This window comes from Strix aluco, chromosome 3 (genome assembly GCF_031877795.1).
Source record: "Strix aluco isolate bStrAlu1 chromosome 3, bStrAlu1.hap1, whole genome shotgun sequence".
In the NCBI taxonomy this organism is placed as follows: Eukaryota; Metazoa; Chordata; class Aves; order Strigiformes; family Strigidae; genus Strix; species Strix aluco.
The window spans coordinates 57,885,877-57,943,921 of record NC_133933.1 but is presented as its reverse complement, the minus strand read 5'-3'; the positions used below and the strand labels follow the sequence as shown (position 1 = coordinate 57,943,921).

At 37.4% G+C, this 58,045-nt stretch overlaps 1 protein-coding gene across 4 annotated transcripts; it reads left to right on the top strand.

Moving 5' to 3' along the window:
• The first annotated feature begins 644 nt into the window (after nucleotides 1–644).
• On the top strand, nucleotides 645–57,038 carry SHPRH (SNF2 histone linker PHD RING helicase). 4 transcript variants are annotated; one of them, XM_074818693.1, is made up of 31 exons: nucleotides 645–792; nucleotides 1,489–1,645; nucleotides 3,034–3,703; nucleotides 4,100–4,229; nucleotides 9,255–9,473; nucleotides 9,795–9,873; nucleotides 10,676–10,826; nucleotides 12,611–12,716; nucleotides 13,220–13,476; nucleotides 13,682–14,374; nucleotides 17,552–17,803; nucleotides 18,597–18,675; nucleotides 20,638–20,801; nucleotides 20,891–21,147; nucleotides 23,869–23,990; nucleotides 26,670–26,758; nucleotides 28,477–28,569; nucleotides 30,917–31,024; nucleotides 32,005–32,147; nucleotides 36,480–36,653; nucleotides 36,989–37,051; nucleotides 38,179–38,404; nucleotides 40,917–41,060; nucleotides 42,358–42,459; nucleotides 43,273–43,344; nucleotides 45,132–45,320; nucleotides 50,728–50,820; nucleotides 51,348–51,434; nucleotides 51,871–52,049; nucleotides 54,112–54,192; nucleotides 56,298–57,038. In XM_074818693.1, exons 3-31 carry the CDS (start codon nucleotides 3,065–3,067, stop codon nucleotides 56,392–56,394), a joined length of 5,088 nt encoding a protein of 1,695 aa, XP_074674794.1. In that variant the 5' UTR covers nucleotides 645–792; nucleotides 1,489–1,645; nucleotides 3,034–3,064; the 3' UTR covers nucleotides 56,395–57,038. The 4 variants fall into 4 exon arrangements, 3 of the variants coding, with proteins under 3 accessions (XP_074674794.1, XP_074674793.1, XP_074674795.1); XM_074818692.1 differs by lacking the exon at nucleotides 1,489–1,645; XM_074818694.1 differs by lacking the exon at nucleotides 645–792 and having other exon boundaries at nucleotides 1,062–1,645.
• The last annotated feature ends 1,007 nt before the right edge of the window (nucleotides 57,039–58,045 follow it).

The following is a 58,045-nucleotide window of genomic DNA, read 5'->3' as shown; positions in this document are numbered from 1 at the left end:
CACCTTTTCCCATGTGTGATTTGCCACGGAAACAAGACAGCACCTTCTCTGCTCCACGGGTTTCTAAACCCAGTAAAACTTTTTAAAGCAATGTGAGCACTGCTGGTGCAAGTACTTGTGCTTAAAGTCACTCGAGACAAAAGGCTTTCAGTAGTTTCCCCCCAGGTGGACTTTCTTCCATCACCCCTCACACGAACACCTGAGTAGAGACTTGAAACGCCCCACAAAGCCCGTGTGAGGTTTTCACCTACCCAAGACCCTCCAGCCTCGTTCTTCAGGGGCGTAACCCGCACCCTTCCCGCCCCGCCCGCCTCACTCCGTCAGAAGGCTTTGCTTAGGGGAGACGGACCGACCCCGCGGCCTCGGGCTGACACACGGACCCGCCACACCGCCCCTGCGCCCGCCGCCAATCCCGCTGCAGCCTCGTTCCGGTCCCCCTTCAGCCACGCCCCACTGAGGGCGAACGGCCTTTTCCCCGCCCCCTCGCCCCGGGGCAACGTCTGCGCCTGCGCCACCCGTCGCCCTCCCGTTGCTTTTTCCGCCGGCGGGGGGGGCGGGGACAACTGTCACCTTCCTCAGAGCCCATTGGCGGCCGGCCGGGCCAGGGCGGGTGCGCGCGCATCCCCGTGCCCGCCTCCCCCCGCGCTGCCCGGGCGGTCCTTCCGACTCCGCCGGCGGCCGAGGGGTCGCCAGCTCCCCGCCCCCTCCTCCCTGCCGCCGAGCGGGGGGACCTGCCCCGCGCGGGGAAGGAGCCGCGGCCGCCAGGGCAGCCGCAGCGGCGTTACCCCTTCGGTACGTTGGTGGCGGTCGGCTCCGCTCCCCCTCCCTCCCCTAGCCCGTGCGGCTCCAGGGGCCGCGGCGGCGGGCCGCCCCGCCATGCCCCCCGCTTCCCCGCTGGGCTCGGGAGGCCGGTGGCCGGCCAGTCTGCCTGCCTGCCCGTCTGCCTGCCTGCCCGCTCGCCCGGCGACCTCCTGGCTGCAGCGCGGCGGGGCGGCCTTGCCGCGGTCGGCTGCGGTGTGGCGGTACGGCCGCGGCGGGGCTGGGCGGCCCGGGGGCCTGGGCGGGTGCCCCCGGGGGCGGGAGGTGCCCCGGGCCGGCCGCTCGCTCCTCGCCTGGCCGCAGGGGCCGCGCGGTGACTGGGGGGGTTGCGGCAGTGGGCAGGCGCTCCGCAGCCTCCTTGGGCTCTCCGGTGGCAGGTGTCGCGGGAGGTGAGGCACGGACTGCGCAGGGGAGCGCTCGCTCCTTCGCGAGTTTCAAGTAACTTTCCTCGTTAGGGACAACGAGACCTGCCCGCGTCCTGCCGGGGGGCGGCAGCGGCATCGGGGGGGGCACACCCGCCGGCCGCTCGGTGTCGCGACAGCGGGGCTAAAGCGCGGCTGCTCCCCAGGCCCCAGGGGTAGCGCGGGCATCGGCGCCGTGTTACCTCTCCAGACCGCCACGGGATCCTTCAGGGGCTCCTGTTTGCAGCCTTGTTGCTTCACGTTGTAGATACCGGCGTTTCCCGGCCGTAGGGGTTTTAAACGGATCCGCTCGAACAGAGCCGTTCTCTAGTTTGTACATCGGAGTGTGATGCTGAAGGTGGTGTGCACATGCAGACCTGGTGACGCAGGAACCCTGCTTTCTTTGGTTTAAGTGCAATGTTATGGTACGTGTGCTCGCCGTTGAGGTTTGCTTCATTTACTGTCAGCAACACTCCGTGTGCATGAGTAGTATTTTGAAAAACTCACGTTTCCTTAATTCTGTTGCGTTTGAAATTCAAACATAGCAAGATTTATATATTCCTGAATGTTTCTTTTGACTTTCATGAATTACAAAATTTAGGGTTTGTTTGGGTTTTTTTATAAGACCCTTTTAAAATTATCCAGAATTCTAGGACTTACGCCCTATTCCAGCATAAACCCCTTTAACAATAGGATGTGGGATAGTCGATTTAGTAGTTTAGAATATTTGCCTCTCATCTTCCTACATTACTTCTAAAAGTTGTATGCAGAAGCTGATTTGACATACATACCTAAATATTTTCCTGTCTTTATTGACAGAGTGCTGTTATATGAGATCATAAATTTATTGCTGTGTTCAGGCTCCTTATAAAAACAGGGTTTTTTAATAAAAAAAAAGGTTACTACTTGCTCATACTTAAACATGTAGTTTTTGTAGTTATTAGTTTCCCAGATAGTTCTAATATTCTGTAATCTGCCTCTTTATGTGTATTGTTTAGCATGTGTACTTTATTTTTTAATCTTTTATCCACAAAATCTGTTCACTGCCCAGGTCCAGTCAAGGAGTTGGACGTGTGTCTTGACTCAGCTTTGCAATTAGTTAAAATCAATAAGACTATGCATTTAGTTTGCTAATTGGTCCCACTGAAATGCACAGTAGAACAAGTAAGGGCTTCTCTGAACTCTGCAAACAGTTTGTATATCCAGGTCCCAGGATGCACAGTTTCCTGTAAAAATGGAGTATTCAATACTAGTAGAAAGGTCATTAGGGACTTCTAAGGACAGAACTTGATAGCTTAGGTTCTAAACTGTATTTTATGTAATGGCAGCTTCAGACTGGCCCTGTGTCAAGTTTGCTTAAAGTTTCATCTCAATGTAGGCTTTGAAAGGAAGGAAGAGTTTTGTGTATTTTCCCCACACCCACTGCCAAATCTCCTGTACCTCCTGCACTTTTGTGGAGTTTCTTTCGCCGTCTCCTTCCACCCCCGCCTTTGAGGAATTCCACTGCCTCTTGGTTTTATATCTGTCCCACAAGATTCTGAGTAACAGCTGTGAAATGTAGCATTCTTGTTGATTGCTGTCGAGCAAAATGGTAAGATACAGTACAAGGTAAATGCTTCATGTCCAGCTTTGTGTGATGGCAGAGGGACAGAAGAGGCTCTGTAAGACAAAGTGCCTTTTGAACAGTTAGATTTCTTAGTGCATATGTCAGTGGCCAAACCTTTTGCAAGTTTAGCAGCTACTACACAGTGACATTTCAGTGTAGGCATTTCATTTTGTAATACTTATTGCTGACTAATTTACTTTCTCACAGAGACTGAAAATACTTTTGAGAAAACGACAAAATGAGTAGTCGTCGAAAACGTGCGCCTCCATCAAAAATAGATGAGGAGAAGAAGAAAAAGCTCTGCTGGAATATGCATGAAGACCGGAGAAATGAGGTGATAATGTTAGATGATGAAATGACTAATGAGGACCATGTTCCAGGTCCAAGCACTTCTTCGGCATCCTTCATTATTATAAATGATGATAGCACTGATGATCTCATTCAAAAAGAAGGTAGTGGCTCAAAATCTGTTAGGTTTTTGACAGTTAACGATGAAGATGACTCTTACTCCATCTTGACTCCTGTGTCAGTACAGCTAAACATTATAGTTTTGCCATACCGTGAGGATGGGTCCTGGAAAGCTTTGTTGGGAGAATTTGCTCTTCATCTTCCTTCTGAGCAAATTCTAACTGACGAATTCCATGAAAGGAGCTTTACTTTGATGAGAGGAGACTCTGATGATCACCTGCATGTCTGTGTTCATGAAAGAAGTGAAGAAGAGTACAATAATGAAACAAAAGAATACCTGGGTGGTTATGAACAACGTATTTTGGTGGAACCAACTTTAGGAGGTGAAATGTTGGAAGGGTTGAGATGGCTGCAAAAGAAAAAGATAATTGGCCTCTATCAAAGACCTGGAGAGGTTCAAGCTTTAAAGGTATGGATTCATATATTTGTTTTGCATTTTAAAAGTTCTTTTTTATTTGAAACAGAAAATAAAAACCTCTGAACAACAAAGTCTGGCAGCTACCATGTATTTTTATAATGTGATTGAAAATATATAGTTTCTACATGCTTTTGTAAATGTTTTCAGTGTGTTTTTTCTGAAAACTTACTTTTTACTGTGGCATCATTAGTAATGCATTACCCAAAGGAATCATAGAAGCTTTTAACTGCAATGTACTGTATCCTCTATATATAATGACTCTAGTAGATATATCTGTCACTATCTGCTAATTTTCAAAGCACTGTTGTTATTTTCATACTCTTCTGTTTATAATATTCTTGTAATTCTAACAGTTAACTAAATGATAACCGTATAACCATTTCACAGGTTGGAATTTATCTTCTGGAAGCTGGGCTAAGTAAACCAGAGTTTCTCAGTGATGGAGGTGGAAGACCCAAAAAAGCTAATCAGCTGATTCAAAAACTCATGGAAAAGTTCTATAGTTTCTTAATTCCAGGTAATGCAATTCAGTTGAATGTTGATGGATAATTTTTGATACTAAAGTGTGTCTATTTTAGGAGTTTTAAATATAAGGTAAACCAGTAAGTTATTCCTGCCACCTGGAGCGACTTTATTTTCAGGGTAATAGTATCAGATAATTCTCTCCATATTATTGTCTGACCATTAATCATATGCTAATTAGTTTGTGGTCAAATTACAGGTGATGATATTTCTTCTCTACAGATAAGGCATTGAGGCACATAGAAATCTGAGTCCTTACCTTTTGGGGAGTAAATACAATTTTCATTGGTTTGTGTGGGTTGTTTGAACAGATCTACAGTAACTTTTCCGAGTCACAAACTGTTTAAAAGAAACAGATGTTAAATTTGGAAAACTTTTGTTCCTAAGTTTGGTGCCTAACACACAAATTTGGTTTATATTGGCAAGCAGTTACAATGTAAACTACTACAAAATGCACCTTTATGACAACTTTAAGAATACACCACTGCAAATTTACAAATCATCATTTTGGAATTGAAGATACATTTGCCAGACTATACTCATTAGTGATACAGATTTTTAGGGTGATCAATGACCACTTTATGGTGTGATGACTTAAACTCAAAAACCACGGTCTTGGACTTGTTCCTGATTGTAGAATGGATTCAAAATGTTAGCTGAAAACTGACTCAATAACAGTGACTGTAACATATACTGAGTTTCAGTATTGTTGCAAACAACAGAAGCCTAGCACCACCTGTATAATTGTAGTTAATCTCAAAAGACAGAATTACATAAAAAATTAGGCAATTTGGTAAATAGAAACTAAAAGAAAGAGCTACAGAATAAAATCTGTACATCCATGCCCACTGTAAAGAACAGGCGTCCAACTGTTGGAAAAGACTTATATAGTCAGAGATATACCAAGAGAAGGGCCAGTATAACTTAAGTATGTGGGGAAGGGAAGATACTGCACACAAGAAGTCATCCTTCAAAAAACTGAAGTAATCTGACTGAAGCAAATTTGTCAGTTTAGGTTTAAGAGCACAATAAAGCAGATCCAGGAAAAAGTCTGAAGAATGAATAGTTTAAGAGATGAATAATAACGTTTTTAAATGCATTAGGAGAAGTAAGTTCTCATAAATGCATTAGAAACAGAATATCTGCCAGAGAATTCATAGACGAGATGACTAAGGCGTGTGAAAGAGTGCTGAAAGTAATGCTATAGCAGGAAGCACAGTTTTCTTCTTTGCATATCTTAGTGTTGTGGAAGAGTGGTGGAAAGAGATTGTTTATGGACAAAATGAACAGTGACCTATTTTGAGATCCAAAATTACTTGCTGCTGGAACTTGAAACATTTGTCTTCAGTACACTAAAGGATAGATTTTTACAGACTATGCGATTCAAGGTAGAGATGAAGAACAACTGAAAGCTTGCAAGCAGACTAGGCAATGGTGATTAAATATAAATTCAATATAGATAAATATGAAGTGATGCAGAAGGAAAAAAACCTTTACTTCTCATTAGAAAAAGATTATGTCCTCTTTGTTAACTGTTTCAGCTAGGGTTGTAGTTCAGTAGGTAGGTATATAGCCCGGTAAATGCACTAACTTTGTGTTCAGTGTCAGTCAAACCAAATCAAAGGTAAAGAATTGTCCTGAAAGTATTAGAGAACAAAATGGGATCATTAAACCACTATATGAGTCCATAGTGTGCATTAGGCTCTGCTTCAAATTAAGAAACAAAGCATGTCACAGAAATGGAAGAGATTTGGGAGGGAAGACCCCTGTAAAGCAGTTACACTTTCTAACAGTTTTTAAGTGTGTACTTTTTGATATAGCATAAAATAATATAGCCTTGATTCTGTGCCGATGAGTGCATTCCTCTTAAGTGTAAATTGATTTCCATTTCTAACAACTTAGTCTGGGTTTGAATTTCACCTGTTCTTAAACGGAATTAATTGAAAATTTTGTAAAACTGCATGTGAGTATGTATTTTAACATTTGTCAATATCCATCTAAAATGAACTCTACCCAACAACATTCCAAGATGAGGCTTCTTGTTCTCCCCATTGATGAGCAAATTCTTGTGTTGATGGAGGTGTACACAAGGATTTACACAAATAAGGGACATGGCCAATCTGTCCCTACATTTTTATATATTTGTTTTCCTCAATGTACTTGTCCCATTAATGTTCTTCTAGATGGTTTTGAGACTTTGTGGCAGGAATTCCATCTCAAGTTATGGCAAGTGTGGGATAGATGCATTAATGAATCTGCAAGAGTGACAAAATATTTAATATGCAGAAACTTCATGAGTTTTGAACCTTAATCATAGAGTTAGCCACTTCTTGAGAAATTTGTTTACAGATATTTCTTTTGTTTGCTTTAATAAATAGCTGGTTTTATAATGGCTTGTATCCCGTATCTGCTATTTAATATTACACGTGGCCCTGTGTTGCTTCAGTGAATGTACAGGCATAGATCACTTGTAGATCCACTTACCTGCTTTCTTAGTATGAAAAAGCCTATAGACTTTATAATTTTTTAAAAAAGACTAAAATGTCTGTTTAATCACTGTTTGTTCTAGTGAATGGTAAATGTTTTGGAGTTTGTTTTCCCATAGTGTCATGGAACTATAGTGTGATATACAGTAGCATGGCAATAGCATATACCCTTTTCCTTCAGTTTTCTTAAGAATAAATTCTTTGTAGAAAGAGGGTTTTTTGTCTTTTTATGGCATTTTTCAATACCAAATGTGACACAACAAGTTTTCCATTAATCTAGAATAAAGGGGGAAAAGATTAAATTTTCCTTGATGTAGATATCCTTATACAGCAGTCTGGAAACTGCCCTACAGATGAAACGGAAAGATCTTACTGCAGATGCAATAGCTTAACTTTAGTTCAGTTGTTGAAGGAATGAAACAGAACATTTGATTATGAAACATTCAGAGAAACTGAATTTTTGGTGGTACAATACCATCTGTTTCTCAAAGGTAAAAAGTACTAAGATGAAAGCTATGTAATTAAATTGCATTTTGAAATGGTTGAAAGCATAATTAAATATTCACTGTTTAATAAGTAACTGAGAGGGGTAAATTTCCTTAGCATCCTTTTAAAAATCCATGTGGTACATAGAACCATTTAATCAGAAAAAAAAAAAAATCTTTCAGAGAATAAACAAAACAAGAAAGTCAACAACAAAACATATCCAATTATATAAAGAGCCTTTTACTTTACAGTATGTTGTAGCATAATAAATTGACTTCTATGTAAACCAAGTCTATCCAGAATTTTACAGGGTTGCTCCCCTGTAAAATTCTGGATAGACTTGGTTTATATAGAAGTCAATTTATTATACTCTCAAATGTGAGATTTGAAAACTGTTATTTTTAGCAAGTATGGTGATGGGTGTTGTTATAGATCAACTTCATTGATTGGAGTTATACTCTGCAATCATTCTAATTTCTGTGTTCTTTCCATGAAGTGACGAGTGTGTGTGAGAGGATCCCTTGGAACAGTTTCTGTAGTATTTAAAACTACATGCTCTGCTTGGTGCTTTTTGTTTGGCTGGAACATTAATTAACCCCACATGTGCACTCTGATTGCCTTCTTTACAAGTCTTTGTATATACAGTTTTCATGAATTTATAGAAAGTGAATGTTTTTCAGAATTCCCTTTTCCTTTGTGAAGCCCTGGAATTGTTCCGTTGACTTAAAAGGATTAGGGGAGGGCACTGATGGCTGCCGTACATAGGCACATCATTTCCTGCTGTTTGTTTTGGAAACCATTCTTCACCTTCACCATTCATTTCATGAAAGAAAGTTTTTGCTTTCTGTGGCAGTGAGTCCTAACGGCAGCCTCAAACCTTACTTTAAGGTTAAACTCTCTGTTGTTTGTGCCAGGTACTTCTCATCTTTGTTAGCGTGAGGCACTGTAACTTATAATTTGATTTAATTGTGCCTGCCATTAGATGTTTTCTCATTTTATCAGTATATTATACTTTTAAATATAACTTAGGGTCACTTTGTGCTGAAAATGCTGTCCTTGACTTGCTTCTAAATTTTTTTTTTTGAGAAAAATTCTGAAAGGTGGCTTTATCTCCAGTACTAGCTAGGGTTAGTATCTTTCTTTGACCTGTAGAGTTTTACAGCTGTTTTATTGGTGTTGGTGCTGATGGTTTTAATTTTGAGACCTAAAACACTGTTAAAACTTGTCCTGTAAGTCTTTTGTTCCTTCATCTTATGTCAGTTTCCTAAAATGTTGACCCTTAAATTTTTCATGAATTCTTCTACAGTGCTTGAGTTCTGTGTATGCCCATATACCCAAATTATGTGAAAAATACATAAGCACAAGGCCTTCTTTCCTAGAAGGTAGAAAAGAAAGGTAGGCCTTCTGTCCTAGAGCGTACATAATTCTCTTGAAGTGGGATTTTAATTTCTAAGGTATGCCTTCTCTTAATTTTTTGCAGTGATGCAAGTGGTGAGCATTTTGTGTTGTCCTACTGCTACAATCTTCTTATCTAAATGGATAATTTGAAATTAACATGGAAGCTCACTGAAAAGAATCTCCTGGTTGTTTTTTATAATGTTATATTATCAAGAAGGGCTTTATTTCATGAAAAATGTACAAATCCTTCACAACCAATTGTGTTTTTCCCCTTTCTATAAGATCATGGACCCATGTTAACATTTATATCTGAAATGTGAGTTATTTGTGGTTCTGTATCAGTAGGATATGTTTAGTGGAAGGTCTTCATTAAATGAATAAGGTCTGGTCATTCTACCCCTAAATTCTAAAGGAAGAGCTTTGCTGATTATGGTTAGCTCTGTAATCACCGTAGCATGTTAATCTTAACTTTCAGGAAAGTGCTCGTTGTTTGCTACTGCTGCTAGCTGAGGCAGGTGCAGTCATGACATATGTTTAAGTGACGTTTGCTTTCATACTTAGTGTTAACTAAATATGTTGCAGCAAAATTAAGTGAAATGTTGATGAAAGTGGATTGGTAATGTGTGTTTCAAATGACTTGGTGTGTGCAGATGAGCTGGAGGAAGATGAAGAAGAATCTGACATGGAACTAGAGCGACAAAATATTGAAGAGCTTTATGACTTTGTAAGGCACACCCATCAGGAGGATATCCAGTCCCTGAGAGAAGATGTGCAGCATCCTGCATTAATTCCTATTCTGAGGCCGTACCAAAGCGAGGCTGTGAACTGGATGCTTCACCGAGAGAATCTCACAAGCACTTCAAGCAGTGGCAAGTATATGGGTCTGGAAAACTTGCGTAGTTGAGGAAAGTGGCATTGTATTGTCAGCAGTAATATTTTCTTGCTGTTTGATTAGAAGCTTTGTTAAATATTTCATCACTATTTTTATAAAAGTTGCTGTTTGGGTAGTAAACTAAATGATGAACGAAACCTTGCTGAACAGCAGTTGATGTATCTCGTTGGTCATGAAGCAGTGTGGAGGTAGATGTCTGCTTTTTGTTTTTAAATGCAACAGTAAGGCTGAACAGTTCTAAGCAGTGTGCTATCTATAGAGAAACCTCGTAGTAGTAACATGAACTCTTTCTCCGTAGAAAATGCACTGCACTTCTTATGGCGGGAGGTCATCGCTCTGGATGGAGTAAAAATCTACTATAATCCATTTACTGGCTGGTATGTTTTTATAGTTACGTCTGAGAACATCTCAAGGTTGTACTTTGTGAAAACCTTATTGACAGCTTTTACCTGGAGGATAGTCCATAACTGTCATCACTGTTCTAATTCTTTAGTTGCTATTTTTAATTCGGAGGGAAAAAAAAAAAAGGCAAACTGGAGTACGTAATGCACAGGTAAATACATAAATCTCAAGTTGAAAATATAATTCTTAAAGCTTATTTAAAAAAAATTCAATGCAAATTTGTGATTTTAAGATTAATATTTTTTTAAATTAGAACGTCAGAGGCTTCAACGTTCTAGTCCAACGTTTTTAATAAGGCAGTATAATGCTTTTTATTAATGCTGGGTATTGCATTGCTAGTTCTGTTGCACTTTTCTCATTAATTTGGTTAGAATAGAACCTTTTGCTAGTTTGCTTTTTTTTCCCTCTATAACTTTCAGATCTTTAACACATGTGAATATAAATATATTTCACTTTTTGGAGACTAATGTTATAGTGTTATGTTATATGTTATATATGCTATATATAATGTTATATATATGCTATAGTGACAAGGCTAGGCCTGTTAGGAGGGCAAAAAAATCCAAAAACTGGCATACATATTCATCTTGGTCAGGTTTGTACATGCAAAAAGCTTGCCAACTTTTGTCAATCTCAGTTTATCTAGTAAAAGCTATTGTCTCACCTGACAAACTTTTCCTTGCTGAAGCTATGCTCTGTGTGTCGCTGAACACGTGCTTCTCTGTCACACCATTCTGTAGTTACTGACTTTCATTTGGGAATGTACTTGAATTTTAGTATTATCCGTGAATATCCAGTTGCTGGACCCCAGTGGCCTGGAGGTATTTTGGCAGATGAGATGGGTCTTGGAAAAACAGTAGAAGTGTTGGCTCTTATTCTGACTCATACCCGCCCAGACATTAAACAAGATGATCTGACATTACCTGAGGTAAGAAAACCAGGATAAGATTTAGTACGAAGAAAATACTTTTCAGAATTAAAGGGAATATGCTGCTTGAGTTTATTGCTTGGTTTAATCTATCTTTAAATCTGGACTTCTATAAAAGCACAGTGAAAGTTTTTGCTTTGTAGGATGTTGATACTTGGTGGCATAAAGAGTGAAATGGTTGCATGAGAAGCAAGTGATAGTTCGCCATTGTTGAAGGGTGTTAGCAGGCAACTGTGCTGTTAATAGGATGTTGGTAGTTCACACGAACTCCAGGAGTGTATAAATATATAAATTAGTCTACTATGTTGGAAATCATTCTTCCCTTCCCTTCATTGTATTGATGAGTATCAAACATCCATTAAATGTGCGTTCTGACCTAAAATAGGGACGACTTAAACTCGGTGAATAAAGATTTCTGTTCCCCTTCTATTTCATATAATAAATGGGCTTATTTAGCAGCAGTTTTCCATCTTTCCACTTTCCTTGTCATGCATCCTGGTGAAAACTTAGTACATTCACTAAAACCAAAACTTCTGTCTGGTGGGAGAGAACCTTCATCCTTAAGTAAACTCTTACCACTTCTATGGGTTCCATCCTTTTGAATTCACAGCAGCTCATTTCAGTGTAGTGTGTTCGTAATGATCTCCAGCCTGCTTGTATTTTTATCAATTAAAGACCCAGTTCCCAGAGAATAAGATTCTTCTGAAATTTATCAGAGGGTCAGCACTGAGGAGTGTGAAGAGGGAAGTATTAGCACTAAAGCATCTGGATATCAGCTGGCAAAATAGCTAGAGACCATAGCTTTTAGAGAGCTGGAGTTATGAAACTGTTTCATTATATGAATAGTTGGGACAGACATCTTAGCTAATATTTTGAGATCTTTATGAACAGAATTATGTATGACATTGCCTGTGGTTAAGAGGCATTATTTCACTCATCCAGAAGGCCTCTTGTCATCTGCATTTTTCTTGTCTTCAAATATAGAATGTCTTTGTGTGATGTGCTGAAAAAAAAAAAACCTGAACCAGAAGTGTTTTATTCCAGCAGAGTTTCTCGATGAGTCCTGGCTTGTGTAAGCCAATGTCAGAGTTACTCCCAAGTATTTCAGCTCGCTGTGGGGCTCAGTGTCTGGAGTTTCGTTGCAGTTACTGTTAAGAACTTTGCAAAGCAACCAGTTGGACAGGGCAGAGTCAAGTGTTAATGAATACAGCTATAAAACAGTTAATCATAGGTATATTGGCACTGCATTTGTTCCAGCTTTGGAATTCTTCTTTATATCCTGGTTCTTGAGTATACATCTCTCTGAATTAAATCACTATTCCTGAATCACTAATAATACGAGTAAATTTTTGGGAGTCAGTCCCTAAAAAAAGAAGCTTACTTGTAAGTAACAACTAACTAGGACTTTTCAATCTATATTGCTTACATCCTTTTGTGTTTCTAGCTATATATTAAATATGTATTTTCCTCGCCCTGTCAGTAACCTAGAGCACTTAGAGCTGTAGATTCCTGCAGCTTAATTTTGAAACAGTGGAGGACCCAAGCAGCTTGCAGGGCTGCTCCTTCTGTTATCAGCACAGGGTGCTGAACACCATTTGCTGAGAAACTGAACTGAATGGGGTATCACTGTGTACGTTAAAAATGAGCTATCTGAGCAAATTGGTGAGATCAGAGCACACATCTATAGCAGCTCATGTTTACTTTCATATGTGGAAAGGTCAATGAAGTTCAGAATTGCTGTGAAGAGACATGACTCAATAACTATTAAATGTTGTCTGCATTAGGGTAAGCTTGTGAACTTCTTTGTTCCACCTCAACCTTTAGAAGGAAATAAAAAGAAAAAAACAAGGGAAATGGAGCTTAAGTTGAAGGAAAAAATACAGTATCCCAGTAAGTATTTCTGATTACTTTTTTTAAACACATTTTGCTTTAGTTATAAGTCCTATATTGGCTACTGACTTGAGTGCAAGGCTACTCTTCACTTCAGCAGAATGAAATGATTCTTTTGCTGAGCTCTGTGATGTAGGATTGCATGCTGCAGACAAGTGATCCACACTTTTACGTTACCAAATCAGATCTCTGTGCCACCGAACTCCCATGTAACTAAAGGTGGTTGTAAGAGAGTTTATGCATTTAACTGAAATATACTGTCTTTTTATAAGCTTCAGTAAGAAAATTGAGTGGCTTATTATATTGCTACTCAATACTGTCTTAGAATCACTGAAAAATAGCGATTTGTAGGGCTACCTCAAGTAAAGCATTGTCGAAACTGCTCCCTGTTTTTTTGCATTTTTCAGATGAACACAGTGTTTAGTTTCCTTAATATGCATTCTCTGAGGTTACTTTCCTTTTATTTGAGCTGTAAGGTTTTTTTGCTTTTATTCTACCTATAGGCTTACGAGTGATGATATTAGCAGCTGTAAAGGAAATGAATGTGAAGAAAGGAGCATCCATTATTGCAATATTTAAGTACATCAGTGCTATATATAGGTATGACATACAGAGAAATAGACGGCTTCTCAAAAGAACTCTAGAAAAATTAATTGCAGAAAAAGTAGTAGAGCAAGTCAAAGGACATGGTCTGGCTGGGTCTTTCAAGCTGGGGAAGAATTACAAGGAACAGAAGAAGCGAGAAAGAACCAAAGAGCAGGTAAAACATGCTGCAGGGGCTGGCAAATGTATTGTTCTTACTGTAGGGTTGTCTTTTAAACACTGGTAAACATTAACTAAATCATCAAATTAGGAACTGATATAAAAATCTTTGTCTTGATGTGTTTATACATTAAAAAAAAAAAAAAACAAAAACAAAAAAGTGAGAAGAAAGTCTGACATTCTTGGTTAATTTTACTTTGTAGATAGCAAGAACTTCAGAAAGCATTCAAAAGAAACAGTTGATGGATGCTAAAACTCAAACCAAAGAATCAAGAAATAGTGATGTCACTTCTGAAAATGTCCTTAAAACCCCTTTACGGGTTGATATTGCCATGGAAGAACATGATTATTGTACAACTAGCAAAAATAACAGGAAATCTGAAGCAGATCATGAGAAGTCTGTAAAGGAGAATAATGTTCAGCAGGAAGCTGTGGTCCCAAAGTCTGATTTGCATGGCAGCCTCCTTGTCTCCAGTGATGTGAGCAGTCATCCTGATTTTGATGTTTCTGCAACTGCAGCTGATGTTCAGCAGGAAGTCCCAAAGGACGAGTCCTCACATGCCCAAGAACATGCCAGCAGTAGTGTACAACATACCAGTTCTGTGTTTCCATTTAACACCTCTGAATACCGTTTTGAATGCATCTGTGGTGAGCTTGGATTGGCTGACTATAAAGCTCGTGTGCAGTGCCTGAAATGTTATTTATGGCAGCATGCAGAATGTGTAAACTACAAAGAGGAAAACCTGAAGATCAAGCCCTTCTACTGTCCCCATTGCCTTGTGGCAATGAAACCAGTTTCCACAGGAGCAACACTGATAATTTCTCCGAGTTCTATTTGTCATCAGTGGGTAGATGAGATCAACAGGCATGTAAGATCATCTTCTCTTCGAGTTCTGGTAAGATTAAATAGCTTCATATTCTGGGGAGTTACTTTATCAAGGCTCAGGGCTTCCTGTCTGACACTCCGTATCACATAAAGTTCAGAGTTTCTTTGTCCTCTATGTCAGAATTCTACATTTGTTGCTATTAGACCTATGCTTTGGCACCACATGGTGTATTTGTGTCCTAGAAAGAGTCTGCATTTAGTTCTTCATTCTTAACTTAGTTGATCACTGCGAGATGATACAGTGGACTAGATATCTTCATGAAATGGAATAAAATTTTGAGCAGTTTCAACAACAGGTGATTTCAGAGAGGGAAGGCTGTTTGTGTGTGGTTTTTTTTCTGAAAGATTACTATGGAACTTAGGCCTAACTATAGGTGTTTTGGCAGTGTGAAGTCTCACTGTACGTTTGCACCTAACCAGCTTTCTGACAGTTGCTTCTCATTTTGTTCTAGATAAAAACAAATGTTTTGGTAGGTAAAGAGTGTACTTTTGAATGCTGGTTCACAGGCTTTACAAAAGAAGTCTTGGGCTTCGGTGTTTACTGAGAATAACACCATTACAACTTGGGCGTTCTCTATAATATCTGCCATATTTATGAGGATGTTGCTTATCTGGAGACCTTGTATTGTCCCTTTGCTTGATTTCTAATAGCTCTATCACTAAAATAAACTTAATTATAGATATAATAACTATGGCTATACAGGATTATTTTAAATATAGTTACAAGGGTAGCCATTGTCTCTTATTAATGATGTAGTCAAGTTTTGTCCTTCATATTTTTAGTAGGCAGGAACCTTTGTAATGGCAAAGTGCTTTGAGAACCCTTATATTTTGAATAAAATAACAGTAGTAGTAGTAGATTCATAGGGAGTAAGCCTTGTATTCAGGGATATGTCTGATACCTTCAGCTATCCTGCATAGATGCCCAATGTGTAAATGAATTCTAGGCCTCCAGTAAGGCATTTGTGTGAGCAGTCTAATTAGCTTTAGTGCAGCAACTAACAAATGTGTAAAACTTGCACAGTTTTCATCGGAACCAGTCCAAGTTTTATACCAGCTTTGATGAAAACTGTCAGAAATAGATTTACATGGTAACAGTAAAATAGCTTAAATACTGAATGTCAGTACTTTAAGCTGTGTGACACCTTCCATTCTAAGACACTGTTTTCATTTTGTTTTAACTGCCAACTGTAAGTCATCCAGACTGGCTTTCAGTGTTGCTTCAAAATGAAAATTTGTTTTTTCTGTAAAATCAAAATGAAAATACTGCGGATGTTTCAAAGAACCATTTTCCCATGTTAACAGGTTTTGCATTGCATGTCAAGGGTGTTTTTTATTCTTCCAACTGCTTACAACCCATGGGAAATTCTTAATGGTTTTATGTAATAGAACAAGAAATTAAAATTTATCAGTAGGTCTTGCTTTGTGGCAGGTTGTCTTTTCCTGCTGCTGTGAAAACAACCAAAACTTGGCCAAGTTATAAACCTCCGTAAAATCTGTTCATGAATACTTGGAAGAGATCATTAGACTTTGACAGCTATTTTTTAATTAACAGTTGTTCTGGTGAGCATGCTCCTTCTTTTCTTTTTTCCTCCTCCCGTTCTCCTTTAGTTCATGTGCATTGACCTGATTGCACGTGGTTTGTTGTCACACTCAGGCTGAACAGAAATTTTCTACCTGTGTTTCTTTCAGTTGACAGAAATACTGTTGCCATATGCACAAATGTAGAAGATTATTATTACTGGAAGGAAAAGTACAGTCAGGGTGAAATTAACAGTGAAATTGTATGCTGATCATCAAGGGGTAAAGGGGGAAAATCAAAGGGTTTATAGTTACCTTAGTTTTGGTATTTTTAAATATTAGTTGCATGAATTAACATTAAAGTTTGTGACACTGAGGGACTGGCAGGACTGTGGGTTTTTTTTTTTCTTAAAAGTGTTTGTAGGTAGTTGCAGGTAAGAATTAGACCATCTTGTTCAGTGTTTATATAATTATGAACTCACAGAATGAGAGAGGAATAGGAAGGTGCTGCCTATTTGAAGATGACACTAGAACGTAGATTCTTTCTAGAAAAGATAGGGGTATTCCTCTATTTTAATATTGTGATTAATATTAATAGATAAGTGGTAAGAAGTAGCTGATGATAAAATTCTTAAAGTAAGCAATGGATGCCTGTAATTTTGAAGTAGGTTCCTGAGGTAAATTGGAAGCAAGAGGCAAAGTTTGTATGAGAAGGAAAAAGGCAATTGATATATAGCTCTGGTAATAATTGCTTTTCGTAGATAGAAGTCCTGGAAATTAGAAAACACTCCTATTTTAAAAATATTTTTTTGATGTTGTGCTATACCACACATTATTTGAAATTTTAACGTGTTTTGGTATTGTAAGTATATTGGGACTCAGAACACGTACTGTATTTTCTTTAGATATAGAATGCTACTGTAGGGAAGCATATAGTGAAATGTTTGGATTAGCTTGTTAACTTCCTTATTTAAACTGCTGTATGTTTCCGAAAGGGTTATGCTTAAAATAATGAGGGAGATAAGAAAAATACTACAGGTATTAGAACAAATGTCATTATGAAAGGTTTAGAATAATACTCTGTTGGTGCACAGGGATTGTTTCTTACTAGGGTATTCTTTCTATTTCATGAGTCTCTGTAGAAATCCTTTTTGTAGATAAAACATTACCCAGAGTATAATTTCTTTTTTAAAATACTTTGCATACTTCTCTCTTTGCCTAATCATCCATGAAATTCTTGGGGTGGTGGGGAGAAAGCCAGTACATCTACAGTAAAGGAGAGGACAGGACATAACACTGACTTACGTAATGTTACTCTGTGCAGCATTATAGAGTACTTAATCTTGCATACGACTTGCAACAAATAACTGTTGTAGCAAATATGGAGGTCTTATTTTCTTCAAAGGAGAAAAACAATAGTGTTTTGCAAAGATATAAATACTTAAGAATTTTGCATCAATATCTGTATTGCATTTGTTATGGTACTTGTATGGATTTCCCACCATGCTACTGTATGAATACAGGTTTTATGAATGATTTCGTATTATATGAGAAATACATCTAAAAGCACGCATGTATTAAGCTATACTGGTGTTTTTGCATTTTTCTTAAAGTGTCTCTTACCTTTGTTCTTTGGTGTTGTGCTACTGAATACAAATCTGTGCAGGTGTATCAAGGTGTGAAGAAGCATGGCTTTTTGCAGCCACACATGTTGGCAGAGCAGGAGGTGGTTATCACCACATACGATGTCCTTCGCACTGAACTGAACTATGTAGATATACCCCACAGTAACAGCGAGGATGGGCGTCGTTTCAGGAACCAGAAGCGGTACATGGCCATCCCGAGCCCCTTAGTAGCAGTGGAGTGGTGGAGGATCTGCCTTGATGAAGCACAAATGGTTGAATGCACTACTGCAAAGGTATGACATTCCCAGTTATGCATTTATTTAACTTGAAAAGGTTTTGACAAGCTTATTTTAAATAATACAATAGACTTCCCTTTACCCCTCTTAACGTTCAGTGCACTCAGGTAATTTGTCCTTGTAGGTTGTTCTTTAGAAGCGAATTTTCTGTTGGAGATACTTACTATTAAATGGTTCTCTTGTTGGAATTTTGGCAGGCTGTGAAGTATATCCAGCTCAAAAAATACTTAATCTATACCGACAGTTTAAAGAACTAGGTCATCATGTTGTATATGGTGTTTGATAGTTTCAAACAAGACACTAGCCTGTTCAGTGACAAGGTTCAGAGGCATAGATGTGTCCTTTGGGTCTAGAAGCTAAAATAGTCAGCAGTGTGTCTGCAGACTCTAGGTCTGCAGTCTGCAGGGGGAGATTATTTTAATTAGTATTCATCCAGTCTTTTTGCCCAAGACAGGAAGACAAAAAAGCTACTTACATAATGGCTTACAGGTTTTTATTTTTTTTTACATACAGTTTCTTCTGCTGTTTGCCTTTTGTGAACCCTTAATTGCACTTAATTCTTTAGAAAAGTGTATGGCTTTTATCAGCTTTCAGTTACCTTCAGAAAAGCTCAATAACTTTGTACACATTTTTATAATATATCGCACCAATGCTGCTTATAGGTCTGCTAATGTTACATACTGAAAAGATGTTCAGACTTCTTAAAAATAAGGTCTACCTGTTTTCAGACTCTGTTCCACACTCTCTTTGTTTTTCCTTTCCTGCCATTGGTGCTATCTTCTTTTGCTAGGCTGCTGAAATGGCACTCCGTTTAAGTGGAATCAATCGCTGGTGTGTCAGTGGCACTCCTGTGCAGCGAGGACTAGAAGGTAAGATTTTATACAGCAGTGTCATCTGCAGGTTTTCCTTCTGCTGATAATTAGGTAGTTGTTTGAAGCAGTTAAAATGTCTGCTAGTTTTGCTCTGAATTCATTAGGTATTCTCACTTGGTAAGCCATAAACTTGAACTGTGTAATAAAGCCATCAATAAATGTATCGATATAAAAATTGCCAAGCTGAAATCTTTTTATCTCCCTGAGTTAGACAAATACTTTGGAGAGTAGAGAAGCTGTATGTCAAACAGCTGACTCAAGTCTGTTCTTCAGTTTTCACTTAACAGGGTGGGTAAATATTAACCTCTCTCTACTGCAACTAAAGATAGTCTGCTCTGGTTACAGAATCCTTCTAACTGTCAAATACAGCAAGCAAAGCTGTATTTGCTTTTGGTATAGCCCTGTATGAACTACTGTGGGCATCAACTGTCATGAATATAAATTTTAAAAACCATACTAAAGCTTAGTGAAACTGTATTAAGTCCTTACATAAGGACTTAATGAATTGACATGTGTGGAGTAGGGAGCTGTATGTTAGCAGGTGTCATTTATCTTGTCTTTTTTGTGAGGTACTCAGTTTCTGTAGACAGGCTTCAGACAGATAGGAAAAAAAGAAAGAGAACTGACTAACTTTATCTCCCTGTGTTCTTTGATTTAGGAATATGTGCTACACATTGAGGCAATGAGTTTGAAAGTGGATAAATCAGTGTAAACATTCATGTGCATTTGTGAACTATTGTTCAGTTACAAAACCATTATAAAAATCAATATTGTAGATTAATTCCTTATAGAACTGTGGATCAAATTTATAAATACACAGTTGTGAACATATATAGTTAATAAAGCAAACACTATAGAAGGAAGTGAACGATTTGACCATCATGGTTAATTTGAACAAGTCCTTATGTGTGATAGTGTTGATTTAATACATATCTGAAATGTTATATTCTTATAATAGATGTTGGCTGGGTGCTCAGGCTATACTGAGGCAGCCCCCATCAGACAGGGGACGAAAACTGCTGACTAATTGGAATCTGTGCTGCCACTGCTTTAATGAAGTGGGATGGGACCTCTGGGTAAACAATTGCTTCCTGCATCGGAATGATTCCCAGGATTTTATTCCTCTGGTCTATGATATATTTGGTTAATGTCTTCCGGCTCTCAGCTGAGTACCAGAATTACCATAAAGCTAACAGAATAAAGAATGTAGCCTCCAGATCTTTAAGAACTATCTGTAAGATACCATCATGTATTTCTATTTCTGCATGTCCACATGCAGCATTTAAACATGTGCTGCTGTATTTTTCCAGTAGGATTTTGATACAAGCTTAAAGTCAGTATGTCCTTAAATTTCATCCCAAAAAAAGAGAGGTTACTGAATTGAGCAGAATTAGTGAGCTGTATTCTCTCAATTAATAAGAAAACAATAAAAGTGTGTTTTTGTTAAATTCTTCTGCCTTAGTAGAAGAAAGTGAAAGTCCTCTGAATTGCAGCCCCTTTTAGGATGGTGGGCAACAGACAGTTGGTGCACAGCAGGCTGTGAAGTAACGATACAGAGCAATATTGTTGTAGAAAAACCTGGCAAACCCAGTTAACCATATGCAGTCATGTAATTTCTACCTCTCACTCCTGCTCTGAATAGGTTTAAATTCATCACTCTTTTCTGCTAAACTTGAAATTAGGAAAATGTCTCACAAATAGGTATATTCCAGCAAGTTCCATGAAAATGAACAACTAGTTAAAGGAGAGAATCCCCACCTTCCCTCACCTGGTACCCTGCCTCAATTTAGCTATTTTGGTGAGGGAATGACTGGAAAACAAGCTGAAAAGATAATGACCAAAATATAGTTGCTTTATGCCTGGTAACCTTTCTACGAAAGTTAATTTTTTTTTTTTTGAGACATACTGTGAAGTATTAAAGCATGAACATTGTACTAAAACACTTTCTTTTCTTGACAGATCTGTATGGATTAGTCCTTTTTCTTGGAGTTGATCCTTACTGGGTCAAACATTGGTGGGACCAACTTTTATATCGACCTTACTGTAGGAAAAATCCCCGGCCTCTCTACAGTCTAATTGCCAAGATAATGTGGAGATCAGCAAAGAAGGATGTGATTGACCAAGTAAATAAGAGTTCTGGGTTTCAGAATTGCTGAAGGACATTTATCAATAGCTTTATTTGCAAATTACTTGTTTTCTTTTTTAATTGCAGATTCAGATCCCCCCTCAGACAGAAAATGTACACTGGCTTCACTTTTCTCCTGTGGAGAGACACTTCTATCATCGCCAGCACGAGGTGTGCTGCCAGGATGCATTGGCAAAACTCAGGAAGATTTCAGACTGGACTCTTAAGCTTAGCAGCCTAGATAGAAGGACTGTGACTTCTATTCTGTACCCTTTGCTGCGGCTGAGGCAGGCCTGCTGTCATCCACAAGCTGTTCGGGGAGAGTTCTTGCCATTACAGAAAAGGTGAATTTCTGTCACTTCTTAAATGCCTTGTCCTATCTAAAGCAAAACCTGATTGTCCCTGATGGTGCAAGATCTTGTACAGTTCTCAAACAAGCCTAATTTTGAGCTGCTTTAGTTAAATGTGCAACTATGACACACCAAGCTGTGTGACCTCAGAAGCTGAATAGGATGCAGTAGGGTAGTTAATGTAATTCTTGTGTTAAAGAACATAGTACTGGCAGGCAGTTTGTGCAGTACTGTTTTAACTTTAAGATGTCAATGGTACTAGAGTGTTGCAGGTGACAGACTGAGTGTGAAACAAACCAGACTATTTTTGAGTTTTAAATAAGCCCCCGATTTTCTTTTGTCTCTTACAAAACTCACATTCATAAATGAGAACAAAGAGCAAAATGAATAAACAGAATGGAATAATTATTTAATTCAAAGAAAATGTGTGAGGTTGCATTTGCAGATCCAAACTTCAAAGCTGTTCAAATGCTTTTTTTCTTTTTTTGCATGTTTTCAAGATCATCTTTCTCACAAATGCCTTGCAAATACCAGTTTTGTGTCAGCCTTTGTTAGACCAAAAGGGGGGGTTGTGAAAGAACAGGCTGTTTCTATTTCAGGCTCTCAGAGTACTGTCTATGTTGTTTCTCTTTTAAGCTACAGGTAGGGAGTAACTTAAACTTTTAACACTGCCAGTGTTATTTCTACTGCTTCCTGGTATTGCTCATTCATTCTGTTCAGTCTCTTTCTATCCCTTCATAAAGTTTTGTCCTACTCCTTCCCCTTTCTCATAGAGCACACAGTGCCTAAGCAGCTGTAACTGACTTTGCATCTACTTCAGCAGGGAGCAATACTAGGCACTGTGCTGTAGCACTTTCTGTCTAACACTCTGCTAGTGTGAAAGCAAGGGCTCAAAACATGGGAGAAATCAATATTCCCACCAGCCCATACAAAATTTGCATTAAAATGAGCCAATGGTGTACAAATGAAACATGTAAACTGAGCTGAGTATGCTGGGAACAGCTTAGTACTGTGTTGGTTTTGGTGGAATGGTTGCAGACTGACAGCTGCATAGTAACTGTGGTAGAAAGACTAGTAATGAAAATAAATCTTTCTTAAAGTTATATGTACAAAGAAGAGTTGTTTCCCAGCTCTATCTACATATCTTTTTTCTTGTGAAACAAACTTGACTGCAGCAGTGGACATTCCGAGAACACAGAGATTTGGCTCCTGGCTTTGGTTATATGTAGGAGAAAAATGAAGAAATTCAGTGCTAGGAACTTCAATGAATAAAATAAATTTACTGAAACAGGAAAGTTGATGCTGGAGCATACAGATAAGGGAAACTGGCCTGAGACAAGAAAGCTGAGTTTGGAGCGTATTCTATGCTAGATGACTTTTTTTTCCCACCTGTGTAGTGAAGACAGTAAATGAGAACATCTACTCAGAAAAAATATAGCCCTCAAAAGGCAGTTTTCTAGGCTCCCATAGTTAAACTGAGTAAAAAAAACCCTTTGCTTTGTCTTAATTGGTAGTCTTAGTCTATGTATCAAATTGCATACTTTTTGCTTTTATAATTTTTCTTGAAACTGCTGATGGTTTTGAAAATGAAAGGTAAGTAGTAATGGTAGAAGTATCAGAGTATGAGCAGCAGGTGCTGTGTGTATTTGCCAATACCTCTGCAGAATTCAGCTAATTATAAATAGCAATTATATTGATTTAAAGCCTGCTCTAGTGTAACAGTGTAGTGTAAGCTCAAGGACCAGTTTCTGCAAATGGAACAGTGTTGCAAGGAGGGTAAAAGAAAGGCCTAGTCAAGGGTACCCTTCCAGCATACCTTGGGCCCAGACTGCACAGGCGTTACACCACCTCTTTCTCTGCTCCACTAGACTAAATGCCAAGTAGTAGATGCTTTTCCTGTAGGTGAATGAGGCTGAGGAGCAGAGTTTTGGGGAGGGGGTCTCACAGCAGCAATTGGTCATAGACACAGCCTCAGCTCAGCTGTTGTGGACTGTTGTTGTGGTTTACTGTCTTGTCTCTTTGCATCAGTCTTCTTCCTGCCTGGATTCTTTGTCCCTTAGCCTTGCCCCAAGCTGTCTTTCATGATTCTTTCTTTCTTCTTTCTCATCTTTGTTCATGCTTCTCCCTCTTAGCTCTCCATTTCCTGTATTTTTATGTTAAGAGAATTCTCTTCTGACTAAATTCCTCTCATGAATTACAGTATTACAAAAATGTAGAAAAGGAAGTTTAAAATGATACTTACTAATCTTCACTGTTCTTACTTCGCACGTTTTCCTCTTCACCTTGACACCTCATGTGTTTTGCATGTTTAGATTGGTGGCAGGGGAGAAATGTAGTCTCTCATAGCTGTTTTCATTTGAACAGCTTCTAGCAAAATGAGATCTATTTTTGCATGCTTCCAGTTCACCACTGTAACAGAAGGAGCAAAATATTACACCTTCTGAAGGATTATTTTTACCTAATTCTAATTTTTCTCTTGCTGTTTATTTCCTTCTAATTTTAGATGTCAACCTCTTGACATACTCAAGTTAGGGTAAAGCTCTAAGTGAAAGAAAAGCTGACAACTAGGGTTTTTTCAATAAGTAAATAAATCTCAAACATTTGCAGAGTATGTTGTATGTATGTAACAATCTTTCATACTGCACAGCATGACAGTTTTACTTGTCTAGTATTGTGGTTTTGTTTCGAATGTGAGCCATTTGGTCTCCATTTCAGCACCATGACCATGGAGGAACTGTTAACATCTCTGCAGAAGAAATGTCGAACAGAGTGTGAGGAAGCTCACCGACAGTTGGTGTGTGCTCTTAATGGCCTAGCTGGTATCCATATCATTAAAGGTAAGACTAGATGGCTGTAGCATATTCTTTACTCCTCCTAGTGGGCTAATTATGCTTTAGATGACACCATGTAAAAACAATGGCCCTTTTGAATTCAAGGAAAAAGCCATAGTGAAATCCTGGGAAACTAGAGAGGCTTGTAACAGTGTTTGTAACAAAAATAATATTCACTCTAGATGAGGGAGAAAAGAATAGGTGTTGTTTAGTGCATCTCTGAGATGTCTCAGTATTTCTGGCTTCTTTGGCTTAAATTCTTTCTTGATTCTGCCACCTGTATGTACTGGGAGGATAAAAGAAGTCATACTTGTGTGATAGTACTTAACCTGCTTTTGTCTTATCAGTACTGCTTTCTTGGCTTCTTTTGTTCCCCCTGCCATGCAAACTGCTATGCTGACTGTGGAATCTCTTTGCTGCTACGAGCTCTGTCAATGTAGATTTTGCCTGAATTAGAAGGAAAAAAGCTTTGAGTGGGAAACAAATAATTATATTAATCTTGAATGGCCCACTAAACAAAATAATAATAAATTTAAATGACTTAGTCATGAATGTGGGAAAAAAGTCTCTTTGCCAAGTAATAAGTCTTCTAAAGCTGACAAGCTGCTTGAATTTTTCCAGCTCATGTAAAAGTCTTCCTTCAGAAGAGAACAAGCAAACTGCCTGTTTTGTTACTTGCCTTGCAGAAAGACTACATTCATATTCTCTAGTCTGTAGTTAGTAGGTTTGAAATACTTGGTTATGATGGCAGGATAGAAATCAAGTTTTTCACATAGAATTAAATGCTTGAAAAGACTTCTGTCCAGATTAAATACACTAGTAGCAAAAATTAAGTTTGTCCTTTTCTGAAAAGCAGATTGATTAAAATTGTGTCTGGTGAGAAACAAAAGCAGGACTGAGTCAGAGTTCTGGTCTATAATTCCCCCCCACCCCAGCATTACTGTTATACTCAGTCTTCTTTATCAACAAGGAGGAAATGCACCTTATATATAAGTAAAGCCATGCATTTATTGTAGTTACAATTGAAATCTTATAGGTCTATTTGTTATTAGTCCAGATCTAATTGTTATGGGTGAGAAAGTGATGATAATCATACCCTTACTTGTTTCTACTGCTTGTCCTGCTTTTCTGTAAGCTCACCTTTCTACTGTCCTTCTGGGGCCTGAGGTCAATGGTTTCATACTGGTGGTGGCAGTGCTATGACAGGTTGTCACCACCTGGAGTTCTTGGTCAGGAGGAATAAGATGTTTGTGTTGATGGTTTCTTCTTTGTCAAGGATCCAATTAGGGTCATTTTTATGTTTGCTAGCACACCTTTACACCTTTCTTTTCATTGGTTTGCAGCTCCACGTTAACACCAAATTTAGTGTACGTGATGCCTTTTATGAATGTTACATACTATTTCTTTGTTCTCTTTGTTGCCCCTAAAACCAGTTTTGTCCAGCTCTAGGTCTGCATTTCTTTGACTGTGGGTGAGTTGTTTATAGCCATGGCTTCCTTATTCACTGCCAAGCCTGTGCACCATCTCTTAGCATCCCATGGCTGTACTTTACACTGCATCCTATGTCTTTACTTTTCAAGGCCTCTGCTATTGTTACTAGGCCTGTATTTCTCTACACTACATCATTGTGTTAGTTGTAAATATCTCATTGTACATGGAATAAATGCTTGTTACTGCTATCTATATAAAGCTGTGATTGTACCACACAAAGATAAACAAAATTAGCTATAGACACCTAGTTAATTAGAGGAATTGCTGTCACAGTGAAGCCAAGTAAAAGGTCCAGGCAGGTCAAGAAAATTTAAAAGGCAACGTGCCAAAGCCTCAAGCTTGAGGCCTTGCAAATTCAGCACACAGCTTTTGGCCTGTTACTAGTAATGGCAATAGTATATTACAGGACTACACCCCTACAACTGGAAATTGTTTCAGTGTAAGAAGCAACAAATCTTGAAATAGGGTTGTTGGATTTGTAGGAAGATGATTTCTGTTTTACTCTGTTACCTGTCTTCATACATTTCATCTCCCTGTACTTCTCTGGTTTGAGTCTTTTAAGACTACTACTGGCTAAGTAAACTTCCATCAGTTGAAAAAAAATAAAAATTGATTTTTTTTGCTGCTTTTCCATATGCAACTTCAATTTTGTATTTATTTTTTAATTTATATAATCTATTTTCTGAGAAGTGATTGCGATGTTAGCAGCTTACATCAGTAGTTATGCTCCCTGCATGTATTTCATCATATCCGCATTTCTGAAGTGACACAACTTCCATCATTTTCACTGGAAGTGAATAATGTATTTGCAGTGCAAATTTAGTAATGCATCACTGCAGTGAGTTGTAGGTGATTTTTTTTTTTTTTTTTTAGTGCAACATGAGATTTTTTTTTTGGACTCATGCAACTATGAATATATATTTTAAGATCAAGAAGTCTACAGATCTTGCAGCCACCAAACTTTGTGAAATACAATGCTCTCTCTTTTAGCAGGTTTGGGGTGGGGGGGTGGGGGGGTGGAAGGAGGGGAGGAGGCGTGAAATGAATAGGAAGATTTGCTTGAAGTGAAGCAGATATTATACAGCCTCTCTGAAAACATCTTAGTATGTTACAAGTGATGGCCAGTCATGGCTGCTTGTATATCTAAAACCCAACAAAATATGTGTATTTTTTGTTACTCTTTTTTTAATTCAGGAGAATACGCGTTGGCTGCAGAACTGTACAGAGAAGTGCTACGATCATCTGAAGAGCACAAAGAAAAGCTCAAAACAGATTCCTTGCAAGTGAGTGAGCATTCAAATGTAAAGAGACGTAGTTAAGAACTGGAATACTGTAGATTTAATTTAACAGGTCAGTCTTTTCTTCCTTCCAGTGGTGTGCTGAATGACTCTTTCAGCCTGCTGTCATTATCACAATCTTTAGATAGGAGTCTGTCCAGTGACCTTCATGTTTCTGCTTTTTATTTAAAAAGCTACTGTATTTCTAAAAACTTTTGCTTGTGAGTCTTAATTATATCCCAGAAGCAGTGTATGATCTCCACCTGCTGTTCTGCAATAAACTTAGCAAGCTGGATTCCTAGACTTGTGTGTGTGACTGTTCACATTAATGAATGATACTATATCACATTTGGGAACACAGGATGTTGGGTTTGCATTGAGAATGATATTAATGTGAAAAATGATAGAGAATAAAATTGTTGCACTGTAAAATGTTCTCTGAAAGGGCATCAAAACATGAAAAAGAATCAAAGTGAATTTTATCTTCAATAATATTAATACATTTTGAATACTGTATGAAAAATATGAATATGTTTTCCTGATAAAAAAGCAATGGTTCTCTAAGTAACATCTTCATATTTCTTCAAGAAATATCTGTTCTAAATTGACCAAAATTCTTTTAAATATAATGAGATATTTAAAATGTTAATGACAGATAAATAAGAAGGGATCAGTTCTCTATTTCTTTACTTTGCTTTCTTCACTAAGTTATTGTTTAATTATCTTGTATGTGGTCATCTGATGGCTCCCTTGTGCTTCTTTGATCCTTCCTTCTCCTTTGACTTCCCAGAGGCATTTTTCAGTTAACATAGGCATATCAGCATAAACTTCTTAAACTACTCATAAGGAGTTTGTTAATTAAGATGTTTTACTGGATTATGCAATCCAATAAAGCTTTTTTTCCACAAAATGTACACTGCCTAATATTGCACTTGTGTAATAAAACTCAACTTCTGTTGAGTACTTCCCAGTTGTGTAGGCTTAGCTCTTTAAGATAATGGCAAACCACTGCTGACCAGTGCTCTTCAGTGGCTGAGACAATAACAGGGCAAAGATGAAGTGAATCCAGAAGGTCAGAAGGGCACAAGTTTATTATAGTGGAGGTTATTGGTATGAGTTTGTGGGAGATATGCAGGCAGCATATTATTAGGGGTCTAGTTTGGGATACACAGGTTGAATTTAGGGAAGAGGAATAGAGTTGTCTTATATTCAAGTTTATTTTTCCTAAAAAAACTAAAACGTCATGTTTTATTCAGTCATCTCTTACTTCAGAAAAGTGAAAAATATGAAAAACTATTGAAGCTCTTGGGAGCTGTTTTTTTCCCTTATACTTTATTTTGCTTTAGGCTAAGTGAATTGTCCCCATAATTCTCTAAAATATATTTACAAAGGAATGAGCTCTGAGATAAATTGTTTTCCATAGTAGTCAAGGGCTGTTTTAATTAGGAGGGTGAGTATGGGACAGAATCTGATGACTTGATGTCAAACTTGCCTGCTGATTTGCTTTTGAGATGTTGAAGGAGGTCTTGTTAATGTTTCATTTCCTACCTCAGTAAAATGAGGAAAAGAATGTTTATTTTCTTTATAAGATGTTTCCAGATCAACAGAGAAAAAAAATAAAATTAATTTTAAACTAATATTAATTTCTTGCTGTTTAAGCTTTTCTTGTCACAGATGTTGCAGTGTATTTTTTCCTGATTGCTGTTGACTTTGTGTATATTTAGAGACTTCATTCTACACACAATTTGATGGAATTGTTGTTGGCAAAGCACCCAGGAATTCCCCCGACTTTGCGTGATAGCCGACTTGCAGAAGAGGTAAACATTGTTCATTTTTATATAAATACATTTTGAAGACCAACTTTTTTTATCATTCAGTATTTTCTCTACGGATTTCCTTTCAGGTTAATAAAATCGAGTTGTTTAGTGTGTGAGATGAGAGCAGAAATGTCCAGTAAAATGCTGCTGTTCTGAATCTTTGTTATGAATGTGTTTTATGGAAGTTTTAATAATTTTTGTTATGATTTCCCCTCTCCCACAATGTTCTTGTGGAAATAACTTGCATAGATGTTATTGATAAAGAATGCATCATCCTGAATTCTTTCAAGTCCTTTACTTCCTCATACTCTAGCTTTTCTCACTTTAATTGCAGACAGTGTCTTCTCTAAGTGAAGTTTACTTCTCTTGTATAAATGCCCTGTATTCCAAAACGCTTCCCCATCCCCTAGTAAATATAAGCTACTACTGTTTAATGCATCTTCTTATGCCTCAAAGCTGTTTTTCTACCTCTCTTTTTTTTTTTGGTCCTGCATGTGGTACTAATAATATCTCCTTTGAAAACTTCTTGAGAAGGTCCTGATTTGCAGTGTTCTTCATAGCCTAACGTTGCTAGTGGCATCTGTCTAGGCTGTCCCTGTATTAGTTATGTTGTACTCGCATGCCCTACAGCAGCTGGTTCACCTCTGTCACTCTTGTACTGTCTAAACATCTAGAAAAGTTGACCATCTTTGGCCAGATGAGCAAGTCACTGGGCGTTAGTTTGTATGTGCAGAAGCATGTTTAACTATATCCTTAATCTTAACTGGGGAATATCTGGTAAGGTAGCTGGGATCACTGTTCCCCACTGACTATGTGTAGCAGACACATGGACCACATTTGCAAAAGAACATTGTTATTGTGGCATCATTTGGGTTGGAAAGGACCTTGCAAGGTCTCTAGCTGAACCTCACTCTTGGAGCAGGGTCAACACTGATTTCTGACCTTGTAGCTTAGGGCTGTATGCAGTTGGGCTGTTAAAACCTCCAAGGAAAGAGATTTCATAATTTATCTGAGCAACCTGTTCCAATACTTTGTAATCCTCATAGTGGAAAAAATTCACATAGAACCTCCCATTCCAGTTTACAGCCATTGTCCCTTGTTTGCTTGCTGTGCACTTCAGTAAAATGTCTGGTTCCCTATTCTTGGTGATTTCCTTATGGCTGCTGGAAGGCTGCTATTTTGTATCCTCTAAGCCTGCCTTCTCCAGGCTGGACAAGCCCAGTTCTTTCAGCCTCTCCAGTTACGTGGTGGTGATCAGTATCTGTCTTACTATTTGGTTGTGTTGTGATATTTCATCATTTTAATGCAAATTCTATGCATAGGTAGCAATTTTTTTCTTTTTTAATGAGACTTGTTCTCTTTAAATATTTAAAGAAGCTTCTTCCCACCTTTATAAAAATACTGCCCAATTTTTTTATTGACCTGTAACTCTAGCAGTTTTTTATATCACCTTGTCCTGACATTACTGTAAAGAAGAGGATCAGAAAATTTATATTTTGCTTATAAATGTGAAGCAGAGATTGTTTTTCATAACTATCTTTTGCCAGTAGCTCATCCAAATATTTGAGAGTCCTGTCCACTCCTGGTAACCTGAGTTCCATCTGTAACAGTAATATAATTATCTTGATAGTAGGAAATAAAAAGAAAGACTTAAAACACACCTTATGTTGAACAAAATAAAGATATTTAGTGAAATTGGAATGTAATGGTGAAAGACATATAGGTACATACATGTTACTTCCAAGAAATGTAAGTTATTTGTTCATTTTAATTTTACAAATATCAAATAAACTGGTACTGATTATACTGTGGAGACACCTGCATACCAAGAGGGATTTTTCACTGTCAGAAGTGTTTTTTATGAAAAAATTGTATCTGATGCACCTAAAAATAATTAAATTTAAACTTTTCTGTCATTTATGTATAAGTCTTATATGTAGGTAAGTTAAATTGTCCTGTTCTCAGATTACTCTAGGATCTCTTTCTTGTTTGAAAGAGAGAAATATATTTTAATGTACAGAGAAGTAAGAATCATGAGTTAAATTGCAGTTTCTTTTTGTAATTCAATGTATTCCTACTGTGTTGTTTAGACTTGTCCAAAAGCAAAATTGTGTAGTTAGCATCTCTCTAGTCATTTGTCGTCTTGCATGGGTTTTTTGGGGCTTACTAATAAATGCTAGATTCTAGGGGGAAAAAGTTAATGCTAAATACTGCTTACAAATGAAAGTGGGTAGCTTGTAGGTAGCTAACCCTTTCAAAACACTGTGATAGCTGGGGAGTTTTTACATTTTCAATTATTCCTCGTAAATATAATTTGTGCATAATTTAAGCTTTTATTTCCACACAGGCAGAACAACTTCGACAGCATTATATGAGTAAATCCAATGCAGAGGTTGCAGAAGCCCATCAGGCCTTACAGCCAGTTTTTCAGACCATTCGGGAGCTCCAGAGAAAGGCAGGTACCTCTTACAGATTTAGTCTCTGAATTCTGCGATTGTTTTTAAATATTATTTTCATCTGTTTATCTAGAACTCCAGCTGTTTATTATCTTTGACAGTTCTTTGAAGGCCTATTTGGAGTGGGACTTTGGCAGTGTGCCTGTGCACACAGCCCCAAAACATACTCTGTGTTTCCCGCTTAGAGGCACACAGTACTTGATGGAGAGATGATTAAAAACAGAAGTACATGGTGGGATGATTCTAGTAAAGTTTAACACTGTGCTTGATTTTTATCTTAACTGTGCTTCACCTGTAATTTAGGTAAATGTTAGAGGTTTTGGCCTTGAAACATTTCTGTGGTGTTTCAGATGGTATTTCAGTTACTTTCAAAGGAACTGCTCTTTGGCATGCATTTAGTCATTGTGCTTAAGGCTTAATTGTGTTTAGTCAATCTGACAATTCAGGTTTCATGGAAATGTGTGAACCCTTAATGAATTGAGGAACACCCGAGTTTAAATGCTGCTTGTCACTTGCATAATAGTAAACAAATAATAAAGAAATGGAGGCAAAAGGCACATGAGGAAGTAAACTTCTGCATCTTGATTTACCTTTTAAAACAATAAGGTCACTTCAGTGTTGCTCCGTTAATTTCACAGAGAGCTTGCTTTCTCTGATTAAATGATCCTTTCATCTCAGAGAAGGAGGAAACTCAGATTACAGTAACTCTGTGTGCCTATTCTGTGTGGATGGCCTTGGTGAATTTAACTCTACTGAAGCAATTTGAAGGTGTGAAAGTAGATCGAAATGTAGAAAATTTCTTGATCGTGTATTCACTTAAACAGGAAAGGGGATATTTTTAAAGCATAGTCTCATGTTCCACTTTCGCTGAAACTTACCAGTCTGTGTGAGTGTGGCCTAAAGAGAAGTATAAGCCTCTGCTGCAATGAGTAAATTGGTTGTTTGTTGAATGTGGATAAATCTGTTCTTTTGCATACAGATACATTCAGGTTCTCCTTGGTGGTTGGATGTCATCCAGACAGCAATACAGTATGCCATCGATGAGGAGCTTGTTCAACGTGTGCAAAACGAAATAGCCAGCAACTACAAACAGCAGACTAGTAAACTCTCCATGGCAGAGAAGTAAGAGAATTAACTAAAATAGGCTAATGAATACAGTTAAGTCTGCTCAAGTCCTCTTATCAGTTTGTGCTAACAGTTGCAATTAAATAGCAGGCATTTCTCCTTCAGAGCATCTGGGCTGCAATTAAATTTCAAAAACAGTTCCCCAAAAAGCATAACTGGATAGAAGACTTGGAAAGAAAAGCAGGGGAATTACAGTTTTCTCCTAGAGAAGCATTCTTTTAAATGTTCCTTTGTATTATCTGCTGTGGTTTTACAGTCTTCTGTCCTTGTGCAACTGTTGCGCAAGAAAAATTCGAAGTTTATTGCATTAAAATTGAGTAAACTCTAGAAGAAACTTACTTGCTTAAATGAAAAGTAGACAGGCAATATCAGAAAATCCTTTTGTAACAGCATAAAACAGCATCACTGTTTTTCTGAGCAAAGAATTTTAGTTTGGTTTCATGTTAGAGACAACAGTACCACTGTTGTGTGCAATTACAGAATAATGGATTGGAAGGGACATCTGGAGGTCACCTTGACCAACCCCTAGCTTTTATAGATCCAGGCCCATGCTCAGAGATTCAGTTTAGTGTATGTCTAAGGAGGGAGATTTCATAGCCTCTATGTGAAGCCTGTGCCAGTATTTGACCCACTTGGTGGGGAAAAAAAAATAAATTACCTAGTTAATGTTGCCTGTGTTGCATTTTGTGTCCATTGTCTCTTGTCCTTTTGCCATATACCTTAGAGAAAAGTTTGACTCAATCTTCTCTATACCTTCCAGTTAGATGTAGAAAGCAGTAAGGTCTCTGAGCAATCTCCTTTTAGGGCTGAATAAACCCTTTTCTCCCAGCCTTCTCTTGTATGTTCTGTGCTCCAACTCTGTAAGTTTGTTATGGAAAATGAAGACATAGGACGGAGAGTTCTCTCACAGTTTAACTGCAGGCAGTTTTCTCAGATGCATGAACAACCCTTATGCTCTTAAATACAGTCTTTCTGAACCATGTTATAGTCAAATACATATTTTTATATATATAAAAAAATACAAAAATAGCTAAATGCATATGTGTATAAATATTCAATGTGTATATAAAATGTGTATCTATGTATAAATTTAAATACTTAAAATATGCATAGGTTTTAATTAAATATGTCAAGACACATTCTCCACTACGACTACTCTGTTATCATGATCCCAAAAGGTGGCAATTCCTTGCCCTTGCTGGAAGTAAGCATATCTTTTACTTTTCAGTACTTAGATTATTCAATAGAATTATGTTAAGTAAAGATATAAAACTTTACCTCTTCTTCAAAACTCAGAATTATGCTGAGAAGGAAGAAGGAAATTCTGTTCAAAACAGATATTGGGGCCACCCACCTGGAAAGTAGGTTTGCAGGAAAGGACCTTGGGGGTTCTGGTGGACACTCAAGTTGAGCAAGATCGATCTATGTGTCCTTGTGGTAAAGAAAGCTAATGGTAGCCCGCACTGCATTAGACAAAATATTGCCAGCAGGTTCAGGGAGGTGATCCTTTCTGTCTACTGAGTGCTGGTGAGGCAACACCTGGAGTACTCTGTCCAGTTCTGGGCTTTCCAGTACAAGAGAGAGATGGACATACTGGAGGGAGTCCAACAAAGGGCTGAGAAGATGATGAAAGGACTGGAGCATCTCTCGTATAAGGAGAGCCTGAGAGAGCTGGGACTGTTCAGCAGTACAGGGGGGATCTTCTCAATGTATAAAAATATCTGAAGGGAGGTGCAAAAACGATGGAGATAGGCTCCTTTTAGTGGCACTCGCTGACAGCACAAGAGGCAATGGACACAAACTGAGACACAGGAGGTTCTCTCTACACATCAGGAAACACTTTTTACTGTGGAAGTGACTGAGCACTGGCACAGGTTGCCCAGAGAGGTTGTGGAGTTTCCTTCCTTGGAGATATTGTCATGGTTTGAGCCCAGAGGGCTACTGAGCACCATGCAGCTGCTTGCTCACCCCTTCCCCCTCAGGAATGGGGAGGAACAAATAAAACAAAAGGCTTGGGACTAGATATAAGGATAGGGAGGTATGACTCACTCATTATGGTCACAGGCAAAAGACAGACTCCTTAAGGGAAGAAAAAGAACATCAACTTGATTTGAACATCACCAACACTTAATTTTCCAATCAAAGTAGGACAGTGAGAAATACAAGCACATCTTAAAACTATCTTCCCCCCCACCCCTCCCTTCTTCCCATGCTCAGCTTTGCTCCTGATTTCTGTCCCTCCTCCCCCCGCAGCAGCGCAGGGGGGCAGGGAATGGGGGTTGCAGTCAGTTCATCACCCATTGTTTCTGCTGTTCATTCCTACTCAGGGGGAGGACTCCTCACACTCTTCTCCTGCTCCAGCATAGGGTCCCTCTCATGGGAGACAGACCTCCACAAACTTTCTCTGACATGAGTCCTTCCCACAGGCTGCAGCTCTTCATGAACTGCTCCAGCGTGGGTCCCTTCCATGTGTCACAGTCCTCTCAGCAACAAACTGCTCCAGCACGGGCTTCCCTCAGAGTCCCGGCCTTCTTCAGGCACATCCACCTGCTTGGGCACGGGGTCCTCCGTGGGCTGCAGGTCAGCATCTGCTCCACCGTGGACCTCCATGGGCTGCAGGGGGACAACCTGCCCTCTCCCCACGGGCTGCAGGGGAGTCTGTGCTCTGGCGTACCTCCCTGCTTCCTCCTCCTTTCTTCCAGCTGACCTTGGTGTTTGCACAGGTATCTCCCTCACAGCTGCTCACCATCCTCTCAGGTTCCCCTTCTTAAATACATTATCACAGAGGCACAGCCACCATTATGAATTGGCTTGGCCTTGGCCAGAGGTGGGTCCGATTTGGAGCTGGGGGAGCTTTGAGAAGCTTCTCACAGGGGTCACCAATGTAGTCCCCTCCCCAATACCAAAACCCTGCTTCACACAGACCCAACACAGATACTCAAAAGCTGCCTGGGCATGGTCCTGGACAACCACCTCTAGGTGACCCTGTTTGAGGAGAGATGTTGCATAAGACAACCTCCAGAGGCCTCTTCCAACCTCAACCAGTCTGTGAGTCTGGATATGAATGTTTCATAGTTAAGTGTTATTTTAGAATAATAACATCTCATTCTGATCAAAATTAATTTGAGGAAATGTTTGTTTGCATGTTCACACTGAGCTCATGTGCCTGTACATCTATCTATATGCTTGCCCCTGTCATACTGGAAAAAAAAAATTTTCTTTTATCTCACTTGAAATTAGTTATTTAGGAAGTGTCTTTTTAAATTATTGCTGCTTACAGGTTGTAGAAAAGTGACTCAACTGTTTCTTTTATAAAATAGGGATAAAACTTACTTTTATTTTAGTATATGCAATAAAAACTTAAAACCCAGTGTTTTATGAAGTATTACTTGTCAGTGGTAGAAGCAACAAGTGCTGATCTCTAGCTGAGTATTAGAAATGGTTAATCCAGGATATAGTGTGGAAGATTTTTATAAGTCTGGAATATTTGGCAACTGTGATAGTATTAACAACAGACTTACGATTGCCATTTACATGTATTTTCAGACTACCTCGTTAGACAAACTCATCTATTCTAGTTTAAAATATATATTGCTCAAGTAGGTGATACTAAATGCCAAACTTACTGCTGTTAAACCTGTGCTTTTCTCTCCACACTTTACAAAAGGGATGTTTTGGATCAAACTTTCCATATGGGGTCTTGTAATACACTGTCTTGTATATGAATGTCAGACCTTGTATGAATGGTGCACTCTCAGTAAGAGACATCTGCTCACAGAAAAAACGCAATATGGGAAGTGCTTAACTGGTGTTCATGTTCCCACTTCAATCAAGAAAGACAGCTAGGTTTTATGAAAATAGTTCGCTGTCATGTCCATTTAATAATTTTAATTTTGAAAGCTAAAATGCAGTATATTTTTTGTGATGGGTGTATGTGTCTGCTGTGAATTGCACAGGTGCATTGAAAATCAGTTTGGTGGCCAACAGGTGCAAATAAGACTATAAGTACGTGTGGTTGTTTACCTTTAGTAGATTTGTGTTGTGGACCAGAATGTTGCAGATTGGTGTTGACTACTAATATTCAGTCACATTTCTCAAGTCTTGGAAAGAGTCCTTCTATTCTGCAAATACCAGGCATCATCTTGGGGGACACAATGGAATGATTTCTAACATCATTACATGTAGTAGTAATAAGCATTTGCTTATGATATGAACTGTATATGTTGTCCTAGTTTGATATTTAGCTGTTTCTCTTCTACTTCAAAATACTGAATTAAGTTTGGATTCAGTGACTCAGTGTGCAGTTAGTTCCCTTTTTCTTTAAATCAGATTCCGTGACTGCAGAGGCCTTCAGTACCTGCTCACAACCCAGGTGGAGGAAGTGAAGAAGTTTCAGAAGATTGTAAGGGAAGCAGTGAAAAACTTAGAAGGCCCTCCCTCTAAGCAGGTTATTGAGGCTGCCACTATCTGCCATTTGCGACCTGTTAGACTTCCACTTAACAAGTATGTCTTGAAAGTAGAAAATATGCTTTAGATGTGTACTATTAAATTTTCTTTCATTTGAAATAAGAGATTCAAGTCTTTATTCTGTACTCAGGGTTTGTATGCACACAGATATCACAGATCTATTTGTTAGAATCATGACCTTACTTTGGTTTTATTCTTATAAAATCTTTTCCTGTCAGTGATTATATTGAGTATACATAAGACTGTTAAATTGGTTTTTTTTTTTTTAATGACTTTGTGTGGTTTTATATGTTGGAATAGGGAATTACAGGAATTACTTTGGTTTCTGATAAAATTCTGAGTGCTTCTGTTTTTAATCTTCTGTATTGCAGCTGTGTCTTCTGTAAGGCTGATGAGTTGTTCACAGAATACGAGTCAAAGCTCTTTTCTCATACGTAAGTTTATAGCTTTATAAACTTCTCACTATTAAAAAAAGTGAAAGTTGGTTTGTTTTACATTTTCTACTTTAAGCTTTCTGAAATAACTTTATGAATGCATTACAGCAACTTCTTGCTAGTGGCCTTGGTAGTAATTTAATTAGGTTTAATTTTCTATATAAATTTAATTTTTAAAAGTTGCATAAAATACATGCCACTTTTTCTCAAGCTGCTATAATATGACCATACATTTGAAATGAAGGGTTGAAGTGTTCAGAAAGTGCCTGAGTAAATACAAGTATGCTAATTACATGCATATTCCTGTTTGTGCAAATATTTATTTGCAGTCCAGTTGCAAGTGGTATACTACTATACTCGTTCATAGATTTATTTTTTTATTTCTGTATAATTCATAAAGTAACAAAATTTGACTAAAGCTACAATGAGAGAGGAAATTTCAGGCATGAATGCAGCTGTGAGCTGAAAGAAGGGTTGCACCAGCGTATGGTGTGAGAGAAGTATGCATAGGGGACAGTGGTGAGAGGCATAGATTACAGCCCTCTGCATGCTTTCTCTTTGAATTTTATCTCTTATATGCCTCGCAGTGTCAAAATTGGATGCAAAAATCTTGAGGTCACTGAGAAAACATTTTGAAAAGTCTTTACCAGTGAGAGCTCTGTTACCTAATGATTTCTGGAATCACTAGGAAACGTTAGTGTGTTTCTGAATTAGCATTATTTGTCAAGGAGGGAACTGGGAAGCTGTAGTGTTCTTAAATAGTGCAATACACAGCAAATTTCGCATCAGAGCTTAACTGCAACTCTTGCTGATTTTAGAATTCAGAATTCCAAATTTTTTAAATGAATGTGACATTAATGACTAATAACTACTGAAAGATAATCAAGATGCATAAGCTACTGATGATTTTGAGGTGACAAAATGGCCTGTACATGATTTCATTGCTGATATTGAGGTCACTGTGTTCAAAGCAAGCTTTTGGGATATCAAGTAGTAAAACAGCTGTTTGTTTGGTTTGCTTCATCCTTTAATCAAATATTAGAAGGCTGAAATATATGGTGAATAAATAGAAATGGATGTGGAAGTACAAAATCAGTGATAAGTATCATGTTGGGTTTGTTTTTAAGTGTTAAAGGCCAAATGGCAATATTTGAGGAGATGATAGAAGATGAAGAAGGGCTTGTTGATGACCGTTTGCCCACCACGAGCAGAGGACTGTGGGCGACCAGTGAAACTGAACGTGCCTTGAAAGCTATTCTCTCCTTTGCCAAAGCTCACCGAATGGATGTTAAGCTAACCGAAGAAGGCAGCGTATTTCTGGAACTCTTTGAAGCGTGGAAAAAGGAATATAAGGTACAGTAAATGAGATGGTGATGGAACAGTTGTGTAGTCCATTCAATGTAATATAAACAAATTTAAGCTGAATATGAACAAATCTAATTTGTATTCCTGAAATTAGGGTTTGCCTACACAAAGCTTTTTCACAGTACTTAATACAGGATTTGATTTTAAAGCGTTTATATATGATTAAAGAGTTTCTAAAAGCTATACTGGCTGCTAAGCAAATTAGTAAGCTGTGTAATTGCATCTATTAAGACAATATACAGATATAATTAAATGTGTTTATCTGTTTACTTAAATCAGAATGTAGCAAGACTCAGCAAATCAAACGTTGGTCCATTCTGTAATTCAGTTTACCCTCAGTCTTGTGTTGGCTACAGATGTCCTTTCACTATTGCTTTATTTCCTGGGTTTTGTTTACTACACAGTATAACCTGAAATAATTAGTCTCCTGTTGTTCAGATCAGAGAGAACTAAAGGAGTATACTGTGGGTTTCTTTATATATCCCTGTGTGCCTGTGTTCCCTTGCAGTGAATACGTACCAGTGATGGAGAAGGGGAGAGAGCTGTTGCACGAAAGGGTCTCATCCTCTCTTACAGCTTAGGTGTAACCAAAAGTGTTTTCTCTTGAATGCTTCTCGTAATTTTTAATTAACACAGGCTTCAGCTTCAGTAGAACATGCTTGGTACGCTGGTGTCAGATTTATTGACTCTTTTGTACGCTTTTTTTTTCCCAGTCTGACATCAGAGGAGATTCCTGTTTCTTGAAGGGTTTTCACCCCTGTGATCTTTCTCCCAGGCCTTCTGTTTCATGGTTCTAGGAAACTGTCACTTAACTTGCTTTTTCCAAGGAGGTTCTGAAAAAGCAGTTTTTCTTGTAGAACTATACTATCCAAGAATTTAATCATTTGTTATTAGCTTTAGCCCGTAGAAGAAGAGAAGATATTCTTGAGAGTGATTTACTTTATGTACCTTAAATTAACTAATGGAATTCAGTCTGTCTTTGTTTTTTTTAGCAAACTTGATTACTGATCACCTACTTACCTCAAATTGGTAGCGTGATTTAGGAGTGGGACTTAATCTGGAGCTGTCTTAAAAAAATTACTAGCTTACAGTGTAACACAGTGCAAAACATTTTTAAACAAAATGACATCTCAATCAGCATTTAGATATCTGATAGTTAAAGTTATTAAACACATCAAGTTGCACTGTTTTCACAAAATTGGGTCATGGTACCAAAATGCTGATTGGAGAGTAATGACCTTAGCTGTTCTCATGCTTCGTTATTTTATGTCCTTGGCGTGTAGCAGTTCACAAAAGGACATAAGGTACCAGTTACAAAGGCATTGCTATATGTTGGGGATTTTCTGCTGCAAGTTGGGAATGCAGTCCCTTTGTGTCCTTTTACTTTAGGAAACAAAAGGTGGGACTAATATGCCAATGAGAATAGTTCCTTTATGATTCTATCTGTTGTGACTTGGAAATACTGATTCAGTTGTCCATACTATAATCTACATTGAGCTACAGGGATGATACTCTGTAAAATAACCCTTAAATCTAAAACAAGCTGCCAATTTTTTTGCCTTTTTTTTTTGGCTTAGTTTCTCCCTTATTTTAGTTTAGTTTCTTCAGTTTTGGGGGAGTAAGCACCTTTCAGTTTATCTTCTGTCCTTACCCGGTATACCAGGTTTAATAAACAGCAATTTTATGTTTGTAATCTAGGCATAGCTCAAAACAAATGCTTCAGTAATCTTTCTTGAGCTAAAAGAAAAACTCCAAACAACCAACACACCCTTCAGCAACTGAGTGTTTAGAAATATCTTTAAAATTGAAAAATCAGAAATCAACAAATAATAATTTTTGGCATTTGCAAAAGGTCTTAGAATTTCAGTCAGATCACTAAAGATTTTTTTATAAGTATGTAAATAGTGGAAAGCTTGGGAAGAAATATCTTACAGTATTATCAGTAATTGAGAAATAGTGTCAGTTTATATGTATAGTATACTTCCAGTTGTAGCCATTTCTGTTGTAGAAAGCCAGAATTTACTTTTTCTTGGGATAATTGAATCTGATGTTATCTTCACCTTGTGCTTGTCTGTGCCTTTATGGAGACCACTCAAATTGTTAACATTTCTTTAAAACTTGCTTCATCTTTAAGAAGCAGTCTTAGTACTATAATAGCTACCTGTTTAAAATTGCTTAATCATTTTTCCTTATTTTATTCAGCATTTGCTTAGTCTTGTAAGGCATTTTGTTTCTGAATTTTTAGTTTCATTAGTTATTGTAATAGTTGTAGAAGAAATGAGACAGCTATTTATAGTTTTTCATAAAGAGGCTGGAGAAGAAAGTAGGCAAGATGATCTCTATACTGTTTGTTTTCCTTCATCATTTGTTGTTGTGTGAATTACTATAAAAAAATATTATCCCTTACTCCAAAAAGATTCTCACGTTATATATTGTATGGTAGAGTCATATAAAGGGAACTCAACGCAGTTCTACTAATTTGTGTGGGCTTTTCTTACAGTTACTTCATGAATATTGGATGGTACTTAGGGATCATGTGTCTGCTATTGATGAGCTGGCAATGGCTACAGAACGGCTGAGAGTGCGTCATCCTGATGAGCCGAAACCAAATCCACCAGTTCTCCACATCATAGAACCGCATGAGGTAAAGTACTTGGCAGGAAAGAAATGGGTTTTTTCCTGAAAGAATCTACCTCCTACAAAGATAAAAGCTGTATCTAGATCTATGTGTAAGGTCTAGAATATGCCTCTGTTTTCATTTCAGAAAGCCTTGGTGGAGTAAAGAGTTCCTATATATTTCTATATTCGGTGTATGGGCCTTTTTGAGCTTATAACTCTTATTTTGATATATTTTTGTCAGCCTTCTGACTGTAAGAGTGGCATGTTTCCAAAACACTGCTGTCCTTTCAGCAGCAGGTGAAGGCTCTGAGACCTTTCTCTACAATTTGCCCAGTTTTCCAAGCTGGTGTTAAAAATCAAGTTGACCTGATTTCTCACCCATATTGCTACTTTCCACAAGGACCTAAAACCAGCAGTGAAAACCTAAAAGACAAATCTTTTTTCAATATCTTGGAATTTCTGAGCCACCTCAGAGATACTTTCTGTTCATGAACATAAAGACCATGCTGGGTTGATTTAACCTCTTAATTTTTTTCTTTTTTTCACCAATAGAAATATGTTTTCAATAGAAACATTTTGTGCTTTTTTTTATTGAGATTCAGTGTTAGATAAAAGTGCTTCTTTTTTTTAATGTAGGGAAATAGATTTTCATCTCTGTATTAAAGCAACTTTTAAAATGGAGACTTAACAAATGTTTAACAAAGTCTAAGATTTATGTATATATTTGCAACCATAAAAGAAACATGCATTACTTTGGCCTTCATCTTTTGGGTGCTTGCCTCTTCCGCAGTAATACCACTGCCAACTGTAATTAATCTAAAAAGGAGTCAGCTTGATGTTTCTATCTTTGTGTAGGTTAAATGAAAAGTGAAGTCTTCTAAGAAGTATAAAGAAAGTAATTAATTGTTTCTTACACATTGTTTTTGGAACCAGCAGTAGAGTCTAGGATCTATTTGACTAAGCAAATAGATGATAAATTGAATGAAATTTGAAAGAAGCTTTTAAAAGACTAAGTTACTTTTAAATTGGTTTTGTCTCTGGGAAGAGCCAGTAATGCAAATAAACCAAAAAGGAGCAAGTTTGGATACCTCCTGGGTCTCAGCCTGTTCACAGTACTGTGTTCATACTGGGTACAGGAAAGGAATAAATAATCAATTTTGCCTGGGGAGAAGCACGTCTTAAGTTTACAGCATGAGCTGTTCTTCTGTCTGTCCCCAATAAATTATTCAGTTGAATTTTGCCAGAAAATTAATTTAAGCTTTATTGTAAAACTTAACTATTTTTTTTCTTTTTTTAATATGTGTTTAATACTGTTTCCATAGGTAGAGCAAAACCGAGTGAAACTTTTGAATGACAAGGCAGTTGCCAAATCACAGCTTCAAAAGAAATTAGGACAACTCCTGTATCTCACTAATCTGGAGAAAGTAAGGTTTACAGTTCTTGGTCTTTACCAAAGTGATGCATTCTATTTACCTAGTGGAAGAAACCTACCATTATTTTTATTTAAAACTTACATTTTAAAGAAAATGTATTTTATGTAAAGATTCATTACGTGTTGAGCATTTTAACCATCTAAAACTAGTGCATAGTTTTATAACTGTAATTAAGAAAATAGCCAAAATATATAATAAATAACTTTATGACTACAGAACAACTGAACACTGAATTTCATTACAACTAACTGGGCCATGTTTAGTAGAAGCTTTGTAAAATTATGTACCTCTCTGCATACCCTTGCTATTTTACAAAGAGCTTACCTTCTTAAACAGAGGACAAGCGGGTCTGTAGGTTAAATAAGTGTAAAAAAACTAGACAAACCTAATGTATGTTATGTTACTTTAATCATAGTGCTCAAGTAAGTACGATTACACTGAAGTAAGCATAGTTAAGCATGATTAAGTATGTTTAATTGTTTTTACAACAATGTGGAGCTGTTAGAAAATATGAGGAGTTTCTTGTCTGAAGCTTGTATTATACTAGGATTTTTCAAAGCTGTAGTAGACACAGATGGTATCTGAAGAACTGCAGTATGATCAGTGCTGCTTCTACTTACCATAAATTACATATTTTTTTTTAAATCCTCAAGGTAGACTTATTTATTTATGATGTTTTTTAATTTGCTCACACAGGTTTTTTTAAGGACTTCATTATTAATTTTTTCTAGAAGCTTGTTCTAAATATAGAACAACTTTTTTATTTGTTGAAACACAAAGTTTATATTTTTTTCTGCTTTATAGTCTCAGGATAAAACTACTGGGGGAGTTAACCCAGAACCATGTCCGATCTGTGCACGTCAACTGGGAAAACAGGTAAGATATTGAGTCAGCAGTTTTGGTTTTAGAACATCTTTACCTAGATCTGAGTCAGTTGTATGTTGACTTTTCAACATCTGATTTCAAATGAACATTGTATTGAAACAGGAGAAATAAGCCCTTTCCTGCAATGCACCAGCCAGCCTTTCCACTGAAACACTGAAATAACATCTTGCTTAGATGCAAGCACCTCTACTGCCTTTAGCTGTTGAAATCTGCTTAAGTGTTTGGACAAAAGTGTTCAAAAATGTGTGTTGCTGATTGTTTTATAACTCTAAAGTTTTGCTTTCATAATTTTCTCAGAAAAATTTCTTTGCCATTTATAAGCTAATAGAATGAAGCAATAGATAAGCTTCTGTATATACTGTTGTATTTTACTGTAACTGCTCTTATTGATAGTATTTTTTTTTTCTTCTAGCCTTTAAAGAAATGGGTATTAGCTATTTAAACAGTAGTAAAAACCAATAGAATAAAGACTACAATCTGGATTTCTTTCCCCACTACTTACCTGTTGAACTGCAGGAATTGAAATCTAAGTGAGATTTAATCAAAACTGATTTATATCATAAAGTGCAAAGCCATAATTTATACTTTACTTACCATGCATTAGGTAAAAACATGAAAGAACTCCTGTACAGTCAAACTAAATTGGCTCCTTTCTTAGGGTAGCTATTTTAAGGTGTTTTAGCTTCTGCTAGCTTTAGAGATATGTGTAAGCATGAACCAGTGTCCTGCCACGTTTCCAAAATCTCCTCTGTGCCCTTCTTCCAAGGGTGATACAGGATTTTACAGAGAACAGTTGTTTGCCCTATTAACTGCCAATATGCTTCATCTCTGAGTTGGAGGAGCTCACTGAAAGGAAAAATAATCTTTTCTTTAACTTTGGCTGAGACTGCCACTTTAGATGATAGTAGCCATCATGTTCCAAGGAACTTTTAAAATTCTTTGCATCCCGTTGCTGCATGTTTGAAGGAACATTACAAAGCCTAAAAGATCTTTCGCTTGATAATCAGGCATTCAGTCAATTCCCTCTGCTGCCTGGACCCATGAAAACTGTTTTTTTTCCCACTTGGAATGGCCTCTAGAACAGACTAGTACAGAGTATGACATTATTTCTAGGTGCAGAAGCACTGGTTTACAAATTCTCTGTTATGGAAGGTCATAAGAAGATGTTCTAGGCCCGCAAAGGAAGAACAGCTTCTGCAATGCAGTGTTTTGTTTCTAATGCATTCTGTCAAAAAAATGTATCTCTTCAAAATCTTCTTTCTTCCTAAATCCAAAGACATCTATGATTTGACAATAGGTAAAAATAAAGGCACTTTCTTTAGGACTTCTTTAATAAAGACTGATCTAGTATGAATATATAGATAAAGACTTTTATAGAAGGACAATACAAACATTTGTGTAATTGTTCAAAAAATGTTGTAAATACTTAATCTGTGTACTTAATCTATGCATTAAGAATAGTCTCATTCATAGAAATGAAAGACTAATGTCTTTCATCAAGTTTAAAACAGCGAAAATGCAAAAACTGAACAATAAATGCAGAGAACTTCTGTGGATCATGAATCTTTCTGTGCGGGAAGACTTTGAAATCCAGGCTTTTTAGCAGCTGGAGTGCTAAAGATTCTAAAATTCTTTAATTTTTATCTGATGAGTTTTGTGAAAATAAAGTAACGTTTTTATGAAAATGTAGTTTACCATGTATTAGTGCACTGTTTTTCTTTTGCATTGATCCAAAACTGATACTGTGCTATGTTGGTTTCTTTTAATTCCCTGCATAGTGGGCAGTGCTGACGTGTGGACACTGTTTTTGTAATGAGTGTATAGCTATCATCATAGAACAGTACAGCGTTGGCACCCGCCGGAGCTCAATTAAATGTGCCATTTGCAGGCAGACAACATCTCATAAAGAAATATCATATGTCTTCACTGCAGAAACCGCAAATCAGGAGGATGATATTCCTGTAAAGGTATGTTGTTTATATGAGCTTTGTGGCGCAAGCTTTCAGCGGTGCATATTTGTGTTTTGTTGCATACTGCATTTAGGCAGACAAATCTAGCATATCATTTTATAAGTAGGTTCACTTTTATAATTTGTTTTATTTATAACAGGTATAGTACTTTTTCTTTTAAATTGGACATGATTTATATAGGCCTTTCTTGCAGTGTAATCAATGTTTCTGCATTTTTCCCCAAGGAAGGACACACATTTTCATGTCAAGTGAAAGGTTTTTAGTTTGTTTAGAGTTTTTTTTTTTTTTACTTATCCTTTTCATAACTTAAGAGTTTTGGAAACAAAACATGAAAAGAAATAGTGTGAAAGAGGGTATCTTTTTAACACCCACTGTTTAAATGTGCCTGAGGAATAGCCTTGTATGTGAGTTACAAAATTACACATCTGTTAATGTACTGCTATCTTGGGGGGGAGGGAGAGAGGGACGACAGCTTTTGATGAGCTTTAGTTTTGGTTTTTACTCATTTGACACTGGGTAGAAATAAATGCTGTTTATATGCAGGTGATTAGTTGGGCTTTTTTTGTTGTTGTGGTGCTCCTGGCTTTTTTGTAGCTAAGGAGAGATGAGGCGCTTTGGAGTTACGGTTTTGCTATGTTTGTTTGAAATGAGTGGTTTGAGAAAGCTGCCTGTACTATAAGGCTGTTAGGATAATGTAAATATTTTAAATTGATAAGTCTTCATTGTTAGCCAGAGAACTTAACTCCTGATTAAAATTAGTCGTCTGGAATGTTTCTTGAGCTACCCAAGAAGTAGAGTAGTTGTTTTGCATTTTGCATACCTGTGTAATATTGTCTGCTATACAAACCATAATTATGAGGAAAAAAAACCAATAGGGGTGAATGAACATTAAAACCTGAAGGGAGTTTATATCTATGCTTCCTCCTTCTAACTTGTCTAATAATAAATTACTGGACAGGTTCTAATGAGTATATTCAGTAACTTGACCCAAAGTTTATTCAGTAATAAATCAAATCACAGTAAAGAAAATAGAAAAAAATTAATCCCATAAAATATTATTTATCATAAACAATGCTTTTAATTGGAACCTGTTGACCATGAATTTGTTCTTTGAAGAAAGGTTTCTCTGGTGTGATGTTGGGGACATTCTCTTTTCTTTTCCCTGTAAGTGTATCATCAATAACATGGTTGTGAGGCCACTTTATTCAAGCTCATCCCCAATTCTTTTGATCTAGTTGTGTGGTATAAGCTTTTTCTTGGTGTTCTAGATGAGTGTTGACTCTCTGCAGCTGGATACTCTTCAAGTATTCTTTCTGGGGTTTTTTGTTGGGTTTTGTTTGAAAAATCAGAAGAAAAACTTTGGAAAAACTATTAGTGTTTCTTTCCTATCTGCATTTTAAACTTGTTGGTATTTGGTTAAAGCCTCACTGACTCGATATATTTACCTACTGATACGATGATTGTTGAATAAAGAGTGACTGCTGGTCTTAAAACAGCTTCCTGGCTGGGCAATTTCTTTCTCAAGGCTTTTTACTGACAATGTACAGCTTTGTTGAAGGCTGGTAGCTGTATTCTCCACTGTGAGTTTCTGTGTTTATTCCTTTTAGCATGACTTTCTGAGGAGAATAAGGTCTTTTCATTGTACTATCTTAGACCTCTTCCTTAATTTAGCAACCCATAAGATCTTTTCAAACATCTTGAGAGAGAGTCTGAGGTTTCAAAGGTAATTCACTGTCTACAAGTCTTATTAAAATAGCCATACGCATAAAGTATGCCTCCTACTTAGCAAAATACTGTGGCTTGACTTTCCCCTTACTACAAAAGATATCTTAAAGTTCAAGTTTGTAGGGGAAACTTTATTTGTGTAACCTGTGTGCCTTCCTAATGACAAAAGTTAATGAACTTCTAGACACAAATGTGTAGGAAATCAGTCCTGATTGCACTGCTTTATCTACTTTTCTTGGTAACAGAGGATTTTCATTGGGTTGAAGGCAGGGATGGAGGAAGAGACAGTATCTCCGTGAGTCTTCAGTAATACTGACACATATGTAATGCATAGGTATATTTTTGCTTGCACAAATCTGTTATAGAATACTGTTAAACCAAAAAACTGTGGTTATTGCAGTTGTGGGAAAAAAATAGAGGATTCTGGACTAAAATGCAAAGGTAAAAGGCTAATATTGGTAATATATTGATTTAGATGATACTGCTATCTTTAATTAAAACATGATTATAATACAGAGTTGGACATACCAATCGTAGTTTTAATCTGGATAGTACAGTTAAAAGTGATAACGAAATGTGCTGACAAAGAGTTCCATGGTATCTGTGCAAGTCTTCTTGAACCTTGCAGCTATATTAGGGTTGCTGGCCTGTACTGAAGTCAATGCTACCACGTTCACACTAGTTACGTCAGCCTCCCTGGACAACTGGAATTCTGTTTTATGAGTAGATGCTTCCTAAATCAAATTAATAGATTTGAAGTAGTTGACATCATGTGGCACCAGGGGGAGTAAATAGGCTATATTTTTGAAGTGCTAGTTATTAGGACCTTGCTTCATACATGTTTTTTAACAGATTATTTCCTCAGGGTTTAGAGATACCACCATGTTTCTAACAAAATTTCAAACATGTTTCATAAATTACATTAAAAAATAAATAGAATAATTACATTTCGTAAATAAAACAAAAGAAGCATGTCATCTACTGTTCCGTGTAAAGAGTTGTAGTGTTCTCTTGAAGTATTTCTGCATCAAAAACTTCAGGCAAAGCAAAAATTTTAATTCTGTATGAATTTGCACGTCATCTTGAGCAAGGCCCATTCTTATTTCATGAAAAATGAACAATTTATACTGCAGCTTCACTGAATGTACTATCAAAACAAGTAGCATTGATAAAAATAAAAATTTCTGTCTCATATTCCCTTAAGGACAGTTAACAAAGAATAAGTTACTATGGTTTCTATAGAATACTGAATTAAGATCAATATCTCGCAGTATATATATGAAAATTGTGTGTTTTATTCAGCGTTTATATTTTCATCTGAACTTTCTCAGTCTCTGGTCTCAGTATTCAGTACCCTTATTTTATTTTTTTTTCTTCTGTTATGTACATCTTGTTCTTTATTGTACCAGCACTAGCCATCTTAAGTTAATGCCTTAGATGCAAAAGGACTACTGTAAATGGAAGCATTTTATACTGAGAGGGGGATATTACTGGCATCCCTGCATGTTTTGGTTCTGTAAAAGCTTCCAGTGTCCAGTCAGTATTACAGTGGGTATTGCCAGCCTGTCATCTGAGACAGAATTTGTTTGTTAGAGGGTAGTTCTGATTCTAATGTGTGCTGTTCCATAATTAATTACAACTAGCTAATCTGTTTGTAAATACTCATCTGTATATTCAAGAAAATTACAAACTCAAGGTGTATGGGTATTCAGTGGGGTAACATTCTTTTAAAGACAGACTGAAAACAGAGAACTCATATAATATCAAGGGTTCTTTTGTCGGTTTCATCTCTCCATAAATATTGAGAACAAAATTGAAATTTCTTGTGTGCTGTGAACCAAAGCTTTAGTCAATTGTTAGTTCAATGACAAGTCTAATATATATAGTGTGTTTAATATAATGTAAGTGGAGGGATGGAGAACTTTGCACATTTGTTATCTTGGCTAAAAAATAGAGCAAAAAGACTGTAATGACTTTGGTCATTGTGGTGTTCTTTTCTTCACCATAGTTCCTCTGACTGACCTTGTACAAAGTCACATTTGTAACACCTGAGTCACAGGAAGTCTGAATGGTGGAAAAATCAACAACAGTGGCTAAAGCTACTATCTCTTATAGCAGGGAAAAATAGGACCTATGGTGAGGTCCAAAAAAGGTTCTGAGGAAAAGACAATCAGAGCAGATTAGCCAGAATTGTCATCACTGAGTAAGAGATGAATGGTATTAGAAAAGCACATAAATGACCCTGGAATATGTGGGAAATACCAGAAGTTAGTCTTGGATCTCCTAACTGTAGGTGGTTATGATTGGCGGGCAGCTGCTGTAGGGCTGCAAATACGTCATTCAGCTCTGCAGATCATAACATCTACTGACATATGCATTTTTAATTGTCTGTCTGACTTTTGGAAACAGTGTTAATGTCTACCAGGTGCAGCAGAGTTGACATGAAAAAAGCTGGTTTATTTCTATGTCTGTTACACAGAGTCACTATGGAAGACACTGGGAAATAAAATGGTGCTGCTTACTGCAGCCTTTGGTAAAACAGTCTGCAGAAGGTCTTTCACCTGCATTTCTGGACCACTGGAGCATTCATTTAGCTGCATAATGTATGAATGGTCAAGCAGCCCAGCATTGGTTCCCAACTTGTGCTTAGTCTGCTGACATCCTTCGCCATCAATTCTGCAAGCAGCATAACTTCAGTAAATTTGATCTGTCATCGTAGCAAGCCAACATAGTTAATTCAATGTTCAGATGACAGGTGCAGACAGAAATAAAACAATTTTATTGTCCAGCTGAATCTAGTGCAGCTTGAAATTACTATGCATGTAAGAACCAGTAAGGAATTAAATAAGGGCTTCTTAAAAAAAACACATTAGGTGAAATTGCTGTAATACAGGTACATACTGAAGGAAATAGAGGGAGATACTAAAGAACTCTTTCTTGGAATCCTCTTCCCAAATTATGGGGAAAGGGAGGAGTACAGAAATCAAAGTGGACAAGAAGTAGAATGTAGTAGAATGTAATTAATGAATTCAGTAAGCACTGAAATACTTCCGAATGCAGAGTGTGAACATGTTTTCATTGCAGTGCACAATCCTTCAAGAATTAATTCAATTTACCAAATTCTTATTATTTTAAATATAATTAACAAGCTTCACAGTATGAGAATATGTTTGATGTTGCCAGAGTGAGAAACAAAATCAACCAAAATAGTGTTCAGATAGATATTTTGTTTGGTTGGTTGTTTTGGTTTTTTTTTTTCATTGCCAGTTTTCAAGAGGTGTGAAGGGAGGGAAATTTAAATGTTCTTTTGGAAGGTTCTTTGAAGATTGTGCCACCAAGTTAAACCTCAGGAGGCCTAACTGACATGTTTGGTGCATCTGCACTGCTTGGGCTATCCATTCTGCCTCATGCAGAACTAGGTAGGTGTATTTGTGTGGCACTTCATTCTTCCATGTACTGCACGTGCATTAATACACCGCTGACCCTATAGCCGTGCATTATAAGGGAGGTATAAAAGCAGTTCAGTGCTACTTAACCTGCCCTTCCTTCAGGCTGCTAATTTTTAAATTTGTGTAAGATACGTAAGAGTCCTAATATAACATTATTTAATAAAGCAATGAATGCAGAAGGAGTTGTTTAATATCCTGTTTTACTAATGCGCTGCTTTGACTTTTTGAAGGGAAGTCACTCCACCAAAGTGGAAGCTGTGGTCCGAACACTGAAGAGAATTCAATTTAAAGATCCAGGGGCTAAATCCTTAGTTTTCTCAACGGTATTAATAACCATTTTCTGTCTTGTCTTTGTGTGTGTGTGAGTTTAAAGCTGTCATAATATTTTCAGGAATTAGTTTAGCTACCAAGATGTCGAATCACTCTGTACAGCCACTTGATTGTTTTGAGAATTTGTAGGGCAGTTAATGTAACTGGGACATGAACAATGATCATAGTCAACAGATGTAAAAGCTTGTTGCTTTAAAGGACAAACAGATTTATATGGGAGCATTAGATATTCTAGATATTTTTAAATGTAATGTCTAGATATTTTTAATACATTGTAAAACTTTGGCTACCAATTTCTCTTATTCAATCTGATCTTTTTAGTTACATTTGTTACTTAGTTTTATGAAAGATTCAGTTCATGGCACACATTTTCTTCTTTTTTTTAAATTGCAAATGCTAGTATTTTGAATGGCCTTTTTCTCTACTCTTTCTTAGGGAAGTTAATTAGTATATTTTAGTTGTCATTGCTGTTTGTAATGTTGAGTTACTTTTATTGTATTGTGTGTTTGTTTTTTTACAGTGGCAAGATGTGTTGGACATAATTTCAAAAGCTTTGTATGACAACAATATGATTTTTTCTCAGATCAATGGAATTAATAAATTTCAGGTACATAAAGAATATCTTTCTTAAAATTATTTTCAGTGGGGAAAAATAGTTTGATCCTTTTACTTCATTGCTTCATTTGAGAAACTGTAAGAGCAGCAAATTCGTTTGGCAGAAGCTTTGATACCTAACTCATTAATTCTAAAAATCATAATCACAAAAAGCTACAGTTTAAAGCCTTTGGAGATAAACACTACATTCACTTCTGAGAAAGAAGTGTTGGCATGGATATTAAGGATGAGACACACTGATCAGTGTTACAGGAAGTTCTTGTCTTCCTGATATCTGTCGAGTATCTGTTCTGGGATGACAGGTCTTAGGTCAGTCAGGCTGCAAGATTGTCTGTAGTAACTGCTGTAATTTCTTGAAAATATAGAGATGTCCCCCACACTCTTTACTGAGGAACCTTTGTTATGCTCCTGTGATGTTTGCCTTTTAGGAAAATCTCTCTGCATTTAAATATGATCCCAACATCAATATTTTGCTGCTGCCTCTTCACACTGGTTCCAATGGACTAAACATCATTGAAGCAACTCATGTTCTGCTTGTGGAACCCATTCTGAATCCTGCACATGAACTACAGGCCATTGGCAGAGTACATCGTATTGGCCAAACAAAGTAAGAGTTAAAATTACATTGAGTGGTTTAGATGTGGTCCAGAATAGAACTGCATACTGTAATCAGAATAAATCTAGTTCACTGAACTTCTCAATTTTGGACATGAGAGTATTCATAGGAATCCTGTTTTTAAAGATGATCATATAAGGGACAGAAAAATAAAAGTAAAAGTTTGCAAAAAATACCCAATGTGTAGTCCTTTTTCGCAACAGAGGTAAGAAGCAGAAACAAATTGCATTTAGGTATTTAGGAAGAGTGTAGGCTCTCGAGTCAAAAATCCTGAAAAACCTTGTTCAGCTGCTGCCATATTTTATTCATGCTATTGATGCCTTATTTCTTAACTTTGAAGTTCTGCTTGTAAGCATGTCCAGAAATGTCTTACCTTTGCAGGTCTGAGCAACTCACCATTTATGTCCTATGTGGCGAAGTTCAGGTATGGCCCTTCCTAGTTTCCTTGAGGGGCTCCTAGCTGGTCATTCCCAGCTCCAGATTAGGAGCTGCGTAAGTTGTTAGGGGGTTTTGGGGTGTTTTTTTGTTTTAGTTTGGTTTGCTTTTTCCAAAAAGAAAGTTGTAACACACATTCTTTAGAACTGATAAATTATTAAACCACAGTTCTGCCCTCACCCCTGTCTAAATCTTTTTGAAGACATTAATGAGTTTGCATATCTCTTGTTTCAGTGTTGTAGATTTTACATGAATAGTACTGAACGCTTAACAAAGGTTTTGGAAAGTTTGTCCTGAACAGATAAGAGCTGTATGTTTTTCCTTAGGTTTCATGTCACTTGAAAAAATAATTTTAAAACCCAGCACATGAAGAAGAAAAATAGCTGGAATAAATTCTGGAATAATTATATTCTAGAATAATAGTGTGGTTTGTGTTCTGGAAATGGAGGCAAAGTGAGAGGGCATGAGTGAACATGTATGTGAAAGAATATTTATGAACAGGTGGATATTTGAGTGTGTTGGTAGATTTTTGAATTAACTGTGAGTGCATAGGAAAGATTGATTGCATTATAATTTTACATGATGCTGGCACAAAAGGTCTGGCAAAAACCTCACAATAAAACCAGCAAGAATAAGTGCTGTACTTCTTAAGAATAAGGCTTCAGCAAGGCTTATTTGAAACAAGGGCTGTGTCCAAATACAGTGAGCATAAAGGAATATTCTGTTTGGTTTCACTGGTAACTATTACCAGTTCGGTTGAGTTCTTACTTCTCTTTTTTTTGGGTAGACTGTCTGTCAATCACAAAGTATTCCCCCAGCATTCGTCTGTGTAATGTTACCTGCCAGTTTCAGCTTAAGATCTGAAAAGCATCCAAGCACTTTCAAGGGTTCATATCTTGAAAGATGTTTTATTGGGGAGCCTGGAGCAATTTCTCATTTTTGTCTTTGGATCTGACTTTTTTCCATTTCACTTTCTCATGCCTGGCATTTCTTTTTTTATTACAGCTTTTTTTTTTTAATTTCATAAATGGAGTTCTTGTTTTATGTTTATTGTCATTTTGGGGTTTATATTTTACTGGTGTTCACAATTACATGTTTACTGACTACAGTTACTGACTTTAAAAAATTTACAGAATTTTGCCAGCTTCACAAACAATATTGTTAAAACTCTGGGAATGAGCTTTAATTATCCATTACACTGAGCTCTGTCTCTTGGACTGATTTGTGACAATGCAGTGTAAACATTGTATGTAACTAGTGGGCCAAAGTAATTTCTTTAAATGACAGGCTAGGCTCTTAAGGGCTGTTTGTTTATAGTAGGGACACAGAAAGCAGTACTTCAGCCAGCATCTGCTTTAGGATTTTAGTTAATACAGCTCATATTCATTTAGTATGTGATCCAGACAAGTGGAAGTGTGTGCTCTGGGAGGCACTAAACGTCCTTAAATTTCAGTGGAAGTTGTTAATCACCTTGATTTCTTTCTCAAAATACAGAGGCATTTTTTCAGCACTCTTGCAATAATTAGTATGAGACAAAAATGTGCTCTTGAACTTTGACAGTAACAGCGTAACTTCTGCTCACTTCTGGTCTTGTTTTCTTTTTTTTAAATGCATTCAGATCTACCATTGTTCATAGGTTCCTGATAAAAGCAACAATAGAAGAGAGAATGCAGACTATGCTGAAAACTGTAGATAGAAGGTATGTGTTGAATTTTTTAAAAAGATCATTATTGCACTGAAAATGAAATGGTGGTTCTCAACCATAATTCTATTACAGTTAGGTATGAATGTCTTATATATAGACTTTAACTGTTCTCCTTCAAATTGTTTTGATGGACAAAAAAGTTTTAAGACTTTAAAAATTGATCTTTTAACCCGGTTCCAGTAACTTGAAGCTTAAAGTATTTTAATTCTATGAGGAATATTTTAGTTATATTTTGTATACTTTATTTCATAAAAGCCCAATTAATAAATTACATGTTATGATTTATCTTTTCAGCTTACCTTTTCCCTTTAGTGTAAAAGCATTGCAAATAATGGAGTGATACTAAGGCCACCAATGGAATAACAGCATATAAGCTCTAATACAGGACATTAATTATTTCTTTCATTATTTTTAAATTCTACAAACTTTGTCAGTGCTGTGTCACACTGGTTGGTTTTGCAGTCAGTGCAGATGCTAGTTCATAAGTCAGTCTGGTGTGCAGACACAGAAAGCACTTTTCACTGTGTTCATCTTTTCAAAATCTATAAGCAGTGACAGTAGGAGTGGAAGACAACACCAAGTTGGGTGGGAGTGTTGATCTGCTCGAGGGTAGGGAGGCTCTGCAGAGAGACCTGGACAGGCTGGAGCGATGGGCTAAGGCCAACTGTAGGAGTTTCAATAAGGCCAAATGCCGGCTGCTGCACTTGGGCCACAACAACCCCCAGCAGCGCTACAGGCTTGGGGAGGAGTGGCTGGAGAGCTGCCAGTCAGAGAGGGACCTGGGGGTGTTGATTCACAGCCGGCTGAACATGAGCCAGCAGTGTGCCCAGGTGCCCAAGAAGGCCAATGGTGTCCTGGCTTGTATCAGCAATAGCGTGGCCAGCAGGGACAGGGAAGTGATCTTACCCCTGTACTTGGCACTGGTGAGGCTGCACCTCGATTACTGTGTTCAGTTTTGGGCCCCTCACTACAAAAAGGACATTGAATTACTTGAGCATGTCCAGAGAAGGGCAACGAAGCTGGTGAAGGGTCTGGAGCACATGTCATACGAGGAGCGGCTGTGGGAACTGGGATTGTTTAGTCTGGAGAAGAGGAGGCTGAGGGGAGATCTCATCGCTCTCTACAACTACCTGAAAGGAGGTTGCAGAGAGCTGGGGATGAGTCTCTTGAACCAAGTAACAAGCGATAGGACAAGAGGTAATGGCCTCAAGTTGTGCCAGGGAAGGTTTAGACTGGATATTAGGAAGCATTTCTTTACAGAACGGGTTGTTAGGCGTTGGAATGGGCTGCCCAGGACAGTGGTGGAGTCCCCATCCTTGGAGGTTTTTAAGAGTTGGGTTGACATAGCGCTTAGGGATATGGTGTAGTTGGGAACTGTCAGTGTTAGGTTAATGGTTGGACTAGGTGATCTGCAAGGTCTTTTCCAACCTTGATGATTCTGTGATCCTGTGAATAAAAGTGGTATTTACATTCTTTATGCAGAAAGTATAAGAGGCTTGTACCTCTTTAACTATATTGTATACACATAACAACTCTAGGAGGTGGCCTTGGTTTAAGAAAATTAGTTATTTTTCCAGTTTTTTGCCTGTTAAAAATTATGAGACTAAGAATTTATGTGCTTATCTTTGGCTGTAGTTATGAAAGATTTCAGCTTTAGCTTTGAAAGAATGATTTAATCAATTTCTATATCTGTAGAATAGCACTGCTTTGGCATATGTAATTCAGATAAATACACAGTGGTTGCATGATCCAGTGAGGGCTAATGTTTTGAAAGTAATATAAAACCTTATGCTTGAACGTGAAGCCAGTCCCTTAAATGTTAAGAGGGCAAAGCAGATTATCGCATGTTCTGCTGCCTCTGCAGTGTTTGTGGTTGACCACTGCTAGGGACAGTAGATGGACTTTGTATCTTACTCAGAATGTGCGAGAGAAGTAGCTGATCAGTGTATGTATTTTCCGTGATAGAAAGTGTATTTTCCTGCTGAGCTTCAAAGCTGAACAGTTACTGTACTGTGAACCATGTGGTCTGTCTTCAGTGCGTACAGCTTGTTACTTAAGTTGATTCTTCTCTGATGTCTGCATGCAACTTTTTCCCACAGCCACACGAGCTCCTCCATGAAACAGTCAGAAGCCTCAGTTCTGACAGTGGCAGACTTGGCTGACCTTTTTACAGAGGAAACTGAAGAACTTGAGTAAAAACATTGGTTTGGCCTAATGAAATCAGAAAGTACATGACCTAATTAGCACTGGTATATAATCCACTTGATCTGTCATTCCTGTAAACATCTAACATTTGTCCATAACAGCTATTGGAAATCAGAAAGTCTTGTTACTGTTTTATTCTGTGGTGAAGTTCTTAGCAGCACACAGTTCTGATAGCACTGGAGAAAACTTGCACTTTGCACATTATACAAACACATGGATATTATTCCCAAAGAGCATTTGAGCTGGATGCTAAAACTGAGATTTTTGGACCCTTAGCTGAGAGGATTTTTACCATCAGGTTTGATTGGCTAGTAGCTCAGTCTGAGAGCAAAACTATGAGGGTGGTTGGGTGGGAAAGAGAAGCAGAAAACACTAAAATCTAATTTTTTTTACTGTACAAAGAATTGTTAGAAAGAATGACTGTACATTAATATTCTTCTAGAAAGGGCTTGTTAGCATTTAATGCAGAGTTACTGAACGTCTTACTGATAACACTTTAAATGACTAATCTTTACTAATAATTTGGATATTTGTATTAGGCTTTTAGATATTCATAAAGATTTGTGACAGTTAAAGAAATCATTGTTAATGCTTACTCATTGCAAAATGATGATAATTAAATTATGCTTTTTGGATGTGTGTTGGTCTGGTAATCAGTTAAATACTTGAACTTACTGTTCATGTTTTCACTTATTCTTGAAGCCATGACTAATTTAGTGCTTTGTTAAAAAAAAAAGTAATGTATTCATTACAGAATTTTTAAAAAATTAATTGGTTAAGCTGCTGATCACTTCATAATCATTTGGTGGTTGTGTACGTTTTCTCACACTGATTTTTTTTGTCTAGTTCTCCCCCTTAAAGATGCAGCAATCTAAATACTCAAAATAGATGAAATTAAGGTAGGCAGTCTAATTATTAGATACCTAGTCTAAGTTAGATAGTCAGTGGAGAGAGATGAAACTTGTGAAACTTCATCCTTAGATATGCAAGATCACTCTATCCCATCTCTATTGACAGAGAGTTTAGAAAACAAATCTAGGCTAACTTTTAGATTGCTGAAAGTAGGCAAGATAAATTTTAAGCCTTTTGGCATAGGTCATGGATACACATTTCCATAACAATTTCTGAAGGTATTACAGATGCAAGCTTAGTTATGCAGTTGATGTTAAACAGAATTTTGTCTTTACAGACTGGGCAAATGGATATGCATAAACAACAGGCTACTTCCCTCAAATTACAATATTTACTGTTTCAGTAGACGATGTTTTCTGTGTATTTTAGAAATCTTGAGGTTGAAATTGAGTCCTTTAAGAAATCTCATCTTAGAATTTTTACTCTAATCATGTCTGCTAAATAGATTTACCATATCTTATTGAGCTTCTTGAGTTCTCTTTTCAGTCATACTACATTTGAGTTGCACCGTTTGGATATTAAGCTTTTCCACGTGGTAGACAAGTTTTCTGCTGCTGACAGCAAATGTGAATAGAATTTACATGAATAATATTGTATCAAGAAGTGGGTTTATGGCATTTATAGTGTGTTGTCCTTCTGGACCAATTAGATACTTTGTTCTAAAGACTATTTGAGTAAATTTAGACAATGTATCTTTATTTCCCATATTTGTAATAGTGTTAGTCTTACA

Excerpts from the sequence above, each read along its gene's own strand:
- SHPRH (XM_074818692.1), top strand. The coding sequence starts at position 3,065 with ATGAGTAGTCGTCGAAAACGTGCGCCTCCATCAAAAATAGATGAGGAG. Across the intron at positions 9,874-10,675 it reads TATAATCCATTTACTGGCTG|TATTATCCGTGAATATCCAG; the intron begins GTATGTTTTTAT and ends CTTGAATTTTAG. Across the intron at positions 51,435-51,870 it reads ATGGAATTAATAAATTTCAG|GAAAATCTCTCTGCATTTAA; the intron begins GTACATAAAGAA and ends TTTGCCTTTTAG.